Source organism: Miniopterus schreibersii (assembly GCF_964146895.1).
Source record: "Miniopterus schreibersii genome assembly, chromosome: 4".
In the NCBI taxonomy this organism is placed as follows: domain Eukaryota; kingdom Metazoa; phylum Chordata; class Mammalia; order Chiroptera; family Miniopteridae; genus Miniopterus; species Miniopterus schreibersii.
Window position 1 is genome coordinate 59,089,757 of NC_138105.1, and position 72,089 is coordinate 59,161,845.

The 72,089-nt window shown below is 34.4% G+C and overlaps 2 protein-coding genes and 1 pseudogene across 7 annotated transcripts in view; 1 reads left to right on the plus strand and 2 right to left on the minus strand.

Annotated features, from left to right (window-relative positions):
* Positions 1–3,021: 3,021 nt before the first annotated feature.
* Positions 3,022–42,202, minus strand: FBXO8 (F-box protein 8). Of its 2 annotated transcripts, none has more exons than XM_081133896.1 (6): positions 41,933–42,202; positions 26,158–26,494; positions 22,877–23,003; positions 9,228–9,346; positions 6,762–6,958; positions 3,022–5,448 (listed from the first exon to the last, which is right to left on the minus strand). In XM_081133896.1, exons 2-6 carry the CDS (start codon positions 26,484–26,486, stop codon positions 5,261–5,263), a joined length of 960 nt encoding a protein of 319 aa, XP_080990022.1. In that variant the 5' UTR covers positions 26,487–26,494; positions 41,933–42,202; the 3' UTR covers positions 3,022–5,260. The 2 variants fall into 2 exon arrangements, with proteins under 2 accessions (XP_080990022.1, XP_080990023.1); XM_081133897.1 differs by lacking the exon at positions 41,933–42,202 and adding an exon at positions 26,708–26,797.
* A 213-nt stretch (positions 42,203–42,415) lies between these two features.
* Positions 42,416–60,179, plus strand: CEP44 (centrosomal protein 44). Of its 4 annotated transcripts, none has more exons than XM_081133893.1 (13): positions 42,416–42,655; positions 43,898–44,007; positions 44,913–44,944; positions 48,409–48,547; positions 51,380–51,527; positions 53,037–53,183; positions 53,559–53,681; positions 55,071–55,241; positions 56,424–56,630; positions 57,369–57,444; positions 58,824–58,945; positions 59,204–59,241; positions 59,971–60,179. In XM_081133893.1, exons 4-13 carry the CDS (start codon positions 48,459–48,461, stop codon positions 60,017–60,019), a joined length of 1,170 nt encoding a protein of 389 aa, XP_080990019.1. In that variant the 5' UTR covers positions 42,416–42,655; positions 43,898–44,007; positions 44,913–44,944; positions 48,409–48,458; the 3' UTR covers positions 60,020–60,179. The 4 variants fall into 4 exon arrangements, with proteins under 4 accessions (XP_080990019.1, XP_080990020.1, XP_080990021.1 ...); XM_081133892.1 differs by lacking the exon at positions 42,416–42,655 and adding an exon at positions 48,257–48,318 and having other exon boundaries at positions 43,951–44,007; XM_081133894.1 differs by lacking the exon at positions 44,913–44,944 and having other exon boundaries at positions 42,432–42,655.
* Positions 60,180–71,167: 10,988 nt separating this feature from the next.
* Positions 71,168–72,089, minus strand: part of LOC308556261 (translationally-controlled tumor protein pseudogene) — a 3,644-nt pseudogene continuing 2,722 nt past the window's right edge. Inside the window, exon 3 of the transcript in view lies at positions 71,168–71,629. The product of the transcript in view is annotated as a translationally-controlled tumor protein pseudogene (transcript). The remainder of the gene's footprint in view (positions 71,630–72,089) is intronic.

A 72,089-nucleotide genomic window follows, 5' to 3' on the forward strand; every position in this document is an offset into this window, starting at 1 on the left:
TCGGATAAAGGGTTAATATCCAAAATATATAAGGAACTCATACAACTTAACAAAAGGAAGACAAACAATCCAATTAAAAAATGGGCAATGGACCTAAATAGACACTTCTCCAAAGAGGACATACAAATGGCTAAGAGACATGAAAAAATGCTCAACGTGGCTAATCACCAGAGAGATGCAAATTAAAACCACAATGAGGTATCACTTCACATCTGTGAGAATGGCTCCATCAACAAGTCAACAAACTACAAGTGCTGGCGAGGGTGTAGAGAAAAGGGCACCCTAGTCCACTTCTGGTGGGAATGCAGACTGGTGCAGCCACTATGGAAAGCAGTATGGAGTTTCCTCAAAAGATTAAAAATTGACCTGCCATTTGACCCAGTGATCCCACTTCTAGGAACATATCCTAAGGAACCCCAAACACCAGTCGCCAAGAACTTATGCACCCCTATGTTCATAGCAGCACAATTCACTGTAGCTAAGATTTGGAAACAACCCCAGTGCTCATCAGTAGAAGAGTGGATAAAAAAGCTGCGGCATATTTACACCATGGAATACTATGTGGCTGTGAAGAGGAAGGACCTTTTGGCCTTTGGCACAGCATGGAGGGAACAAGAGAGTATTATGCTAAGTGAAATGAGCCAGTCAGAGAAGGACAAGTACCAAATGATCTCACTTATATGTGGAATATAATAAACAAATAAACTGATGAACAAAGTGGATTCAGTAACATAGAAGCTTGGAACAAACTGAGGGATCTCAGAGGGAAGGCAGGGAGGGGATTTTGGGTGGGGAGAGATTAATCAGGGAACTTGTATGTTTATGGGCATGGCCCATGGACGTGGACATTGGTGTGGGGAGGGCCTGGGGGTGGGATGGATGTGGGGTGGAGGGGATCAGTGGGGTTAAAAAGGGGACATCTGTAATCGTCTCAACAATAAAGAAAAAATAAATAAAATAAAAACATAAGTTTGTTGTACCTGAAAGTTCCAATAGTCCCCAACTTTAGGGGATATAGTTCCCCAGCAGACACCTGGAAACACTGGGACATTATGTGTATATCATAATGACTGAGGAATACTACTGGCATCTAGTAGGGAAAATCCAGGCATATTTATGTCCTATAGTGCATGGAACAGTCTCCCATAATGAAGAACATCCTTCCCCAAGTCAGTGGGACCCCCACTGGAAAACAATAAATTGCTAATTTAGTAAATGTTTAGTAAACATTTATTATTAAGGTTTTTCATAGATGGAACATTTAAAAAATTCTACTCACCTAGTTTTAAAAATAACCAAGAAAAACCCTTATTCATTAAGCATAGGAAGTAGTAAAAAGAATAGTGTCCAATTGGAGAGGGTTCCATTTCAAGTAATGGCCAGGTAGCTCTTATATACCAACCCTCCAACAGATAAAAATCACAAACTCTGGACAAAATGTATCACCTACCTGAAAGTAATGGAAAGCAACCTAAAATAGGCTGATATAATAGAGAACACTTAGAAGAAGAAAATAGCATTGAGTGACTTTCCTAATTTTTATAGCTCCTAGCCTGAGGGGAGTCCCCATTCTGTATCATGGGAGTCCATAGCTTTACTGACTTGAAGAACCATAGGACAGAATTTGGGCCAATGGAAGCTGCTGAAAAATGAAGGAAGAAACAATGGCAAGAACCAGAGAAAAAGCCCTAAATTCCATGTATAAACTCTGCCCCAAACTCTTGGCTGGTCTCTAAAGCATGCATGCACAGGAAAGATTCCAAGTAGGGCAGCTAGGTTAAAGAACCAAACTGGGATTTGAGCTGCCACCAATTGCAGTGGAGCAAGAGCTTGAAACAGAAAATCATCCAAATTAACTATTAACATATTTAAAAAGTCTTTGGAGAAACATATCAGAATCCAAGGTTTTTACATTTTATTCACCATGTCCAGGAGAAAATCTAAATTAGTAACAAATGAAGAAACAGGAAAATATAATCTATTCACAAAAGAAAAGACAATCAAGGAATTCTGTCACTGAGATGATGTCAATATTAAAATAAGCAGAAAAAGATTTTAAAGCAGCTGCTATAACTATGTTAAAAATTGTAAGGGAAAATGTGCTTGTAATGAATGAAAAGATAAGAAAAAGCACCAAAATACAAATTATAAAAACTAAATGAAATTTCTAGAACCAAATAACATAGTAATTGAAAGAAAAATGTTCATTGAATGGGCTTAAAAGAAGAATGATTACCAGAGAGTAAGTGAACTGGAATATAGATCAAGAGAAACAATCCAATTGGGGGGGGAGGGGGGAGGGAGAATGAAAAAAACCAACAGAACCTCACAAATCTGTGAGACATCAAAAGGTCTAGTATATGTATAAAGAAGGAAAGGAAAGAAAAAATTAGGCTGAAAAACTATTTGATTAACTAAATGAAGCAGTCAGAGGAAAATGACATTATTATGCACAGGGGTAAAACAATTTGAGTGCTACTGACTCCTTATTAGAAACAACGGGGGTCAGAAACAATGGAACAATGTCTTTAAAGTGTGTGTGTGGGGGGGGACTGTCGACACAGAAATATATTCAGCAAAAATATTATTCAAGAAGGAAAACAAAATAGACATTTTTATATAAAAGAAAACTATAACACTTAACTAATTGCCAAAAGACCTGAACTGTAATAAATATTAAAGTTTTCAGGCTGAAATGACTGATACTACTGAAGAGAAAGGAATAAGAGCATTAGAAGTGACAGTGTGGGTAAATATAAGAGTATTTTTTCTTTTCTTTTTTTTTAAATATATCTTTATTGATTTCAGAGAGAGGAAGGGAGAGGGAGAGATAGAAACATCAATGATGAGAGAGTCATTAATCTGCTCCCAACTGGGGATTGGGCCTGCAACCCAGGCATGCGCCCTGACTGGGAATCGAACACCTGATCGTCTGGATCCTAGGTCGACGCTCAACCGCTGAGCCACACCCGGAGGGTGAATATTTTTTCTTAATTTATTTAAAAAATATGTATGACTGTAAAAAGCAAACTATACCATTTTATTGTGGAGTTTATAACATATGCTATTTGTAAGACATGACAACTATAAGATAACAGATAGGGTAATGAGGTAAACATGCCTATGTGGTTACAAAGATTTTACATTTTATGTGTAGTGGTACAATATGAACTATAAATAGGCTTTGTAGAGTTGCACCTCTTGATATGGGTTTGGTTTACACAGGTGTATGCATTTGTGAAGACTCATTAAATTAAGATTTATGTATTTTATTAAATGTAAATTTTACCTAAAAGTAAAAAAATAAAAGCTAAAAAATTGATGCCTAGCTAATGCTATGCAAGCTGAAGTCTTTAGGAATGAAGTGTGTCTGAAACTTATTGTGATCTGTATCAAAACAAGAAGACAGATTGCTTGATAGATAGAAAGATGGATAAATACATGGTAAAGTGAATGCGGTAAAATCTGAAGTTAAGAATCTAGGTAGGAGTACATAGGCATTCTCTGTAAATTACTTAACTTTTATGTTTGAAATTTTTTAGAAGAAAATGTTGAAAAGAGTATTGCCAATATCAGGTCAGGATGGAAAAATAAAACAGGAAAAAGGAAAAGAAACTGAAAAAAGAGAGATACAAAAAGAAAAAAGATAGTCAAGCTAAAACAGGCTGAGAAAACCAAATGGTAAGGGAGAGACAGAAAAGAAAAAACAGACAAGACAGCAGGAGATAGAGTACAAGGTGCCATTCACTGGAAAATAGAAATGATAATAAATGTAATCACTACTCTTTGTTGTTTGGAAATTTCATATGATAGTTTTAAAGTTAATTATCAGTTTTGAAGTTAAAGATTAGACTTATTTTGTCACAGAATTCAAAATTATGTACCTGTGAAAATTATTAAAGTATTTGCTTCAGAATCTCAGGAAGTGTTTACTACCAGTCTAAAAGCCCCTTTGATTTTCAAAAGTTGTTTGATTATCTTGTGGTTTGTCCTCAAAAATTCTGCATTACATCATTCAGTTGTAATGTTTACTTAGGGCCAGATCTGGAAGAAACCTCGGATTCCACACCTGTAGTTATGAATTTCTGCTCTTCCAATCCTCTCCCGGTAAGCTAGCAGCTCTATCCACCACACAGTGTATCATTCCAAAGCCGATGCTTTTCACTTAGAGCTATTTCCCGGGAACTTCTGACGATATAAATATACTGTCCTTTATCGTGCCAATGTTAAGTGTTTTAGTTATTAAGTAATTGTTAATGAAGACATACTTTATACATTTGATCTCCATTAAGCAGTATTTTTCTTCTCATTAACCAACCACTAACATCTGTGAAGGCAGAGCCCATGTCTAGGTTTCACGAGTATCTACCACAGTGCTTAGAATGTGGAAGACCCTGGCTAAATACCTACTGAATGAATGAATGAAGAATGTTTACTGTAATTCACAATATCCCTTTCTCAACTGATACTGAACAGAAATCATAAACATTAGGACAACAGTAAAATTTGACTAATTACTTCAAATATTAGTTCTAATAATACTGTGTTCTTATATATATTTTAACATTTTTTGCTATCCTAAATGGTTTAAAGGATATTGTGACTTGACTAACCTAGAAGTTTTAAAAATTAAAAGTCAAATGATATATTTATATTATAAAAATAAGTGCCTATTTTTTGCATTCTAACAAATCAATACTCTTTTCAAAGTTCAAAGGAAAGAGAAGCTGGTATTGATTTCTATCAAAGTAAGATTCAATTCTTATAAAGACTAATAATCTCAGATCAGAACCAAATAAATTTCAGAACTCAGTTTGAGAGAAAAAAGGAAAGGTTTTAGTTAAAATCTTTACAATAAAATAATTATGATTATAAATCTCTAGTTAAATATGTACACATTACATTGTATTTTAAAAAAGAATGGAAGTGAATAAAGTTTTTCAAGCAAATCTAATACACAAATATACCATTTTTTAGGGTATAATGTCAGTTTAACATTCTTAAACAGCTGTGTCAGACAATGGCTCTGCTTTGTGCAAAACATGATAAGCAAAATTAAGAAAAATTCTGCAAAATTCTTTAGTTCCTCAAGAAAATTACTAAAAAAGAAAATAGTAAAAGAAAACAAGATTGTACACTCAAGCTTGATTGTATACAGAGGCTAGAATGACGGGCACTAATGTAACCCCCATATGTGCTAAATAAGTCCTTGGGTAGCTTCAGTTTGAAGTTAAAAGTTAAAGTCCTAGCAACTGTGCTTTTATGCAGCCACATGGCCAATAAGGTAGATGTTGTCATAAAGGTGCCCTACGAAATCTTCACTAATATTCTGAGCAGCACGACGAGTATTTCGAATGAATTCTCGTTTTGACATTTTATTCTTCACGTGAGGGCTAGTGAGGTCAATGGAAAGGAGAATCAAAGAGTAGCACAGTACATAGACAGCATCTGCAAGGGAAAGGAGACATTTCAAAAGGTGGTTCCAAAGGCATTATTTCATGAGAAAATGCTCAGAATTTCAAGAGGTCAAGATTAGATTCTATCTATAGAATTACCAAGTCAGCCCAGTTTGCCAGGGCCCTTCCCAGTTTTAGCACTGAAAGTGCTGTGTCTTGGAAACTCCCAGTCCTGGGCAAACAGGGATGGTAGCTTACGCTGACTGAGCACCAATTCAGCACTTTATTCAAAAGAACTTTAGAATAGTTCAAGAGTTTTTGGTGAAAACTCACTCTAAATATTAAAATTTCATAATTGGCTTTATTTTCATCTTGCTTTCAAATGTGATATTCCCATTCAACTTGCCATAAAATACATTTGTACTGTCAGTATATTTATCTTCCCATTGAAAAGAAGTTACGTATTTATTTTTAAATGCTTTTACAAAACCCTAATTTAATTTGAAAGCATCTTTAATGACAAGAAAATGTATTAACCTGGTACTGGAAAATAAAATGTAAACAGTGCACAAGATTATTAAAATACTATTATTTGAGATAGGTATTTTAAAGGTGTACAAAATTTACATATTAATCTCAAAAGTAAATCTTTAGGGAAAAGATTACTAAAGATGAGCACCATGAAACCAAAAAAATGTTCTTTATATTTACTTAGGGCAATAGTTCATGTTTACTATTAAAATAGTAACAAAGTTCATGATGCTTGCTACTACTACTTGCTACTATTATGGTGTTTGTATTTCAGAATCCTGCAGTCTTAACAAAGTTAATTAAACATTATGTCTTATAAAAGCATATTCAACAAATTTCATATGATAGGTAAATATTTTGTAATCTCTTCTTAGTAAGGTAAGCACAATAAAACTTGACATGAAGAGATAAGTAAAGCTATAACACATGAAAAAACATGTAAGTGACTCAGGCTATATTATACACACAAACAATGAACACTAGTTGTAGTAACACATATTAAAAAAATCCTAGGTGTTACCTATGTAATATGTAGATTATTAAAAGTTTTACAAGTAATTTCTCAAGGTTTTAATCAGACTAGTAAAACTACCAATGCTAAAAGAAGAATAATTTTTAAAAATTTATATAGCTTAGTGTAACTTTCCTCTTAAAACAGCAATATTTACTATATGTAAATGATAGCTAGGCAAACTAAAGTAGTCACTGTTACAAGCAGTGAAACAAGTATTTGTAATTTTCCCTACCATGAGAAAAATATCTCATAAACTACTGTTTTTACCTGGAGGAGGGAGTGGGAGAAGGAAGGAATTAATTCACTATATATATTCTTACCAGGACTAAGGCCAAGTTCTCTCATTAAATCAGGGTTACAAGCACAGAACCTATGTGAGAACTTTGTTATAAGAGTTTCAAGATATTCCCCACGCTCTTCAGGGGCATGGATGTGACGAAAAAATTCTCTCAGTGCATTGGGCAAGAATTGATTTCTAAAATTATGCAGTGTTACAAGGTCATCCAAGACATCTCTCCTAATAGAAAAAGAAAAAGATACAGCTTTAGTTAACTTTTCTCTGTTAATCAATTTTTAATAAAAAATACTTTATTATTGAGTACCAGATCAGGAAATCCTATAAAGTATATATAATTCTTAAAATAAAAAAAAATCTGTGTGATTATTTAAGGAATTAAATAACTTAAAAATATTTCATAAATAGAATAACAGAACAAGGTAAAACTAGTAATTCTAATTATAAAATGTAAAAATAAATTTTTCAATATTAAAAAGGGCAACTACTTTTCAAGTGTCTTCATGGCTAAGTCCAAATAAGCAACATAATTCTTTATTTTTTTAAATTATGAAAATAAGGAGTCTTCACCTTCCATACCCATCCACATCACCAGCAGTAACACACATACTATATATTGTTTTAGAATTTTCTTTTGCTTATTTTACATAGTATATTGTGAACATATTTCTGTCTTAAAAATTTTTTTTAATTTACTGATTTTAGAGAGAGAGGGAGGGAGAGAGGGAGAGAGAGAGAGAGAGAAACATTGGGTTGTTCTTCCACTTATTTATTCATTCATTCGTTGCTTCTTGTATGTGCCCTGACCAGGATCAAACCCACAACCTTGGTGTATCGGGACGATGTTCTAACCAACTGACTTGCCCAGTCAGGGCTCTGTCACCACACACAGATCTGACGCATTCTTTTTAATGGCTCCACAGTATACCATCTTATGAATGTAACAATTCCAATGATATACATTTAGGTTTTTTACAGTTATATAAATATTTGTGCACATATATATGTGTATATATAATTATTATTTTTTATCAATAGCATTCTAATAAATAGTCAATCTTTGTTATAAATGCTTCAATCCTTACTGAACTAAACCATGATTATATGATCATAATCTTCAATATCTACCAGTTGCTTATGGCAAGGATAGGCAAACAACAGTTAGTGGACCAAATATGGCCACTGCCTATTTTAGAAATAACGTTTTATTAGAACATAGCTACACTCATTTGTTTGTGTACTGTGTGTGTCACTTTCATGACGCAATGGCAGAGTTATAAACCTAAAATATTTACAAAAAGATCAGGTTCTTTAGAGAAAAACTGCTGATCAGTAGGTACCTCACATTTAAAGATTAAAAGAGTTAATGACACCTTTTTTATGTAAGAGATTTCTTTCAATGACCAGTATGCTGGACTGTAACTCTTCAAAGACAGGGGTTATGTTGTAATCAAATGCATAATCCTACTCTCTAGCAAAGTTCCTGGAATAGAATGAATGCAGATTGCTGTTGAAAAATCCTGAGAAATAAAAAAGACTGAAAATTACAATAAGGCAAACACAGTTTGGAGCCATTCATTAGATTAGAATTAGACCTAGAATTTAAAAAATGGTAGTTCAGCCCTAGCCAGTTTTGCTCAGTGGTTAGAGCATCAGCCTGCGGACTGAAGGGTCCCGGGTTCGATACCAGCCAAGGGCACGTACCACAGTTGCAGGCTCGATCCCCGGCCCCGGTCAGGGCACTTGCCGAAGGCAACCAACCAATATGTCTCTCTCACATCGGTGTCTCTCTCTCTGTCTCTCCCATTTCCACTCTTTCTGAAAAAGCAGTGGGAAAAATGTCCTCGGGTGAGGATTAAAAAAAAAAAGGTAGTTCAGTGATGTCACATCAAAATGTTATCCCAGTATTTTTTATGTCCATTGGTAGCCATAATTAAAAAGTACAAATGAATGGCTATCAAGTCAGAGCAGGTACTAGGAATCATTTCTCTCTGTGCAAAACATGCTATTGAATGACACATTTTCAGGATTTTCAAAGTCCATTACTCTTCTATGTAGTATCGATATGAAAATATACACAGATTTCATATCACTAAGATTTGTGAGTTTATTACAATTTGTCTATGATTTTTACACAGGCAATTTTAGAATTTAGAACTTTTAGTCTTGTAAACACTTAGGTTTTATAGCTAGTTATTAAAAAAAAGGACTGCAACTTCTCAAAAGTACTTGGTTTTGGTTTGCTATTACAAAGATGTTGGGTTTCCATTTTGACTGCATGTGTGGGATTTTTTTTTTTTTTTTTTTTTTTTTACTTTTACTTTTCTTATCAGCAAGATAAAGCTGGCAAAGAAATGACTTGTAAAATACAGAATCTTTTCCCTGTCTTTACTCAATTTTGCAAATGGATAACTGCTATAGTTTTTAAAGTAAAACAACTCATAAAAAGCATTACTGAACTCATTTCTAATGAAAACTTTATTATTTTTACCTTTCATCAAGATAGATTCTCAGTTTTTTCCAATTTAGTGTTCTTGTACAGAAGATAAACTTTGCTATTTCCTTTGGTGAATCATCTAGGATACCCTTGGACATAAAGTAGTTCACTCCCTAAGGCAGAAAACAAGTCTCATAAATAAAATCAGTCTTTATTTATAAATTTAACAATTAGGCAATAGCAGAACAATAGCTATTAGTTCTTTCTAGCATTAATAGACTTTTTATAGCTTTAACATGCAAAATACGAGCTAGAACTTGAACTGAAACTATTATTTGTAGCTGACAGTTTGTTTACATGCACTGAAAAGTAGGAAATTCAAAGTTAAGACTCCTAAAGAAATTCTAATTCAATTTTCTGGCTCAAGTCAGTTAAAACTAACTATACAGAAATACAGCTTAAATTAGGGGGTGTTGAAGAGGGAAGAAGAGAAACTACTATACAGACTTCAAAATAAGCCTTATCACAAACACTTCCACTGTCTAACAAAAAAATACAATATCTTAAAGCTCAGATAAACATTCCAATACACTTTTCAAGGAAATAGGTTTTTTAGAAGAAAAGATTCTCCAAATGAAAGACTAACAACTTTATTCTGAAAAGAAAAATAATTAAATTATTTAACTTAAAGCAAAGTGAAGACAATTCCAGGCCAGTTTATGGTTGTACACACTTTGGCTTTAAGCATGGCTACATTCTACAAGGATTTAGCTCCAATACACACTGAGGCAAAACATAAAACAATTTATGTTTTCATAGGATTTATCTTTGAATTTCCTTTTCTCTGCATGCAAAGTTTTCCAGAGAAGCATTACCCATAAGTTTGTACCTACTTTAGATTTAAAACAACAACAACGAAACATCAACAAAAAAAATCAAACGCTAAAATCAATCAATGTGTTCTCATGTATATGGAGGTCACATTCAAATACTTGCCTTAAGCAGATTTGAATGTGCAGTTATTGAAATAAAAGGCAGGTGTATTTATTTCAACTCACAGTTATCCAGATACTTGCATTACCATGAATGCTTATGTCTGGATAATAGCACATTGTGTGCTGTTAATTGGTAGAGAAAATGATGTATTATATACGCCCAACTTATTGTTTTCACACATAAATTCCTTCAGCATTTCTTCCCTTTACAAACACTTACACAGAACTCAGAAATATTAGACACATTAAGAATTCAAAAAGTTGTTAGCTTTTTACAAAACACTCTTAAAATTCTCTCATAAAATTTTTATATTAAGAAATTTTAAAGTAATTTGGTACCACGAGGTAATGCTTTTGAAAGGTTATAATACCTGTCAATTGTAACTCAAACACAAGGTTTTTATATAAAACTAACTGTATGAGCCATCAGATAACACCCTAATGAGAATTTTAATAGTACAAAAGCATCCTAAAGCACTCATTTAAAAAGTGTATACAAAGAACAGAATGTGATATCATGAAGCTTTCTTGTCAACCTGATTGTAAACCGAATTTCAGACTGCATCCTGGATACAAGGCTAGAGAATGTCACGTGATCAAGATGGAAAGCCAGAGAATTTGTTTGGAATGAGGCTTTCAGCAACTGTCTGAGGGGGCAGGACTAGAGAAACAGCAATGCTTGTTCCATCCTTTCCTCCATTAGTTTCAATAATCGAGAGTTGACTGTATATTTAATCAATCCACTCAGCAAAAATTGTCAGGTTTTTAATAGAATTCCTGCATTTGAAAGAATAACGATATATCAGAAGTGCTCAATTTTAACCCAAGTTATTCAAAGATAAAGAAGTGTCAATTAAATCTTATTTAATAAGTTCTTTATTCATACCTACTTATAAATCAATATTTAAGACATGTAAAACTAATTCTAATCTACTTTTTAAAAATTACATAAAATATAAAAAAACCATTAATTTGATTCATTAAATAGTATATAAATCTCTAATTACATGATATACACCATTTTTATATCATTTGATGCTCCTTAGTTATAAATTAACATTGGTAGCTGTCTCACGCAAGGATCATAAAAGTATACTGTTGGCCATTTCCTGTTTTATGGCTTACATGTTTTGAGACTTCAGTATCTAACCTAACTTGTCCAGGCTTGAACATGTGGAAAAATAATAGAAATGCAAAGGAAATCTATTATAGAAACATGAGAAAAACAAAAAACTCATATGCTACTAAGCCAGGGGATAAGCAAAAGTGAAAGATGAAGATAACTGACACTTCTGGCTTAGATGCAGAGAGAAATAAATGACTGACAGGAAAACATAACTGATAGTAAAGACCCCACAGGTTATAGAGGGCTCTGATTTGAAGGAAACAGTGATGTGTTTAGTCTTAGAAATGTTGATAGACACATCTAGAAAGGCAATTGGCAATGTAATAAGATATAAAGAAAAAAATGAAGGTTGAAGGTACAGATTTAAGATCTTGAGTAAGAAGACTCACTATAAGAGCAGGTAATGAAGAGGGCAGGGGTAGAATAATGCCCACGAGGACATGAGGGGATAAATGGTGATGAAAAATAAAATAAAATTCAAATTAAAAAAAATAAAACCAATATTAAGTAATTTAGAATGAAGAAAAGATGTGTTGGAGCTTAGTCACCTATATAATGCATCCATTTACTTACTGTGAGATTGGCTCTTTCCATATAATAATTCATGTTTTAAGATGAAGCTACTTTGTTTTCTTCTGTTACATAAATACCCTTACTTGCTCTTGTCTTTTAATAAATAGGCATAAATACCCATACTTGCTCTCGTCTTTTAATAAAGCCTTTTAATAAATCACTATTATCCACAGTATGCTTCAAAAATAAAATCTACCATATATATGTTCAGAACCAGAAAATATATATCTGGGAACACAGTGAATTGTAGAAAACTAGGCATGCAGAGCCACATAAAAAAGTATTGACATTTGCTGTGAACTTAAAACTACTCTAAAAAAACCCAAGTCCTAATTTTTAAAAAAAAGTACTGATGGTACTCAAAATAATGTCTATTGGCACAAGCACTTGGCAGAAACACTGTGTAACAGTTAGTCAATAAAGGAAATCACTAATGAAACAAAACTGAGGCATACCAGGGAGTACCCTTAATTTGTTTTCCTAAAGAACAGTTTAGGATATACAATTAGATTTAGCCAGTTTTGTTCAAATCTGCCATTGTATACAATGTAAAAGTCCAGCACCTTGGCTACTACTTTTTAGGCAATAAACCTATCCTTAGAGCATTATATAATAGAAAGCAGGGGAAGAAAGCAAACTGGAAAGTGTATTTAATTTTCTTTTTTTAAAAATAATTTTGAATACTTTTAAAATAACAATCCTAAAATATTAACAATAAGTATTTATAAAATAATATAATTCAATCTAGATTTCTAATTTTTCAATATGACACTAAAACACTAATATTCAAGTATACATTTTAACCATGGCGAAATGGAAAATTGAAATATAACATTTTCACATCAAAAGTAATGACATAGCCCAGTAGGCTTGGCTCAGTGGTTGAGCGTTGACCTCTGAACCAAGAGGTCACGGTTCGATTCCCAGTCAGGGCACATGCACGGGGTTTTAGGCTCGATCCCCAGTAGGAGGCATGCAGGGGGAAGCCCATCATGACTCTCATCACTGATTTTTCTAGCTCTCTCCCTTCCTCTCTCTGAAATCAATAAAAACATATTTTAAAAGGTAATGATGTAAAAATTAGGCAATATGTTATGAAAACTTTTATGTTCTTAATTATTTCTAAAAAATAATTAGCACATCAGAGGACAGCCCTCTACAGGTCAAATAGGAGTATTCCCATTGTATTGTGTGAAAATAACAACATCAGTGATTAAGATGACTGCTGATACTACTTCTTTTTTATAGTGTTTTCAGAATTGCTAAAAAAATGCTAAATCTACTAATTTTTATTCAGTCCAGCAGTTGTCATCCTCACTATTTAATCATATGACATGTGCTCTGTCATTAATAAAAAACAAACAAAACTAAACCTACATAGAACTTGAATAGGTAAAATTCACCTGGGATATGTATTCTGCAAATAAATAGCAATACCTTGCTTTTTAACTGAAGTAAAATAAGTGCATAAGATTACAAAATGGGCAAGTTTCTTGGGAGCTTAAATCCTCTTGACTTCAAACAAGGTACATAAATAAACTGATTTCATTCCATATTCCATACTCAAAACTAACAGTATGACTCTTATGTTCCAGAAAAAATGTGATGTTCTGACCAATTTCAATAACTGCATAAGGAAATTGGCTACAGGATATTGGCACTGTTCATACTTATGTGAGAGAAGTGACAGTTGTGGAGAGAACAGAGTGCCAATATCCTGTGTTTGAATTCACAAGGATTTAAGCTCCTAAGAACAATTTATGAATAACTTTTTGGTATATTAAAGTGCACAATGCTCAGGAATCACTGAGGACAGTCACATATAAACCCTAGATTATTTGCAGCCAGAAGAAGTCAATAGGAAATCTCACATAAAGGAGCTCAAAGAAAATTAAAAGAAAAATGTGAAATCCGCTCTGATGGAGTCCAGGGAAAATGGAAGAGAGGTGGACAGATCTTCTTAATTCTTTTCATAGGAGAGAAAGCAATGACATTAGACAAAATAACATGAACTTCAGTATCTAAGGTTTTAGATAATAATAAAAAGCCCATGTTAATTAGTTCTAATAGCTTCAAATAGAAAAAGGGCCACATCTGTGAGTTTTAATAGTCCTCAAAAGAGTCACACCATGATTGGGACAGAGCAATAAGGTGATAAATATGAAGGTACTTCCTAACTGATAAATTACTACTAATAATTAAATATAGCAATCATTATTACAATTATTTTTGACAAAGTTGCTGGTAGCTGAGGTAAGCTTCGTGAAAAAGTCCCATCTATCTCTAATATGTCTAAAAATTAGAAAAATAAAGCATTTTATTCAAAACATGGATATAAAACTATTAGGTTAAGGAATGATTAATAACATTTCAAACTAATGAGTGAGACATCTGAACACCAATGTTAGCTAATTTAAAAAATCACACACAAAAATTTCATTTGCAATGTGCGTGTGTATGTGTGCATGTATTTAAATGACTAACTCTACTTAGATAAAGTTTTATCATATTACCCACATTCTAAGATGTACATTCATAGATATATTTTAACAGCTCTTAAACAATTTTAAAACAGCATAAAAAAACCCCTAAATCTTAAGAGTAGAAAAGCAGAGAAGCTGGGATTTAAACGGTAGTTTCACAGCCAGCAAGTGTGTACACTTATTCATGTAATTAAAGTATCTGTCCATCCTACCACCATTTCAGTCAGGACACATGTTTAATTTAATTATTGCTCAAAATGTCCTCAAAAAGACTAAACTAAGTAGCACCACTGAAACATAAATTACTGTATATGCAAAAGATTGCTCAACACATGCCAGGAAATGAAATAAAAGGCAAAGAGTATCACCATAGAAAGCTAAGAGATGTTGATGTGCTCAATACATACTTCATAAAGGATCATTATCAAGTGTCAAATATTTATCTACTAGAACCCAAAAGTTCCAAAAGAGGAAAATCCCCCAAAGCCTAGAGCAGTGGCTGCCTCTGGTAGTATAGCTGTAGTTGTACCTGTAGTATAAACTTAAAGCTACATTGTGATGAGCACTTAGAAGTACTAAGCTCTTAGAAGCACTAAACATACACTCTTTCATTTAATCTTCACAACACCACGATGATATAGGAACAGAAGCACAGAGAATTTAAATAATTTGCCCCAGGTGAAAGCCATATGACTAATAAGTAGAGAGAGACTTAATATTTGTTGAATGAACATTTGAGTTTATCTGTACAAATCTGTCAGATTTCAGCTGACTTTCAAGAGAAGCAGTAAACTTTTAAGGATTATATAATTTGGCTAAGGGGGGAAAAAGAAAAATAACAACAACAAAGACCTGTAAGTTGGACCAAAACTCCAGTATACTATGAACTGCCTCAAATTATAAACTCTCAAAGTTTGGAGCCACCAGTTCAAATAATAAAAGCCAACATGTCATTGATGATACAGGTAACTGCTAATGACCAAAACTGGTTCACAAAGATCTTAAGACTTTGATTATACAAAAGCATCTCTAAACTTTACAATATCATAGAGGAAAATTATATAATCTTATGTATAGGTGTATACTACAATTAGTTGGTTAAAAAACTGCATTTAATGTACTGATTCCTTCATACTCCCACATTTCAAAAGCTATCATTAAATTGATGGATGCTGTATAATTGCTGACATCCAAGAATTGAGAAAATAATTTTCTTTAGATTTCTGATAAAACACTTATATTTTGGAGTGACATCTACTGTGACATTGGTAGTGACAATTGCTAAATTGAGGAAAGACAAAGGAGAGGCAAATAGCTTAGACACTGAAGCTGAGAAGTTAAATCTAGAAAGTGATGTCAAGTTTCACTGATACTGTGGTCACATGAGCTAATAAAGAACATTTCAGAGGTGTCAAGGTGGTCAGATATGGTATGAAAGGAAATAAAGGCAAACAAAATTTTCTTTGAAATGCACTTAAAATATTAATACAATGCAAAGTAGGTACATTTACTAAATTGATAATTCAAACAAAGTAAAAAATCTTTCTCATTTTAGCATTTTACACCTTAAAATTTGCAGTATGTATGTTGTGGTGCTAAAATATTCTGGTTAGATTCTTTCCTCTAGTTCATACTCCTAGATCAACACATTGTCCGCTAACGCCAGTTTACCTTTACCCCAGACAGTTCACATTAAATGAGACAAAAGTCAGTATTTCCCATAGCATACTCCATAGCATACTGAGTAAAACAAAAGCAAAATCCATCAGGTGGTGTGATTGAAGAATAAACTATGGAATACTCTAGGCCTGAATCTTTTTTTCAATTAGACTAAGGCTAGAAAATAGCCTGGGAGATTTATCTTTGAAGCTTCTAAAAAGTTGAGTCTACAAACATCCTTCAGTGGACGGATTCTAAACCACATGCTAGAATGACTCTTGGAGACAAGAGAGGGGGAGAGAGAGTGGTCATGACATAAGATGGTCAGGACAGAGTGTAGAATAAAATTAAACAAAAAATTAAATAAATATTTATCCTAATGGACACAGGATAAAGTTGCCTTCTTAGCCATAAAATCAACGCATATAAATCAGATTTAAAAGAGGTAGATAGACATCCACATACATACCCATATATACATCATGTTGTCCTTGAAAAAGTAAATGGGCTCCAGTTTAGTATGACTTAACTAGTTATAACAAAATTGACAGTATTAACTTAGCTAGACAGAGGATAATATTTAGTGCCTGAGAGGCACAGTTTTGCACTTTGACTATAATGCTGATCCAGGGAAAGGGACTTTGCCAATGAACTTGAGCATTTTAGCTCTTTTGGGTAAACAATTCTTATAGAGAAGAAGATACATTTGGTGAGGGACTCCTTTCATTGTCAACTAGCTCCTTTTGCTCTGATTAAATTCTCATCAGCAAATGTGGGGATAAAATAAATTTGCTAATGAGAAATAGCAATGTTTATTTTTATAAGACTGTTTGGGATTACATATCAGACTCCTGTAAGTTTGGGTAATAGCAGTAATAGTGATGAAGATGATGGTTATGCAGCACTAGGATGTTTTTGATTGCAAACAACAGAAACTTTAATTCAAAAAAAGTAAAGGAATTTATTACCTTGCATAACAAGAAGTTCCAAACGAATATGGTTCCAGGGTTGTTAGGCTCAAACATGGCATCACAGACCTAATTCTTTCTTTCCAATGTGCTATTCTCTGCATGTTGTTAACACCTCATGGCTGTCAGTGTTCCTGTCATTACATCCTCAGAGAGCAATGTCCAGAAGTGTGTATGTACATGCATGCATACACACACACACACACACACACACACACACACACACACACGGGACTGCTCTCTTTTTTAAACCTAAAAATTCTTTCTCCACTCAATCTCCTCCACTCTCACAGGTCAGAACTGGATCAAATGGATGTAATAGAAGCTAAGGACAGCTGAATTAACATGATTAGCTTGGAATAATCTACATTCAACTCTTGAGGCTGGGAATAGACTCAGCCTCAGCTGGTTTATAGTGAGGAGTCTAAGTTATGGAATTTAACTGCTGCCTATATAGGGCTACTGTGATTTTTTTAGAAATTACTTTTACCATAGTGTATAGTAGTAACAGAAGGAACTCTAAGACATCCCTCGTGAGTTCCACCTTTTATTTTCCCCCACTGTATGCCAGTAACTATTTCCTCCTGGTAATTAGGCTTAATTACCTTAACCACAGCATAATTACCTACCCTCAGAGCCTTTTTGTTTGGTTTTGTTTTGGCCTGTTAGTTCAGTGGCAGAAGGAGCTAATATCGCCAGAAGGTAGTCTCAGCAACCAATTTGAATTTCTGTGTCTCTGGTGCCAATATTTCCCCCCTTGGGTATAAGGCCTCTAAACCAGCAGAGCCCAGAAATAAGGGAAGTAGAATTACAAATTTTCCAAGTGGCTCACTAGTAAAAAATAATGCTGCAGATGCCTGGATGCCTGCCCAAAGGCCATTTCGCTCTTTTCATTGCTTCTAGCATCTCAGTCACAGTTACTAAATCATGTTAAGGTTAGTCAATCATGTAATCCTTTCTATTCTGTTCTCTGTTGGTGTAGGGGTGTTCATTTGATTCAGCTCTGTTCATAATAAATGAGCACAAGTATACTGGTGGCTCCTGAAAAAGACTTTTTTCTCCTTAATAAGTAGAAGGAATTTGAGGAGAGTTTATTTGACTGCCTTCTTTGTGCTGAGGGTACTTTCACATGAGAATGAGCTATTTTGAGCAGTGATAGCTATCCTGTTATCAAGAAAGGGCAAAAGTCAACACATTGAGGGTCCATGAGATCACTGTATCACTGAAATAACTGGGATACCCACCTCTGGGTGTCATTTGAAGTAAATAAATGTACATGGCTTAAGCCATTATTAGTTAGGTTCTCTGGTCCTTCAAACCCCAAACGCTCTAGTTGATACATACAGGGAAATGTGGGTACTGCAGCTAGCAGAACAGAAAACATGGTACTGGCTGAGTGGAGCTGCAAAGTGAGGGCGCTGAGGACAAATTATACCTAGGTATATTTTAATTTATAACATAAGCTAAGAATTTAGGAATTTTCGTTTACTTTTCTTTCTTTATGCTATCAGGCATTGTTCAAAGTACACCTTCATCTTACTGCCAAAGAATACACTTGGGAATTGCTTACCTGTAAATTCTGATGATACGATCAGGGTTTTCTATCTCTAGCAATAAAAATAAAAGCTATTTTTCATCACTGTTGCTATGCTATGAAATAATGGCAATGAAGATTTTGCTGCTGTATGTTGGAGCAAAAAAATAAGTAACATTTAATTTCTGAGATATTATTCATAAGAATTGAGTATAAACGCCTGTGTTCCTTTCTATAATGGAGAACTACAAATTTCCTGTTTATATTTTAGCTGGTCCAACAACAAAAAGAATATGCTATCTTGAAAATAATTTGTTTATGCATTTCTATCTAAAACACATGCACAGGTCAAATTTAAAATATTTCTCATAAGAGGTTCTCTCCCAGATCAGTCTAACAAAATGCATAAAACTGTATGCATGTGGGTCTTTTTGTATGAACACAGGAAATGTGCTTATATAGTTAAAAATAGAGACTTCTTTTACCTGACCACAATGAGGATATTACGCTTAAAAACTTTTAAAAAACATATTTACACAAAAATAAACCTATAATAGTTAAAAACCATGTTACTATTAATTTTTCAGTCTCTAAATTTAAAAATAACTAGGTCAAGAAAATGTTCAATACTAAATGAAGCACAAGGAATAAGTAAAATTACCTTATTATAATACTGGATAAGAAAATTGCTTTATTATAATACTGCTAGTGGAATAAAATCAACACACATAACTTGTACATGCAGGGGAAATACAGCCTAATGTAAACAGATGGTTTTCAGCACATTCCTTTACTAGAATGTGGTCACCTGCCACACAGTACACAAGCTCATGCACAAGATCAAGACTTTACATACAGCTGAGATCACAATGGCATGCATACAACAACAGCGTGCTAGATAAATCATACCACAAACTGTGCAGATCTTCTCCCCCACCCCATGAGCCACTGCCAGCAGTTGCTGTGGAGTTTGGTTACCCATATCCGTGACATGAACGATGTCCTTTGGAGAATCTTGTTCCCTGTGGCTGTAAGTATTCTTATTTTGATAATATTTTAATGATGCTTGCTATCAAATGTTAAGTAGAGAACTAAAAATTATGGAAAAGTCAACTTTTTTTTTTTTTACAATACTCAACAATTATATACATCTTATCTCAGGTACTTAAAATAAACACCACTTACATTTAAACATATCAAAACTAATTTACTTCTTAGGCTTAAATTAAGCCAAAATAACACATCTGATGACAGTGCTCCAGTGAGGAGGAAAAAAACACCTCCAAAAGGTACTTACTAATATCTAGCACTCAAAGAATGTGGCAAGAGTCATCCTAAGACTTGTCTAAAGTATGACTCATACAGAGAAGTTCTACATAAAACATCTATTATGATCTCTCTCAGTTACATGATTTCAATGTTGAAGGCCTGACTTGGATAAACAACCAAATTGATACTGATTATATTAGTCAATGAAAGAAAGTATAAAATACAGTCATTAAAATACTTCCCCTCATTTCTCTGCGCCTATAGTGTATTTCAATATCTTATTTGCCCATTTATATCTTAAGTTCATTCTAGTAAAGGCAGAATTCTATTTTGCTAAGTCACCAATATTCATAAAAGCACAGAATCAGAATTCTGGAACCACAGGTCACTTTGAATGGTTCAGCTCTATGCCTTTTGGCAGCTCTATGTGCCCCTTTCAGAACAGGAAATTCAATACATCTGGAATAGTCCAGGGTATCCTTAAATCAGGGCAGGGAGTGAAGATAAGGAAAATACAGCCAACTCTCAATAACAATGGGAGGTAGGATGGATAAATAATTCTGAAGATCTAAACCTCTTATTTTAATTAATAACTTCAATCCCTCTCTTAGCAAACATTTGACTTAAAAATTTAAAATTTTTTGTCAGGTATAAAGAGTAATTTTACCTCTTTCCTCTGCCCCCCCTCCAAACACTCTAGAGGAGGTATAATGAGAACTCTACAGTCTGACATATGTAGCTACAAAGATGGAAACATATTTTGACATCTAGCTTTTCCAATTTAGATATTTAAAAATATTCATCACATTCTAGTACATGAGGGCCTATCTACATTTGCATCTTTGCATAAAAAGAATGGCTTTATAATTTGATTTAAAAATTGGTACTCCTTTAGCAAGGAATGACTACTTACCATAATCAATGTCAACAGTTACATCCAACTTTTCTGACTTTTGTAAATCTACAACTCAGTACTTACCAAGTTACATTTTCCTTAGAATGTAACATTTGCAAGTGATATGAATTGAAGATGACAGTTTTACTCAACATCAGCATGAGTCATGAGCCAGTAAGCCTTGATAAACTGGGCATAATAAGACGGGGTGTGTAATAGCTGCCTTTCCCGATTCTTATGTATCTAGAGTAAAACACTGCTTTATTCTGCTTCAGTTCTTCTCCAGGAATCATCATTCAATTAACTTGAGACTGATGTGAAATATATCTTATTATAAAGTTCATCATATGAATGTTTTAGTTACCATCAAGTAATGCCTAATTCTAATAAAAATAACAATGCCCTGAAACCATGCCATTTTTCAAAAAGGTGTAGTTAGTTAAATCTCTTGTACAGAGCGGGTATGTCGTAGTGCAAGATCAAAAAGGTGACATGCTTATTGTTACTATATATTTTGATAGATAAGAATGTGAGTTTGATAAAAAACAAAGTAAAAACAAGTGTATTTTATGATAAAGGCATCAGAAAAAATGTGCAATAAAGTGACAAGTTACAAAACCTAAGTTTATGACAGTTTACTCATTTACCTTCTAAAAAATGATTAATTTCTAAAAATCAATACCATACTGGTTTCAGTTGTATAATTTGAACTTTAACTTATTATAAATCATCCTATTCTCATACAAAGTATCAGTTTTCTATTCATTGAAAGTAAAAATCTCTATAAACAGTGGTGAAAGGACAGAACAAATATCTTAATTTAAATATTTATAGCAGGCTTAAGTGTGTGTGTGTATATATATATTTGTGGGGTTAAGATTTAACTGATAATGTGTATGTTTCAGCAAACCTTTGTAGGGGTGTTATATTTTATTTTTCATTCATGTACAAAAAATATTAACAGCCCGGTCAGGCGTGGCTCAGCAGTTGAGCATCAACCTAGGATCCAGACGATCGGGGTTCGATTCCCGGTCAGGGCACATGCCCGGGTTGTGGGCTAGGCAGCCGATTAATGACTCATCATTGATGTTTCTATCTCTCTCTCTCCCTCTTCTTTCCTCTCTCTGAAATCAATAAAGATATATTTTTAAAAAAAAATTAACAAAGAAAGTAATCATATATAACAAACAAAAATCAATTTAACTTTAAAAATATGGTGTCATTTATATCATATGCATATTTATAAAATCAGTATTCATTTAATATTTTGCACGGGAAAAATATTTCTCTAATTAAAACACAGCAAAAGTTAAGATATTTTAAAAATATTTGACTGCATGATTTAAATAGCCTTTAATAATTCCACAACAAATAAAACAAAAACTTGAGTTTTGAAAATTAAGTAAATTAAAATAGCTGCCAGTTAAGTTTTACCACAGAAAATAATACAGTCAGAAGTAGTAGTTCTGAGTGTTGTATAATTGCTATTATATTTCTAAGATAAATCTAGTAGATATTTAAACATCTATCTAAAAATGTGAACCTTTACAGAATATATTAAAATGAGAATGGGGGGGAGGGCAATGTCCGTGAAAGAATTGTCTTTTGATCATTCTTATGTTAAGAAAAAATTAATTAATTACTAAGCAGTTATTCTTGCTTCTCCCACTTTTTTCTCTGTTTGTGCTTGTTTATTGTCTTTTCAAAAATTAAATAATGAATACAAATTATTCAATTTTATAACAGAATCTAAAAGCGGTTTCTATGTCAAATGAAATTAAGATTATTAAAGGCATTATTTAACGACATTTTGAGGTGTAGCAAACTAGAACAATGCCTTTTGTGATTATCTTTGATAAAAGTAGTAGCATTGTTATTAAATATGAACAAAGAAAGAAGAAAATGCTGCAGATAAAATTTGATGAACATATTTTATGATCTCCACTAATAATGTAGTATTATTTCAATCATCCAGCAGAGGACTGCATGTGTCATGGAGGTTGCCATACAAAGTGAGCAGGTGGAGAGGTTGGAATGTGACCTGGTAAGGTAAAAACAGCAATAGCTCAAATACTGGGCTTCGCAGTGATTGAAAAGGCATGTGCAGTGACCTATTTTACTTGCAAGTTTATTATATTGAAAAGTGGCAGCAAGAAAGTAATCAAGTTCAACTGTTACAAATATTCAAGTTCTTTACTTACCTCAACTGGATTGGCATTAAAGGTGAGGCTGCCTTCATCCAGCTGCATATATAATTTTCTAAAAGAAAATCCTATAGGTGGGTTCTTATTGTATATGGAACAGTGACCCCAAGTGGATTTACACAACCTATAAAAGATAAAAAAAAATTACCATATTTAATTTCCCAAGTTAAATATATATAAACATGATAAAACAGTAACATGAAATGATATAAAATTAGATTTTATAGCTCTTAAGTTTAAAATGTTTAATTTTATACTTTTAAAATTTGCTTACTATAGTATGATAGACAAATGCCTTCAATTTAGAAATTTGATGGCACTTGATAAATGTGAGTTACAAAGAAAAATATTCATAAGTATTAACTGAAGCTAAATATAAACATAATAATAATGATAGCTAACATTTACCAAGTGCTTACTAAATGTCAGACACTAATTGAAGCATTGCAACAGTATTAACTTGTTTAATCTTTACAGCAATCCTACAATGTTGGTGTTACAGGTAAAGAAACATAGATATGATAAAAAAGTTGCCCAAGGTTGCACAGCAAATTTGCGTAGAGGCAGGACTTGAACCCAAGGAGTCTTATTCCAGAGCTTGCAATCTTATCCAAGAAGCTAAACAGAGTTAAGTGAAATATGTGCTCTATTGTGACACAAAACTGAATTGGGCTGGGGGGAAGATTGCTGAGCAGGGGGACAACTTTGTTTTTCTGAACTATATATATTAACATGCAAACTACACATTGAAATTGTTTGTACTGCTATAACTTCAATATGTACATCAAAAGCTGTGACATTAAGCATAGCTGTTTTTAAGATAATGCTTCAGAACACTGGCTCTTTACTATCACAGTGATAAATGATTGTTTAAAAATTCAATAAAACCCAAAATGCTAACAGCTCATATTTCAAAACACACTGTTTCTGCAGATTGGGATGGTTGTTTCCAACTCTGTACAGAGAGCCATTAGCTACTGGTTATTATTTGAAAGCTAAAGTTTTATCTTATTACAATGTCAGAAATCCTGGCTATATACCACAGATCATAAAATATAAACACATTACTCCAGAGACATGGAGAATGATGAAATTATATTTTGATGTACTTTTTAACAACTGTCTCAAAATGATCTGATTTTTGTGTGTTCCAAAACGCCACTTGTTTACAATATACAGATGATGTATTATAGAACTGTCGACCTGAAACCTATATAATTTTATTAACCAATGTCGCCCCAATAAATTCAATAAAAAAATCATCATCATCAACAATGAAATCTACTTGTAGAGATAAACATTAAGGAAGTTTCACTTTCTAATATTCATTATTGATTTTTGGCTCAAACTTCCTTCTTTTCACACACACACAATATACAGAAAAACAAGAAAAATTTACTGTCTCGGTCTATAACACCAAAAATTGTGAGGATAGTGGGTAAAATATCTAATTTAATATGAGAACATCTTTTTAATAGTTAATTTATATCCTTGCATTATTATTATAAAATAACTGATTTTATTTATTTTTTAATATATCTTTATTGATTTCAGAGAGAGGAAAGGAGAGGGAAAGAGAGAGCTAGAAACATCAATGATGAGAGAGTCATTGATCGGCTGTAGCCCGCAACCCAGGCATGTGCCCTGACCGGGAATCGAACCCTGATCGCCTGGATCCTAGGTCTACGCTTAACTGCTGAGCCATGCCTGCCCGGGCATAAAATAACTGATTTTAAAACAGTAAGTTTAGTAACTTGTTTAGAAAATTATCAATATTTTAGTAGCCTCTTTACTCTAGTCCCATAGCTTTTGAGTTTTATTATTAAGCAACACAACTTCCCAAATTAGTAAGTATTCAACACATCCAAAGTTAAAATAAAAACTAAGCCAGCTTTTAATTTAAAATAGAAGTTATTTATCACTAAGAAATAAAAATCCAAGTGTCATAAAAATAGGCATAATTATGTGGTAAACAAAAAGGAAGCATTTCTTTTAGAAATGAACACTCCAGATTTAAATCCTAAATGAAAACTACATTCTGGCTGAGTTCATTCAGATGAGCTGAGATATAAACTTTTTTTCAAAGATAAGAACATAAGTTTTCTGGAAATACTAAAATGTAGAAAAGAGATTATAAATAGAATGAGTCAGTTTTAAAGTATTTTCATTTCCTCTTATACTACTAAATCATTAAAAAAATTAATAACCATAATTTATTTTAAACATTACTAATTAATAGAATTTCCATAGTACCTTCACTATGATAAGACAATGAAAATGACAAGATGATATTGATGATTTATATCTATTTACAGGTTGAGAAATGAACTATATAATTAATACTGTAATTCTGTTGCCTCAGGAAGCATGAGTGAGGAATGACACTGTTGTAATACATTTTGACTAAAGATTGTCTACTTAGATAATTTATTAATTCTCTCAATTAGATTTTCATTTAGAAATTAAAGTCTCAAAAAGACTTTTTAAAGATATGTTTTCTATCATTATGAAGTCTCTTTTAAAAATAATGAGACTTAAATAAGATTTGGTAAAGAATGCTAGAAAACCAATGATTCTCCTATGTTTGGTTACATTTTCACAGCTCAAGTATATTTAATGATTAATGTAGTTTCCATACAGTAGATTTTATTCCACCAAACATTCTTAGATTTATATCTTAAATTTAAACTGGCATAATAACTGCTAAAATTTCTATAATCTACATTCAGTTCAGTAAGTAGATGATTTTTTTGCTTTCTAATATTTGCCTACTTCATAGATTACATAGTAGTTAGGAAGAAATTAAAAACAGATGAAATATTCACCAGTTAAAGTTTATGCTAACAAGCACCGCTGATAAAAAGAAACATATAAATGAGTAAACAAACATACACATACTCCATCTGTAACCAATAAAAACAATAAGATTTGAAGAATATTTATTGATTTTTAAGTATGCCTATTCTACACCAGGGGTATGAACACTAAGTTTTGGATTATAAATTCTCATTTAACAACTTGTATTCTTAGAATAAACTGATGCATCTTGATTGGTAGCCTCTTGTCTAACTGTAACTCATTATTTTCTTTCATGCTGTCCTTCTTTTCCTAATGTCAAATTTGACTGTGATGATAACTTTATCTTTGTATTTCCAGGTTTTAATAAAGAGCAATTCAAATACAAGCCCCGGTTGAAAGAAATACTGCATAATACATATATAACTAGTATAAAAAGAACAGTTAAGATGATTGTTTAGAGATATCTGAGTTGAGCTTACCCTTGCCACAGAAGTTCATCATTAGCGAGGTCCTGCCAAACACATGAAGCTAAGCAGAGGTCAGTTGCATTCAGGTAGGACAAGATGGTAAAGCTTAGCTCAGGAGGCAACATTTCCAAATTAATGAATCCTTCCTGTTCCTTAGATTTCCTTGCCTTCAAGAGATGATATATATCAATGCCTCCTTGGACTTGTTTACGATGACTGGCGTTAGAAAGGCTGCTGGCAGCCATCCTCCTGGTCTGGTCTCTGCTGAGGTAGCCTTGTTCGCTGTAGCCTTCCTGCTGTAGCTGCTGGTTTCTGGCCACTCTCCACAGCCCCTGACCCATCTGCAAGCCTGGGAGAAAGCCAAAATGTAAAAAGCTTACACTAAAAAGGAACCTGCCTTTCCCAGTGGTACGACAACTCTCACATGAAGCCTTAATTTATCAGAATTAACATTCCTCATTAAAGCATTTTAAGGAGTAATATATTACAAAGAAGAGCTGGTACATCATACGTAGAAAACTTGGACAGAGAAAGTTCCAGAAATATTTGGTTTGATTATCACCTTTATCCCAGTTTGCTAACTACTCTTAAAGTCCACAGGTGACATAATAATTTTTCACATGGTGAGATTTAAAAGTTACTGGTATCCTAAAGACTCTTACAAATTACAATTATGTGGACTTATGGGCCAGTATTAAACAGAGCTCTGATCAGAGCACAGGACTTGAGTTAAAAGGCCTCTAGACCCTGCTTTTTATCACAACTCAGGCTAAGCTAAGCTAGCCCCTTTTAACCAAACTCCCAGATGCATAACAGCTGTGAAACAGGCTTTTAGTTTAATTCTTGCCAGTCTACATTTATGTTGTAGACTGTAATAAAATGTAACATAGGCCCTGAAGTCTAATTCAGAAACCTTATAAATTAGACACCTAGAGCTCCATGATAAGTAGCTTAATAATGACTGTTTTAGTTTTGTTGTTGCTTTACATAAAAATCATAATTTAGACTAATTTTCCAGTTCTTCTCCGTATAGCCCTATGGATTCCTCAGAGATAACTGGGAAAAGACAGAAGAGAGTATGCCCAGTCTCCCCCACTGCCACCCAAATGACCTCCAACAAGAGCAGTTCCACACTTATCGGTTATAAATACTGGACTTCATTGTATACAAATGTATAGAAAACTAATGGCCTAGACTTTCTATTTGATCTTAGCTTTAAAATAAGTAAATTCCTAAGCAAATAAATTCATTGAGAAAAACGAAATCAGGAAGAGCCATTAACTAATATAAATGATTACTTTCATGATCTCTTTTCCAAAAAAAAATTCTTGTTTTATAAACCCAGGTTGACTGTGCGTGTATTTCAAAAGTTTGGGGAAAACTGATTTTTGTATAAAATCATTAAACTAAATTTCATAGCATAACCTGATCTTAAAATACGGTTTTGTTTTAATTAGCTATCTATAGTAACGACTAGCAAAACAAAACCAAGAAACAAAATGTGAGGGTGACCAGAAATTTTGAAAATTGTTAGGAACAATTTGAAAACTGAGTAGAAATTCAAAGGATATCAAAGATTTTTTTCCCCAAAGGCATGATCCACGTGTATATTTACTGAGTTACCAGCTATTGTATGGATTACAGCTACTATAATAGGTCACTTGTTGATGAAAACAAAGAGTCCGAGATAATTTTTCACTCTTCCTCCTTATGGTGAATTGCTCAGACTTACAGGACCTTAAGCTATAAAGGGATGGGGGATACAAAGAAAAGGAATACAATGATTTTTAAGTGTGGGAAAATTTGTTTTTTGCAGAGAAAAAAAGATAACCTTTCCTCCCGACAACACAAAGCACAATAATGTAGTAGTTTCTCTATTAGTGGTTAAGCTATAATAATTGAATTCTTATTTTTATTATAGAATTTTAAGATAATAAAAAGACAAGCCACAGACAGGGAGAAAATCTTTGCAAAACACTTATTTGATAAACGACTGGTATTCAAAATATACAATGAACTCTTAAAACTCAACACTAAAAAAACAAATTACCCACTTAAAAACGAGCAAAAAATCTCAAGGGATGGCACCAAAAAAGATATACAGATAGCAAGTATGCATATGAAAAGATGCTCAAGATCACATGTTATTAGGCAATCACAAATCAGAACAACAATAAGATAGCTCCTACTATACATCTACTAGAATGATTAAAATCCAAAACACTGACAAGACCAAATGATGGCAAGGATGTGAGAATGCAAAATGGCACAGTCACTTTGGAAGACAGTGGGTTATTTCTTTGAAAACTAAACCTGCTTTTACTATATAATTCAGCATTCATGCTCCTCGGTATTTGTTTACCCAAATAAGCTGAAAACTCATGTCCACACAAAAACCTGCACATGAATATTTATAGCAGCTTTAGTCATAATTACCAAAACTTGTAAGCAACCAAGATGTCCTGCAGTAGGTGAATGGATATAAACTGTGGTACATCCAAGCAATGCAAAATTTTTTACAAAAAAGAAATGGGCTATCAAGCCATAAAAAGACACGCATGAAACTTAAATGCATATTACTCAATGAAAGAAACTCATCTGAAAAGGTTATCTAATGTGACTTTAATTATATGACATCCTGGAAAAGACAAAACAACAGAGAATGAAATAATTAACACAGAAAAAATACAGAATATCAACAAAAATTTGCAAGGAATTTTAAGTTTGCTTAATATTTAAATATGTCATATTATAACATATGTACAATTTAATTTTAATACATATTTAACATTTTGAGACTCACAATTATAAATAAGGGTATTTTATTTTCATCCTGGCTATTTCTGTGTTTATCTTAGCAAGAAAATATCTGAAAACATCATTGAATGCTAAGCATCTAGCCTGTCATGTTAGATACTTAAACTTATCTTTCTCTTTGCTTTAGCACAACTAAAGGTAAAAAAATCAAACACGGTGACTATGGTATTTGAAGTCTCAAGATTGAAGGCATTTAGTATCAATTTCTGTGTATTTCCCCCACAGCATCTTTCTGGTGGCATATGGTGAAGCAGCTGTTGCTACTCTCAGGGACGTTGCTAGGGAACACAGATTCAGGGTGATTTCCCTAGGCTCTGGACTTTAATGGGGATCACTAAATTTGAGCACTGAATGTGATTCAGAAAGCATCCGGCAGGTAGAAAGAGGTAAAGCCAGCAGCTGGTTCTTAAATAAAAAAACTTGATGGGGAGAGTAGAAGTTTTAGGCTCATGTACACATAATTCAGACAAAGAAAACTGTATTTTCTATTCTCCTACTGTTAAATAATACTGCAAATTGTCCTTTTGGGACTCCTTTTTTTTTTTTAAAGCAGTTGTTGAAACTGGGCAAGAACACAGTACAATAAACCACTTGACAAAGATTAATATAATAACTTTGTCCGTTGGAGAAAGGAAAGGGTGTTTATAGCATTCCATCCCCACTCCCAATCTTCCTTTGAGTAACAGTGATGTGGAATGTGGGTGGAACTGTCAGAAAAATGATAAAACTCTCAAAAGGACATGATATCCAATGCAGACGTTGTGAAGCAAGTCATGGAGGGAGCAGTGTTGCGGACTCTGGAGTTGAAAAGAGGAGTTTAAATAACCACTCCACCGGTTATTACTTACAGAACCATGGGGGATTCACTTGACTGTTCTAAGCTTTAGTTTCTTCATATGCAATGTGGAAAACAATAATACTTAGAGCCTAAAAGGCTGCTATATTAAATGAGATAATGCGTATAAAGTTTCATTCCACAGCTAATAACTACTAAGATGTTATCTATTAATTTGTTTTGACAAAATAATATTTTCACAAAGTAAAAATGATGAGCACTTTGGTAAAATATATTTAATAATACTTCAACTGTCCTGATGTTCTGCCCACCAAATAAACTCATTTGTTCATGTTGGTACTTGCACAGCATGGTAAGGCTTATATACATATTTCTTAGTCTCCTATCTGATATTTCAGCCATGGTTATTTTTCCCCTCATAAATGCAATTATTTTATATCAATGACCAAATTTTTAAAAAAAACACCTAGAAAACAAAAATCCTGCCTTATGTTTCACAAAAATTTTTTAAACTTCAGCATGCCTTACGATAGTCTCAATAGAAATAGCATAAAGCAGGTCCTTATGTTATCATTAGTAAGCTTCAACATTTGGTGCAAAAAGAGATATAAAATATAATACAGTTTCATGCTGAGTTCTTGCATGATTTCAAACTCTTAAAATTTGTCATTTGTGCCAATTATTTGGTCAAAAAAATTAAGTTGCATAGTGGAATCACTGACTAGGCAGAGTTTCAAACTGAATAAAAGTTAAACACAAAAGGAAGTTTTTGTATTTGTAATAAATACTTTTGTTATAAATATGGATTTTGTGATGAAATCACTGCTGATTATTTGTTCACTCAAAACAAATTGAGGAAAATATTTGGTATTTATTTCTTGGAAACAATACTTTTATAAGAACATTATTAGTCTGTTTCATGTACAAATAAAAAAAAGTCAATTTGTATAGTTCTATAAAACCACTGCTAACACTGAATTAGCAAACACTGAATCATTGCTCCTAGCAGAAATACAGGGTTCAGTTCCTGCGAGCCTCTGAACACAACATTTTTGCCAGCTGATCAATACATAGTCTTGTATTATGTGTTTCTGTTGATTCATTAACATAGAACTCACCAATCCTGAAAGAAGCTTATTTACCAGGTATTTTCTCTGTAAAGCACCATCACAGCCTTCTTAAACTTAGGAACACTAGAAAGCTCTTCAGCATTACACTTGGGGGCCATTTTAAATCACAAAATCATCAACAACAGCACAAGTGTGAAAAATGTGGCACTAAATCGACCACGGAAAAGACTTGTTTACAACATGAGAACTAAAACAAGAAGGCAGAGTGTTGCCTTATTCAAACTTAGCTGGGAATGTGCGCCTCCACAGCTTCGAATGTTTTACAGCTCTGCAAATGTCCAAGAATGACTGGAAAAGTGCCATGAGAATTGATTTGGGGATAAAAATATTTACTGAGTAGGTAACTTCACTAATACAAAATCTACAAATAATGAGAACTGCAAATTAATACTATTCAAGATGTCCTATGCATTTTCTTCCAAATTTGAATTTATTTTGTTTAAAGTTTATCATGTTCAGAGGATCAATAAAATTCTAAGGAGCTTCAAAATGAAACCAAAGGTATTTTCTCTTCGTCTCCAAATGTGGAAATAGTACTTCGTTATTTATTATCTGACAGAAATAAGCAAAAATTTCATAGTTACTTAGGATACAGAGGAGAAATTATGCTAACAAAAAATTCTCTAGAAGATATCAAAATTGAAATTCTTCTTTTCAGAGAATGAAAAAATTATGGGGGGGGAAAAATCAAGGCAATTAGGACACTTACATTTTCTTATTTTTCAGACTGGTAAAAAAATGGATACTTATAAACAAAGATATAGATACTCTTTAGTTAAGTTTAAATTCTTTACAAAGAATGACTAAGGCAAATATAATAAAACTTGGAACTCCTTTTGAAATTGCATGACATAGCAAATGAAGCAATGGCCAAAAGGAAAATGAGTATGATTTAGGAATTTATATTTTCCTGGAATTGTGCAAACATGGCTATCAATTTAACTAATTTTGAGTTTTTAAATACAGTAGTAAACAATGCTCCCTCTGTCTCAGAGCTATTTTATATTGCTTTGTTTAAGGGTCAAATATCCGTGTTCAATTCTGCACTGCTCACAAATGCACTCCTTGAATGTGGTAGTGGATAGGAGACTCAAAAGCCTGGCACTAATGGCTTCTGAACAGGGATTGGTAACCAAATTAAGTGACTTTGAATTCTCAGTGGTATTATGGATAAATGTGTCACATCAGCTAAAAGATAGAGGGCTATTTTATTTTCATCTTATGTATATAAATTTCACACTTTGGTGTTCGTTATCATATCTTACGCTTCATATCTAACTTTCTATTTCTAAATTCCTATGCTGCTGTGGTCTGGTAGCTAGGATGACATAATGGAAATTAACATGATTTTAGAAAGATTCCAGCATTTTTCAAAAATAAAGTCTTTGGAAAATATTTACCATGAAGCTTCTTGCTTAGCTAAAGATCATTTATGAAGCAAACAGCCACTATTACCCCTAAAGGATCTGTTGTACCACTACCTGTCAACATTTTAGGCATGTTACATGTAGGGTTATTATGCATCATTAGTGCTTTTCCTTCCAAAACAGCTCTTTTGGTATTACAAAGCTTAATTTTAATATCTGAGCTTTAAAATTACTTCAATTCATTCATAATATTAGGAATAGGCTTTAAACCAGAACTAAGATAAATATAAATGGTAGGGTACCATCTCATTAACATGATTTATGACATAAGACAGAGATTTTCAACCAGTGTGCCATGGCACACTGGTGTACTGCAAGAAGCATACCGGTGTGCCATAAGAATTTTTAAAACATTCAATACCTGACTATTCAGTCTGGGGCACTGATCTCTTTTCCCTTAGACTGTCAAATTAAAAATGACAACAGCCAACACAATGGCCATCCAGTGTTAATGAATCAAAATTATACCTATTTTTTTGTCAGATCAGCAAAAAATATAACATTTTTTGGTGTGCCGCAGAATTTTAGTAATTAGTTGTATGTGCCATGAGATGAAAAAGGTTGAAAATCACTGACATAATGTATCAACATAATGGACAGTAGATAGAAAAAAGAATGTTCTAACTCACTTTTGAAAAAAATCTTTTATGATCAACTTTTTCTTTTTGTTTAACATATAAGATTGAGCACATATATTTATCACCTTTCTCTTCTATTAAAATGAGAGAAAAGGAATAAAAAATGTAGAAGCTAAACTATAAGAAAAGGGAAAACACGATGATCAGTGGACATGAGAATTCAACAGATTTCTGTAACATAAAAGTGGAAGGCGGAGTGGTTACTAATGAACCCATGAAGAGGAAGGAGGAGAAAAGTCTGGAACAGTGCAGAGAGAAGCACACTACAGAACCCTCAAGAGGCTTTTAGGGCGCCAAAACAGTATAAAACATGGGAGCAATTCAGAGCAAAATGAGGAATAAAAGCAGGATTAACGTCTCTGGGTCACTGTTTCCTTACTTACACAGTAATGAAAAACCCCCCTTTACAATTTTTGTGAGAATTAAATGTGTGTGTATGGAACAAAAGGCCACAATCTATCCACCAACACACATACCTCATGTGTCTACAATGCTTAGGCATCTACTTCAACCTCTTTCCTTATCTAGGTAAAATGAAGATGTGTTCTCACGAAAGAAATTGAATGACCCTAGAGAAAGGACTTCCCTCCTCTCCTACTACGATTTACAAGTGGCCCAGCTTAATGGCTATTGGACCAGAGCAAGGGAACCCTATACAGATGCATACATCTATATATCAACTTTTTATTGCCTCAAAGATCAAATGTGCGATCATTGAAGTGTGCCTGAAATACACAACAATCATCTGGTTTATTTTTCCTGATTTCACCCAGTGACTCTTCAATAAAAGTTAAATAGACATAGTTATAAAATCATACATTCTACATATGACATTTTGAGGGCTTGCCTAAAGTAGGAACCTACTGAAGCTCTGCTATATATGAAAATGGTGGAAAGGTACATCTTTCTCCCAACTTTCCCCTTCCCAGTACACTTGGGACTCCTTTAAGGGCTACCAAGAAACTGTTTCTTAAATATGGATTATGAACGTCCAGTGAACTAAAAGAAAATCAAAACAAAACAAAAGCAATGGCACAATGTCAAAAGAGACATTAGGAGCTAACATAAAGAAACTCCTATTGGCCAAACCTGGGACAATTTGGGCATCAAAATAAAAATAAGGACAATATTGGATTATAATCCATCACATAAAAAAGAATCCATGATTCTACACTGATGATCAATAAATACAAATATAAATGAAAAAGAAAAGCTCTCCCTTACAGTAATATGCCAACAAATAAAGATAGAATAAATTCAGAAAAAAAATCATTTTACAACCATCTCAGAAAAAATAATTCAGGCAAGAATTATCAGTGGATGCTGAATCTGGAGTTTGATAAAGAATGAAATGTTTACAGAGTCTCAAAGTTATCTCCCCACATATTACTCATTAATTACAAAAAGAAATTAGGAAATCAGACTGTATTTAGCAAAATGATCAAAACTAACATTTACATTAAGAGACAAATGGAAATCATGTGCCCCTGGACATGATACCCTGAGAAGGACACAACATGAATTATATGGTATTCCAGGCAAAAAATGTATAAGCTGAATCTAATCATAAGAACATCAGAGAAACCCAAATGAAGTCTGTAAAATGACAAATTTTTTTCTTCAACAATGTCAATGCTGGAAAGCCAAAGAAAGGCTGAGGAACAGTTCCAGATTAAAGGAGACTAAAAAACATGACATCTAAGTGCAATATGTGGGCTGGATCTTGTATTGAAAAAAAAAAAATTGCTATAAAGGACATTATGGGGATAATCGAAAAACTAGATATATGGGCTAAAGACTGGATAAAAATACTGCATCAATGTTAAATATCCTGAATTTGACAACTGTACAGTGGCTATGGTTCAGAAAAACAGTAACACCTACCTCCATGTAGAGAAAATGATAAAGCAATGTTGCAAAGTCATTTTAATTGGCGAATCTTAGTAAAAGGTATACATTAGTTATTTTTATTAAACTTATAAACTTTCTATACACAGATATCTACTGGTTGTGGAATTCAGGCATATGATTTTGAAAAAACTCTTGAGTTTGATGTGCACTCAGTTTAGGAATTACTGCCCTAGGGCTTTGTGTCATACAGACTGAAAACCATTAACTAAGGAGATAAATGCTCAGCATGCTGGCCTAAGAGTGGTAGGAATCTTCCGTCAAGGAAAACATCAAAATAGTCAATAAGAATTATTTTTGCCATTTTTGATAGAAATTTTCATTACAGAAGATGGAGAAAAACTTTTAAAGAGAGGTGGAAAACACTCCTTTAACTTTTTTTGTGCGTGGTGATTTAAGACTTGGAATTCTGGGCTGTGTACCCTCCTTTTGTACATAATATTTATTTACATATCCAATAATATAAATATTAAACTATTGTTTTTGTACTTTAAACCACCATTTATTTTTTACTCTGTGCCAAGAACTCTGTGAAAGTTTATGTGTATATAATCCCATCTTAACCTCCTAGCAACCCTAAGAGGTAAATATTATAAGTCTAATTTGTAGCTGAGGAAATAGTGACCCAGAGGAGTTAAGTAACTTGGCCTGAGATCTGATAGATGGGAAACGGAAGACTTAGGATTCAAACTCAGGTCTGAGTCCACAGCTTTTATTCTTAACCACCAAACCACACGCCCAGAGTTGTTAGAGCCTACAGATGGCAAAGGCAATCTACCGTCTGATCTGTTTCTTCATCATTGTGTGGCATCTTTCACCTCTGTCACTGCTTATTACCTCCATTCTGTGCTGTTCCCAGCTGTGCTTCTTTCAGGCTACTGTTCTTGAGGAAAGCACATAGGCTTTGATGTGAAAAGAAAGTCTGGTTCAAACTCCAACACAGAATCTGATGAGCCTGTAGTCTGTGGTCCTCATCTGCCTCATTGGTAAAATAATGGATAACTTATCCAATGGAACTTAGAGAACCTAGCCCAGAGCAGGTAGTTTACAGGAAGAGGTAGTTTTGTAGTCACCCTTCAAGCTCTTTTAAATAACTCCTATTTTGGTTCTTCCATTTCAGAGTACACCTGATTATTTCAGGTTTAATTACCTGAGTAGTCACAATCTTGGTTCTAAATTTCATTAATTTAGGATCTGTGAAATTTGGAGAGATTCCATTTACCTTTGCTAGGAGAAGGAAATAACCCTAGTTAACATATAAAATAAGTAGAAGGTAACTTTGCTTAGATTTATACACTATATATAAAAACAGAGTTTAGTAAATAAGGTCAGTGATAACAGAGATACCTTTTTGGTGTTAAGTATTACCATAGTGTTTAATCACTATTGATATGCTAATGTCTGACAGAAATAGGTACAAGTTTTCTTGACACTGTTACTCTGAAGGGTGAACTTAAAATTGGAGCTCCAATTATGCCATATGGTATGTGACTGTAAATACTTCAAACAAGGTTCCTGAGCTTCTATTTCCTATAAAATAGGGGAATTCACTCCTATCTATTTTATAGGGTTGCTAATGAGCCTTAACTAACATAACATATATAAAAGCCTCTTTTAATTGGTAAAGCAGTATGTAGGTCCTGCCTCACTTTCTTTTTTTCTAATGCAAACATCTGAGAAACATACTTTTTTTGACATCATTTTCAATGTAGTTTTCTCTCTCTTTTTTTTTTTTTAAAGAAAAGTTTTAATCTAAAGGAATTTGTTGCAAACAGCATAAAGCAACTTCCACCTAAAAGGCAGTATAAATTAGATTAATTACAAACAACTATATCAGTTGGTTTTTAAGAACAATAATACTTTTCTATTTACTCCCTGTAGATGGCTGCATTTCTAAAAGGGATGGTGTTTTGGATTGACTGTATTTTGTAATGTTTCGTCTTTTTTCAAAAGGGTAGAGTATTTCTACAAAAGAATAAGGTAGAAATTACTTTATTAACAGCTGTTGGTGTATCCAATATAAAGCTTGTATTTAAAATATTAAGCAATTTTAGTCAAAACATGGCCTTGTAACAGTTAAACAGCAAATAAAGCACTATTCTATAAGAAAGGGTAACTGTACTAAGGCTTTTAGTAACTCCATGACACTAAGTATTCAAACAGCACATGCTATGGAGACAACTATAAGTAATAAAGAATGGTTTATACATTATGCAGGTAGAAAATGCACAGTGGAAAATGGGGAGACTCTAAAGGAGGCTGGAGGTATCAAAAAGGCATTCTGTTTTAAATATTTTTGTTTAAAGCTAACCGATTCCATAAGTCTCTTCTTGAGCAAACAAGGTTAAATCATTGGTTTGCAACGATTGACATAAAAATTTCATTTAAATCCTCATTATAAATGGTTAGTTTTCTTCAATATTTCTTAAGTGTCTACATAGTGGAATTTATAAATAAGAAATTTCCTATCTCAGAGACAGAGATCTAAAATGTATACCAAAAAGAGTTATCTCTCAAATGCAGTTTCTATTAAGATTTTAAAGTGAGGGATATCCACTTATTTGTATCTTTGAAAATACTCATTTTTTTCCCTAGTAAAAAGTAGTAACAACTATATTTTTATTTTAGGTTTTAAAAATATTTAAGTGATATCATGTGATGTTACTTAATGGCATAGGAACATAGGAGATTCTGTGAGAAAATATTTTCTATGAGACATTTAGAATGAATTTGTCAGCCCAACCTTTATTTCTCTACTTCCAAAAGAGCAGACCACCAAAGTAGTTTAGAAGAGTCTGAGTAGAGAATTAAAAAAAAAAAAAAGGAAAGGAAAGAAAAAAAACCTGATAACCAATCACACCTCTAAAATTGAAAAGCAACAACTGTAGAGAAATGAAGGAAGGGTACGTCGACAAGGAGGTCTTTCTAAGGAGAAAAGGGAAATAGCTAAGTACTAAGAGGTCACAGGGTACATTAAACACATAAAAAAACCCCACTCATTAAATTTAAAGATCTGGTCCTGCAAGAGCAGTTTTTGTTCCTAAAAGGCATACCAGTTGTACTTTTTTTAATTCACAAAGATTTACAATATTACTTTGTTTTCTGGAGGTTTTTTCCTGTTCTTTAATTTGACTCTATAATGAGTGTTACCAAATGGCATCTAAACAAATGTAAAAATTAAGATGTGTCAGTTAAATGTAACCAAAAAGCTGAGAATTGTGTGCTTATTTAATTTCTTCAGGTTCTTTTGCAAAAAATGTTCCACTGTCTGTTTTAACTTTTAAATAAAACAAATTTATCATACTTCTCGCCAGCATTATTTTTAATTACACTGGTTCTTACTTAATGTCACTATTTACCAAACCCAATTATAATCAGCAGCTGCATATCCCAACCCTCGTCCTCCGGACATACCACACTCCATGCCCACCAACCACAGTGGCCATTCGTATGAGAGTTGTGGAATTAAAGACAAAACAAATGCTGTTAATTCTCACTGAATTACCTTTATACAAACCAATGTATTAAAATAAAATGAATATTGAGGGAAGCCCAAAATAGGATGAAAATCAGAAATGAGATGAAAAAACATCTAATAATGAAGAGTCTTACACAAAACATGGATTTGATTCAGGCTCCTTCTTTAACTAGTTGTGAGTATTGGGCAAGTCACTTAAGTTTCAAAGTCTCAGTTTCCTCGCCTTTAATATGGGGTTTTGAACTTGATGATCCCTAAGGTCTCTTTTGGCTATAAAATTCTATGATTCTATAAAAATAAAATGAGAAAAAATTCTTTTAAAAGGTAAAATGAAGAGGTGATGGAGACAGATGTGTGCTCGTGTGTATTTAGCATTTGTCCTTTCCATCTCTCTTTTCCACATTCATGACTTCTACAACTCACTACTCAGTATGAGCAGATAGGGGTTCTCCAAGCATGACTCGCTTGCTAAAATCTTGCTCCTTCTTTCAACCAGCTTATGAAACCCTATACAATCTATTCTTGAAGAATATACAAACTGCTGATCACAGAGCTAAACTGCCTAAACCTGCTGCCTGAATTTGAAACCACAAATCTCTCTTCTCATCTCTATATCACAAAAGTACTTGCCCCCCAAATATGATGTAAACTTATTCAAGTCAGGACATTTTAGTCTTAGTGTAGAATCTATGTCAATAAATTTGTCAGAATAACAAAATAATGAGAAAAAATAAAGAAATGGAGAACATAAATTTTTAGAAGTAGATGCATGACATTAAAGTTGTTTTACAACTTTAAGCAAAGTAGTTCAATGAAAAAGCATCATGAGTCAGATGTATATTTCACAGACTTTCAATATTAATTATTTTGATGCATTATCACAGGCCAGTCAAGGGATTAGCCTGTTTCCAAATTTGAATCAAGATGTAGAAAATAAACAGATAGCTGTACATAGCAGTTGGTTAATTAGTGAACTATACAATCATAAATTTGAATGACTAATTTCAATGTACTATGATCAAAAAAGAGGTCATTCTCTTGGTAATTCAGTATTTTAGTCTACACAAAGCAAAACAAACACACAACACATTCCCTATTAAACTGATCATATATAATAAATTACAATTCATGTTTTAGCTTATATAGAAGTTATTACCATAAGATATTTTGTGGGTAAAAGTATTTCAACTGTGTTACTTTCATAAGCATCTGTTTAAAATTTTGCGGCTATCTAAGGGCCCCCAACTACTATAAATGAAGTATGTTAACCTGATAGGGAGCCCCAATTTAAAAGCTAAGTTTACAATCTGAGAATTGACACTATCAGGCTGGTATTAAGCCCCTGAGGGATAAAAGATAAACTTGAATAATACTTTACTAACAGATAAGGATTTACAACATCTTTCAAACTTGGAAGAAGCATAGACAATTTTACAGTGGGTCACAGCCAAAATAGTGTCACAAAAAATCCTGAAGCCTGCACCTTTAATTTCTGATGAACTTACATGGTTCACTGACAAAAGCTGTGCTGGTAATGTGTATCCAGGTAATGCTAGAAAAGGTGATACCTGCCACCTAATAATGCTTAAAAACAGACATACAAGACACATTTCCACTTGTAAGACACACATCTCCCATCCCTATTTGATTTCATATCACCATAAAGCCTGTCACTGACCCACATTCTTTCTACCAAAAGCCTCTCCTTTACCCTTTCCTAACTTCTTAACTCCTTAAAAGCTATCTTTGCTCATATTTGTTTTGATACAATTTCAACCATATAAAATGGCAATGGGTAAGGAATACACAGTCTCCAGCTGTGATATGCTCTGCTCATTTAGACCCTAAAAACAAGCATTCCTCTCATACACATCATCCCTCAGGCAGTTTCCCAAGCAAAATAATAAGCCTCTCTTCAGATAACTAGTGGGGGAAAAAGAGACCAAAAAAAAAAAAAACTTTCCCAAGAGGGATAAGGCTTATACAAGTTTGTTTATTTCTTTATGATCTGGCATTCCTCCTTGTCTGACTGCATTTCTCTTGATTGCATTTCTGCTCCGTTATTCCTACCTATTAACTCCTAAAAGTTATCAGCCAGGGTATCTGTGTAGGCAGCCTCTAACATGGCTCCAAAGATCCTTGCATTCTGGGATTTAAGCCCTTGTGTAATTCTCTCCATATAGATTTTGGGTTGGATTATTGACTCACTTCCAACAAACAATATGGTAATAGTGATGTGTTAGGTTGGTAGTTCTGAGATTAGGTTATAGAAGACTAGAGAGTCTTGGGTGCGCTCTCTTAGACTGAAGCCAGCCGCTATACTGTGTGGCAGCCCTGTGGGGAAACCCATGTGGTAGAAAACTAGGCCTGCCAATAACAAGGTGAGTGCACTTGGACGTGGATCCTTCTATCCCTCAGTGGAGTCTCCAGGTGACATCTCAGTCCCCCAGATACAGCTTGACTACAACTGCATGAAAGAATGCTCTGCTAAGCTGTACATGAATTTTTGACTCACAGAAACTTTGATAATATTTGTTATTTTAAGCAGCTAAATTTGGGGGCAATTTGTTTCTCAGCAATGGATAACTAATATCTCATCAGACAAATTGTCAAGTTAACTGGATAAAAATGGGACGTTTCCTACTCAACCTGAAAAGACAGAATAAAATTTATCCTTCATACTGCTCAATTTTGTAAACCACTTTCTTAGATGGGGGAAGGGGGACCCCTTCTATCTTAGAAATAAGGTTACCAAACGCCAAACATTAAAAGAAGAAGAAAAACTGAAATGGAACACATAAATTAGCTCCACCTTGCAATAGGTAAAGGTTATGATATATTGATTTGGATAGAAACACCTAGGATCCTTAAAAATATAAATTGCACTTGTTAAAACAAGTAGAGTCATTGTTAAATTACTAATACATACATTCAGAACCTAAAAATAAAACCAAAAACTTAAATGACTGAGTGGATTAGGAATCATTTGTTATTTCATCCAATTAATAACATTTAATTGGGCACCCACCATGTAAGAAACTAAAGCCCAGTCACAGAGAAACAACGAATTGAGGACAAACCAAGAATCCACCAAATTTAAAACCACAGTTTGACAACTGAAGCAGCTGGCAATTTATCATGACGTTACCTGTGTTTGCATTCATATTACTAAAAAGTGTGCAAAGAAACGAAAACTGTACCTATGCACACAAAACCAAAACCAAACCAAACAAAACCCACTTTGCTTGAAAAACCACCCCTGGGTTAGAAGAGAGTAATCATTGCCGTTTCTCCGCTTTATTTCAGAATGAAGCCGGGTCACTACCTGAGGTCCCAAGCTGACCTTATACCCCAATGGCCTAGAAACACAAGGAACACACCTACTCCCGCCTCCTGACACCGACTGCTCATTTTAATAAGCCGTCACCGCTGTCACTCAAGATGCTTTGCACTGTCATTGGTCCCAAAGTCTTGCGGGTTGGCAAGTTTCTGCCAACTAGCTAGCACCGGTTCTCTTTATTTCCGAAAAGAAATGTCGGAGTGTACAGGGAAAAGAGGCGAGAGCGCTGAAAGAACTAGGCTGACGCCTGTACCTGAGCAACCTGCGATCCCCACCGCCGCCGCGACGAATCGGCCTCTTGGTGGGGGCTCTTAGCCAGAAAGAAAATGGCTCAGCCGGGAACTGGTGCCCAGGCCATGGAGAAGCCGGTTCAAACGTTACTTGTCCACGCCGGCGGAGGTGGCGGCGGCCAGAACCCCAGAAACAGCACTGGATTCCTCCAAACTGGGCGCGCCTCAAGCTGCAGCAGCTAGGGCTGCCCACTGTCCGCGTTTTGACGTTTCCTATTGTTGCCGGAAGTGACGTTCGGGGTCTGAGCCTTAAAGAAAAAGCATTTTTATGTCCGCCGTTTACGATTCGTTACAGAGTCCCTGTTTCCCACTTGGCATCCCGAGCCACTCCGAGCATCAACAGTAGGCCAAGTTCCACCCTGCAGCTTGGGATCGGAGTGGCCGTGGAGAAGGCCCTCCGCAGTGTCGGCGTCCTCGGGGGTCTGGACGGAAGTGGTGTGGAATCTGCAGCAAGGAATCGAGGAGCTCTGGGGAGCCTGCTGCTTTGAAGGTTTGCCGCGCTGCGTGGCGCGCTCCGACCCGCTGCTGCAGATACAAACGGTCGGCGCGAGAAGCGTCCCCGGGCGCAGGCGTGCGGCCGCCGGGGACCCGTTTCTGGAGGCTGGGCCCGGGCGGCTCTCTCCGGTTGCCTAGGCGGCCTCCTGCTCTCGCTTTCGGAGCCCGCTCCTTTGCTCCGCCGCTGCTGGGTGAGCCCCGGGCAGCTAGCGAGGCTGCCCCTTAGGCTGGGCTGGGGCCTCCTCTCTCCGATGCCCTTACCGGGTGGGAGCGAATGACCAGGTCTGTCTTTTCCTCCTTTGAGGTCAAGCGGAGGGAGGAGCGCCCCATTTGTGAGTTGGCTCTATACCCAACTGGCACGTCTCTTTGTAATAACGAAGTAGGCAGGGTCATCGCCTGAGGTTAGGTTGTGGGGCACAGGCGGGAGGTTATAGACTGATCCCTCCTGTTGGATCCTCTGAGCCAAGGAGCGACCCCCTCCTCGGAGATAATGACGAGAAGGCAGAGATGAAAGTAGTGGGTGTTTTCCTCGCTTGCATTTCCCTGGCGTTTCAATATTTTTCTGCTTCCCTAGAAGACTATTGATTTTTCCCTCGGTATGAAAAAAAAAAAAATCAATCTTGACATTTTGATTTCGAAATTAGGGCTATACTTGACTGTCACTCTAAAATTATCCAGGCCTTTTAACAGTTTTACATGTGAACGCAGCAGTCTTCCTGGGCTCAGTCCTTGTCCCTTACTTCCTTTGTTTTCCCTCCAATTTTCTCAATGTTTTCGTTCCCAGACCTTTCTCCTTATCTCTCAGAGCAGTATTTCCCTAATGTCTTTTGCGAAAAGTTTTATAAACTTAAGTTTTCCTCATCTCTACTCTATTTTTGATACACAGTTTTTGGATACTATCTGGCGTTATGAGCAATGTCACAAACTTAAGTCATCGGCCGTAATCGTTACAGTCAGCGCGGTCGCTTCATTCTGAACAAAAAACATTCTGAGCTCAACGGCATCCGTTGGGAGGCATCACTGAGGCACCTCCACCAGCCATGAGATCTCGCTGGGCTAAAAGCGGAGTTCAGTTGGGCCCGCCTGACTTGCAGGGAGAGCTCTCTGGAGGAAGCTAGAAAGCAATATTGAGACCATCTTAATGGTTGAATCTATGCTAACAAGCTATGAGTAATAGCGAATTTCTTCTTTTAATTTCCTTTGATAAGGGTTATACATTGTAAATATTAATCTTTTTTTAAAGTTATGTTATTTTTCATCTCTGAAAGAACTATGAGAAAATGTTCTTAAGTCATAGATTGACTTTTAATATTTTAATTTTGTATAGACTCAGTAAAGCCTTTCATGAAACTGTAGACAGTAACTAATTTTTCTATAATTTTCTATAATATTTTATCCCTTTATTTTTTCTATCCTGTCTCCTTCACCTACAGATCCAAGCTGTACTTGTTACCTTACCCTTCTTCAAAATATTTATTCTGCTGGTACTGAAGATGATGTGTTCCAGAAACATACTTTGTTGTCGGAAATTCCATTACCAGAGGTAGACATAATGAGACATTAATATATGTTCCAGAACTTCAGAGAAAGGAAAGACGGAAAGATACCATAAAGCGTTCAATAAAATGAAATTACATGTACTGGAAAGATGGAATATACGTCTGGAAGGATTAAAGGAAGTCTGTGGGAAGAAATACAATTTATATTAAAGTTATAGAATGTCTTAGGGGAAAAGGTGCCCCTAGAAGAATTATGATAGATGGGTCTTAAAACAAGCTCAGACCTACTATATTTGCTAATGACAATATCTAAGAATATATATTTTTTGCAGTTACAGCCAGATTAGTTCCCACTTCATCTTTCCCTGGGAAGTAAAGGCTGGTCATGGGAAGTCACCTCTCTTACTGCTTCCATAGGTTCCATCTATCCATACCCAGTCATACAAAATGATGTTAAATAAGGTTTGCCTTTTTAGCCAGTATTTTTTATAATGTGATTTGAGGATTACTTCCTTTTTTTCTAGTTATCTTCCATTTGACAATATCTGAAATTCCTGCTGCCTAAAAATGTAAATGTTTGGTTGAAAAATAGTAACTAAAACACACGCATGAGTGTATAAAAAATATATCCAATAACCTGTTCTTTACCATGTTAATAAAGGAAAGGAGACTTGGATCAGGAAGATATTGTGCTTCTAAAATGGAGAAAGGGCTCAGAATTGGGTGGCTAGGGGTTTAAACTAGAAACCTTACTAAACTTAGGATTTTGCACATTGTTAGCCTTATTCCTCTAGTTATGTACAGATAGAGAGAAGGTGTGTGAGGAGGTGATTTGTATCCTGGGCAACTGCTGGAATGTTGACTCGGGGCTAAAGATCATCTAGCTCTACTTCTCCTGATGTATGAATTGTTCTGTTTTGTTTTTAATGTCAATGACTTCACTTTAAAGGAGCTTCATTCCCAGAGGATTCATTACTCAAGGTATTGTTTTATATTATTTCCCTTCTATAAAGTGTCCATGGACAGTCACAAATAGATATTTTTAAATGTGGTGTGTTATTGAACTTTGCCTTACTGGCTGACTAGACTTATAGTTTAGATAAACTGTATCTCTTTCATCTCTTCCTAGAAAAGGTTCTTAATCATTTTTTAAAAATCTATTTATTTTATGGGAATAACCTTTTTTTGAGAATCTAACAAAAGCACTACCACATGTAATAAAAAGAATCATTTAAAAATATAATTCCATGGTATTATCATCTTTGGGATTTTAATAAAATGAACCATTTTATTTAAAATGTCAAATATTTTTCATGTCTTTTGGTGCACACACATATATAAACACATGTTATTGTCATACATACTTTTTGGAGTAGTATTTCTGTCTCATAGGCCCTATATATATCCACTTTAGTAGATATCGCCAATAAATTTTCCAAAGTAACTACTAATTTACCCTTTCACAGCATTCTGTGGGTTTCAGATTTTCTACAGCCTCACATTTTTTTATTTACTTTGAAATTTCCTAAAAATTGATCAGATTGACTATCATTTCACATGTTTACTCTTCTGTTAAGTTCCTGTTCCGGTCTCTTTCCCCTCTTTCTATTGAGTTGTCTTTCTTTTTCTTATTGCTTTGTAGGAATTTCTTTACAAACTCGTAGATATGAATCTTTTTGTTGGTTTTATATATATGACAGCATCATCTCCCACTCAATGGCTTATCTTTCTGCTCTCTTAAAGGTGTCTTTCGATGAACAGAAGTTACTAATTTTAATGTGTTTCATTTTGTCAGTTATAAGCAATCCTTCTGTACCTGAAGCTCATAAAGATTATTTTCTTCTGTGATCTCCAGAAAATCTGGTCATCTTTTATTTTACATTTAGATCTTCAACAAACCTGAAATTAATTTTGTGACGGATGTGAGGTACCCTTTACATCAGGGGTTCAAGTTTTATTTATTCCATCTGAATATTCAGTTGACAAAGTATCATTTATGGAAAAAGACCATCCTTTCTCCAGGTCTACTCAGCATCAAGTTTACCATAAATCTAGTGTCAATATATGCATGGTCTGTTTCTGGACTCTATTCTGTTCTATTTGTACATCTCACTCTTGATATCCAGTCAGTAAGTCCTCCAATTTTGATCTTGATAGTTATCCTTTATCTTTTGCACTTCTATATAAATTTTAGGCTCAACTTATCAATTTCCATCTAAGGAAAACTGCAGAGATGGTGGGGGGAGGGATGAGGGAATGCATTGAATCTATGGCTCAGCATATTGAATCTTCCGATCCTTGATCAAGGAGCATACCTCTTCTATTTAGGGCTACTTTAATATATCTCAATAGAGTTTTATGGTTTATTTTGTTTGTTTTGAGGTCTTTGTTCGTGTATTTTCTAGAGTTATTCACATGTTTATGATTATTGAGGCTATACTGAATTATTTATACATACATAATTTTAAAACATTTTTTAATTATTTGGGGAATACAGGGAAATACAGTTGGCCTTCTATCCAGCAACCTTGCTAAATTTACTTATTTCTTTTGATTTTTCTCATATACAGTTATCTGTGAATAATGACATTTTTATTTCATCCTTTTTAGTCTTTATTCCTTTTGTTTCTTTTTATTGCCCTTTTGTACTATCTACCACCTCTAGTACAATGTTGAATAGAAATGAGGAGACTAGATAAGCCTGCCTCATTCCCAATCTCAGGAAGAAAGTTTTCAATATGTCACTATTGTGATGTATGATGTTAGCAAGAGAGTTCTGTAGATAACCTTTATCAAATGGCAGCCAGTTCCCTTCTATTTCTAATGCTGTAAGAATTACATAATGAGTGGGTGTTGAATTTTATCAAATGCTTATTCTGCATTTATTGAAATGGTTATAAGATTTTTCCTTTGTTAATGTATTGAATTATACTAATTGATTTTTTTTGTTTTGTTTTATTCCTTGGGTAATAATTTGATGCTATTTTATTAATTTTGTTCAAATTGTGTTAGCTTTGACTGTTAGAAGCTGTTCCATTTAATTCCTTGTCCTTTTGACATACTACCATCAGTGTCCGATTGGTTTGTTTGTTTTGTGCATACTTTCTTACTTTCTGGAACTACAAAATGCTTCAGGTTCATTTTGCGTATTTCCTGCCCCTGTTCTACAATTGGGTGTTTCTCTAGGGAGCCCTGGTTCCTTTTATTGGAGAATAGCATTACACACCAAGATCTGGGTGCCATCTGTGCTCTTTGCTACTGAGGTGTCGTTGCTTTTAGTCACTTTCAGCTGGCAGAGAAAGGAAATATATGTGTGTATACTAAGCTGTCTATATCCACATATTTATGAATATTTCAGTATGAAACTTTCTGTATCTATATTAAGCTAAAATGGATTCATACTGATGTCTCTGAGTAATCCATTAGGGATGGCTTATTCTAGTCGTCTCCTCTTGCTTATCTGTAAATTCTCACTCCAGCATTGAGAAATGTGGCTCCTACTATTCAGCCATCCACTAACTTAACTGTTCAGTTCCAGTGTATATGTATAAAAGTATTGGAACTAATTCATATATACATGGAAAACAACTTTATAAACTAGAGGACAGCTAAACCCAGGGAAGCAGAGAGGTAGTTGCCTAGCTGAGCAAGTTGTATGTCAGAAAGAGGGAAAGGAAGAATCTAGGATTTGGCAGATCCTTGTATGAACTTTCAAATAATCATTCTTATTTCAACACCCCTTGGCCTTACCCCTTGCGGAACTGTAAGAGGCCCCTCACTTCTGAACCTATCTTACTTTTGTTGGTTCTCTCCTAAATAGACAGATGGGATTGGCCTGTCTGCTCTGCTAGGTTAGTTATCACTCATCCATCTGCTTTCCATCTTTCAAAATTTTGTTGATACTTCTTCATGTGGAATCCCTCTAGTTCTCTTTGCCCTGACGAGTATATATGGTTTTTAATCATTTATTTTTTAACTAAAGCACCTTATTGGCAACTGTGTGAGGTTAGAGTCCTGGGAATGACTAAATCTATGCTAAATTTCTGTCTTCATTTTTTTACTGATTTTTTTTTTAACGTAGCCTTTATAAGTATCCACAATAGTCATTGATAGAGACTATTTCAGGTTGATGTGTCTTCACAATGGTACTTTGTTGTTCAAAATAAAGTATCTGGGAGAGTATCATATGAGACACATTGCAAGAACATGAACATAAGGCAAACTTCTTTTATAAGGAAAAAATATTTGGGAAAAAAGTGTACCTTATATTCACTAATATATGGTATATACTAGGTAGTACTGGACCAGTAGGCAAGATAAGTTAGGCAAAAAATAGCTGAGATAAGATAAATATGGTAAGTGCCTGTAAGATGTAAACAAAATAGAATAGAGAAGCTTCAAAAACACACAGATTTAACTAGTATTTTATGGATTTTTACTTTTAGATGAAATATTAGATTATTTCAAAAGCTGGAGCTAAATGTAATGTTAAATAATGGCAACAGGCGACTTAAAGAGAAGCTTACGGAACCTAGAACAAGTGCTTCGCTCACTAAATTATCCTCAAGAGGTGGATTGTGTAGGGTAAGCTGGAATATAAAACTTATTTGTAATCTTTTTGGTAATGATTTGATATAGTATTTGACATGGGAGTATCTAAAGAAAGACACTGATTTTATCTGGGCGCTTTTAACATTTTCCTTGAAGTGATTAAAATCTTTTAGAAAACAGAGTTTTTGTAGGAGTTTTTTCCTAAGTATGAATTTTAAGGAGTCCAACTAGAGATTTAAAACACCTTTTAGAAGTAGCAATAAAATAGACATCACTATAAGGTATGGTCATTGTACAACTATTAAACTCGTAGAAATATAATGAGTTCATTAATTATATGACTTACCATCCTCTCACATCCAGTTGGATAGTATCTCTTTATGATTTAGAAGATTCTACTTAATAGATTTCTTATGACAACTTATACCTTGCCTGAAGATTAAGCAGCTAACTCATATAACAGACCCCACTTTGAACGTTTTGCTTTAGTTTCCACTTTCCAAGTGTGACGTACTTGCTTTTGTAGAATGTAGCAGCATACATTTCTTCTATATTTATGCCAATCTAATATGGTATTCCTGTCATCTTCTATCCCTTAATACTTCTATTTCTTCTTACCTAGGGTATTCATTGATTAAATATTTCCTCCTCTAGGAAATAAGCTGACATCTAGTACTTAGTTTTGTTCACAGTAGCATCCCCCTATCTAGAATGATGCCCGGCACATATTAGAAGCTACTTAGACATTTATTCATTGACTATCAAAGGAGAGGTCCAGATTAGGTACGTGGTCAAGTAGTAGAGTGAGTCTTTGTTAAACCAGCTGTCAAGTAGAATCCTGGAATAATGGGCTTTACATATAAAAATGGATGTTCTGATTATATACTAGGGAGAGTTAACATCAAGAGACCACTATGAATGAAAGGATAGTGAGGAGAGCAAGATAAAAGTTGAGCTCTAGTGACTGTTATTACAGACATATGAGAAGCAGAAGGTATTCTATAGTATGCTTCCACAGTCAGGTTGGTTCCTCAAAAGAGGGAAATCTCTACTGTCTAGTCTTGCTGGGACTTAACCAGTTTGCATACCCAAGTTTTCTCTTTACCTTAACCATCGACATTGTAAAATATATATATATATATATTTTAATTGATTTCAGAGAGGAAGTGAGAGGGAGAGAGAGATAGAAACATCAGTGATGAGAGAGAATCATCCATTAGCTGCCTCCTGCACGCCCCCTACTGGGGATCAAGTGCACAATCCTGGGCATGTCCCCTGACTGGGAATTGAACCATGACCTCCTGGTTCAGGGTTCAATACTCAACCCCTGCGCCACATTGGCTGGGCTTAACCATCAACATTTAAAAATACATTTTGTATAGGGATAATTCTAAAAGATGCTGATTATTTTCCTTTCTTTTGAGTACACTGTTTAAACATTTGATTTTCTTATTGACCCAAGAGTGGCATTAAAAACACTTTTTAGATTGTTTCATAATATAGTAATATTTGCAGGGTCTGTTGAGACAAGTAATGCTACTTGCTGCTGCTCCTTCAGATTGCCACCCTCACATACACACACAGCCCCATACACACATATTTTTATTCTTTCTACTTTTTTCCATTTAAACATTTTTTCGTGCAACTTGCTGTTTTTTGTTTTCATGTGCCAGTTCATAATACCTGTTTTTCTCACTGTTTCTAATCAAAGTCCATAGAAATTAGATAACCAGGATTTTTGAGATTGTTTTATATAAGAGATGTTAAATGCAGACCTGGCTGTCTTCCGTTCATAATGTGCATAAAATAAGACAGTTTTTGTTGTTCAAAAGTATATTTTTTGTTTCCCTTTTTTAAACTGTCTTACAGGTAGACAAGGTTGTCAGGACAGTTTTCTCGCTGGGTAAAATATTATTGTACCCATGAACATGAAAAAGAAACCATTTATATTTGTTCTGAAAAACAAATTGTAATGCTATCATCACATACTTCTTCTCTGCCTTATTAAAAAAAAAATTGGGGTGAGAATAGGGAGATTTATATACATCTTGAATTTTGTGGAAAACAAACGTTTTATGTAAGGGCATTATTACTTCAATTGAACAAATATAACTAGATAATTGAAGCAATCTCTCCTGTGCTTTGTTGTGGGAGAATCTGTGAAGCTACTTCACATAGAGAAAATGAGATTCATATGTACAGACAATTAGCAAACAGTACAAGACAGAGCATGAGGCATCAGATACTGAATAGCCAGGGAGTCATCTTGGGAGAGAAATATGGCACAGAACGTTGAGAATGGCCTCATGGAAAGCTTAATATCTGACACATGAGCTATGAGGAATGAATAGCAGGCAGAGAACAGTGGGATGCCTTTCTAGACTGGAGGAATTAGCATATCTAATAAGGTACAGATTTCAAAGGGGCCTGATACAGGCAAAAGATAATGGTCAGCCTAGTTACAATACCTCAGCCCTGTTTTCCTCATCTATAACTTAGAATTCATAAGGTTTCACCTTTGCAGCTTGTGGTAAAAAGCATAGGTAAGGTAAAAAGTGTTTGCAAGAGCATAAAATGTACTTGAGCACTGTAAGATGGTACATTTGTTTATTAGGAGAAAATGTACTAGATTTTTTATTGGTATTAAAGAGCTATTGTGTTTGAGCAAATGAATAATAGAATTTTATAGTACTTGGGCTAGATTGATTTAGTGTAGGGGATAGAATCTAAAGGGTCTTGTGCATCACTTAATTATTATGGCTATAGTGTTGTTATAAATTATTGACAATGATTCTTCTATTTCCCTGATTACCCAACTTTGTGGAATTATGCTCATTAAAAATCTTTTTCTTTTTCCCCCAACAGTTTGGTTAAGGGAGAAACAGCAGCCTCTTTGCCCATCATCAGCTATTCCCTTACTTCATATTCACCTTATGTAGCAGAACTTCTGATGGAATCCAATGTAGAGCTCATAGCAAAGAATGACTTGCGCTTTATAGATACTGTGTATAAGGTATGTTTGAGTTTATGAAATAATTGTTTTAGAAGTCATTGATGGTTTTTTAAAATTAATGTTTTTTTAATAATGTCTTAAATATATGCAGCATGTATAGCTGCCAGTATTTTCATATGCATTACCTCAATTAAATGCAGTCCCTATTGCAATCAAGATGTAATTGAAGTTTGCGTTATGTTTTGTACTCTATTAAATATGACAACTGGTAAACATTTGTCATTGGTTATCATTTGTCCTCTTTTATGGCAGAAGTTAGAGAGAAATGTGGTTTTATTGAGTAAAGTTTGTACTTCATGGAATTTTGAGTTAATTTAGTTGTTTGTAAGATGGAACTACAGCTTTGACTGAGGTTTTATGTTCCTTTGTGGCCTGGGACCATGTCTTATATCTGCCCTAGTATTTAAAATACACTTGTATTATGTACACTGCACTTAATCTCATATTGGATTTTTTAAAAACCCTACTTATCATTAATTTTTGCTCAAGTACTCTAGTTTTCTTAAACTTTTAAAAAAATGGTAAAACCCATTTATCAAATCAAGTATTTTTCTTTTCTTTTTTAAGTAGTAAGTTGCATTTGATGAAATATGTAGAGTTTCTGTGTATAGATTCTCTGTTTAATCTTTCCTTTCTTTATCTTTCACCTGGAAGACTTCTGTGGAAGCCTAAGAGGCACTTCTGAGAAATGCTAGGGTTCAAGAGTAGATTTTGAAAATTACTGGTCTAGTCTATTACTCTCATTTTACAAATGAGAAATTGAAACTCAGAGACTTACTGACTTGTCTAAAAAATTATGTAGGGGAAAAATTATAAGCATATAGAACTATGTTTTTCTGACATCTGGTGTGGTATTTTTTATTCTATAGTGAGCTGAGGTGTATTTCTAGTACCTGTTAGGATATTTGAACTTTCTGATCATTGGCTATATTTTTCCATCTCTTTGGACAGCCATCTATTTTTGGTATATCCTTAGCTACCTATTTTCTACCTAGATACCTCTCCTACCTGGTCATGACTCGAACCACCCCTCTAAATCTCTTTAGTACCTTTTAGTGAAAGGTGCTAAATTTGTTATTTTGGATTTTTGAAAGAGAGTGTTCCCACCCTCGCCAGTTTTGCTCAGTGGTTAGAGCATTGGCCTGTGGACTGAAGGGCCCCAGGTTCAATTCTAGCCAAGGGGGCACGTACCTCGGTTGCAGGCTCAATCCCTTGCCCTGGCCACATGCAGGAAGCAGCCAATTGATGTGTCTCTCTCACATCAATGTTTCTCTCTCTCTTTCTCTTCCACTTTCTCTGGAAGAGCAATGGAAAAAATATCCTCGGGTAAGGATGAAAGGAAGGAAGGGAGGGAGGGAGGGAGGGAGGGAGGGAGGGAGGGAGGGAAGGAAGGAAGGAAGGAAGGAAGGAAGGAAGGAAGGAAGGAAGGAAGGAAGGAAGGAAGGAAGGAAGGAAGGGAAAGAAAGAGATTGTTCCGATTTTTTTTGTTGACCTATTCCCTCTTTATAGCTTCTTCGTGATCAATTTAATTATAAACCAATCTTGACAAAAAAGCAGTTTCTCCAATGTGGATTTGCAGAATGGAAAATCCAAATTATCTGTGATATTTTGAATTGTGTGATGAGAAAGCACAAGGAGTTGAGTTGCCTTGAGAAGGTAATTTTCTTAATAGATTTTAACTTATGCTAAGTGGCCAGTATTTTAATGTATAAAATCAATACCCAAGACAACTAATTAATACATAGTATAATTACTGCATTATTCACAGATTTGTGTAACCTTATAATACCTGGTGTTTGCTTTACATACTAGTTACTTGTATTTACACATTTGTAACTTGGAGCTAGTAGTCCTAAACTAACTGTTTAAACAGTGCATTTTTGTCACTTCTTAGTTTTCAAAAGTCATGTAGTTTCATAGACTCATTATTTGATGGTTATAGTCCATGTATAAAAATTAAAAAGAGAATAGAATTTAAATATACATCATGCTTTCACAAAGTTTTTTATGTCTTCGTACTTTTTTTTTTAGCCTCTATCACAACAAAGAAAGAAAGTCAGTTCTGTTAAGTCAGAAGCTTCTTCAAGCAGTGAGAAGACATGTACAGAGCCTGGTGGCATTGACATCACTAGCAGGTTTATGACTTCAGGAAAGGTTGGAAAATGCAGAGCTCGTATCATAGTATTAAGAGTTACCTAATTAATCCAAAGTACAAGGTTCATTTTTTTAACCAGCAGCTGGTGAAACAGTCTAGTTAGAGATACCGTAAGGACTTGTTACCAGTGCATGCCGTATGTGATGTGGGGAGTCTTCCAGAAGTTATGAGGAGAGGATAACTACATCTCCTTACATTTCTACATCTCCTTACATTTCTAATTACCATTTCCGCTTGTTTCCCAGGTACAGTAGCAATGATTTAGGAAGGTTGTATCCTGTGCTCATGAGCAGTTACTCCTCATTGTGTATCTAGTCTTCCTGCAACACGGGAACATAGAAAGAGCGTACCGTTAGTTACAGGTCATGGTCACTCATTTACCTGGGTTCTTATTTCTCTATCAGAAAGGTGAAGTATCCAGTGATTGCTAGGTCCCAAGCCTATAATCTGGTTTGGAGTTAGTGTTTTAAATATCTTCTCTTCGCTGATGGGTTATCTTCCCTGCCCTTACCTGCTTTCAGCACCTGTGGCCGAATGAGTCCTGTATAAATGCATTGTTTGGCCTACTCTTTACTCTCAGGGCTTTTCCTTTGTCATTATTAAGTTTGAATTGTTAGAGGAAGGGCTGATATTTTCTGGTTTGTTTAATTTTTAAAAATTGTAATGAGTCCTATGCACAGAGCCAGTTCTTGATTATTTATGATGAAATTGTTTTTAAAATAACTTTTTATTATGAAAAACAAAACAAAAAAACACCTTTTTATTATGGAACATTTCAAATATTTACAAAAGTCCTCGCTCCCAGTTTCAGCAGCTCATCAACTCCTTGCTAATCTTGTTGCATCTTTGTTAACTTTCCCAACATCTTTCCCCCAAACCTGAAACAATTTGAAACAAATCTCAGGAATCATTGAAGAGATATCTCAATTTTTTTCTAATATGTAAGAATGATTTGCCTGGCCGGGTGTGGCTCAACAGTTGAGCGTTTACCTAGGATCCAGGCAATCAGGGTTTGATTCCCGGTCAGGGCACATGCCCGGGTTGCGGGCTTGATCCCCACTTGGGGGTGTGCAGGAGGCGGCTGATCAGTGACTCTCTCATCATTGATGTTTCTATCTCTCTATCTCCTTCTCCTTTCCTCTCTCTGAAATCAGTAAAGATATATTTTTTTTAAAAAAAGAATAATTTAAAAGATCATAACCACAATTTCGTCATTGCACATAAAATACTAATATTAATAGCTTAATATTTGATAAATATATGTGGTACTTTAAGCTTTTGTAAACCTTAAAGATAAGATGTTCCTTTGCAAAGTGACTGTGTGTATGTTTAAGATAATTGTGTGAGGAAAACACTGGAACAGCTCCGACATATTTTTCTCTGTGCAGAAGAAAGCTCTGGTGATCCGTCACCTCTACAGTGAAGATGATGTTAACATTCCTGACGATATGTTAAGTACAGTAACAGATGTGAATCAAGTATTTGCTGTGTGTGACTTAAAAGAGACTAAAATAAAGATTCCTGAAGAAAAGGTCCCTGAAATCAAGTGTGAGCAACAAGTAAGAATCTGAGACTTCTCTAACACATGCCAATATTTCTTACTTCGATGTACACGATTACTTCATCATCTAAACTTTGGAACATCTCTAGCCTGTTGAATTATTAATCACAACATGTTATCTTTGTTACTATTACTTAAGAATCAGTAAGTCTTACTAACTATAACTTGACAGATATTTACTGCTTATGTTTACGGTACCAGGCTAGTTGTTATGGGTAATGCAGAGATGATTAAGAGATGGTCCTTATCTTCAAGGAATTTAGTTTAATGAGATATAGAGATATACTGCTTTGTACAGTGAAAGTTCTCTATCACCTAGTCCCTATATTGATGAATGGAAAAAACTGGTACACTGTTTTTGTGCACATTCATTGATGAATGAAAAAACTGCCTTTTCATTTTCCTTTTTGGGCCCTTGGTGTCCTTTTCTTTTCTCTCTTAGAGTACCTTTTCTTTCTTCTTAAAAAAAAATAAAATCTTTAATGTTGAAAGTATTACAAATATCTCCCCTTTTTCCCCCATTGACCCCCTCCACCCCCCAGGCCTTCACCGCACTATTGTCTGTGTCCATGGGTTATGCATATATACATATAAGTTCTTTGGTTAACTAGAGTACATTTTCTATTACTGTATTGCCACAGACCCTGTTATAGTGTCTAATCTTTACTACTTTTCCTAAAACTCCCTTTTCTATCTTTCTTCCATGACTTGTGACGTCCATACATCTCAGTATAGTGGTGTTTATAAAAACTACCAGATGGCCATTAGGCTTATTTCTTATTTATAGCAAACTGCACAGTTTCGATGCACTGTCATCTCTTGGTCATTTCCTCTTTGCTTTGTGCTAGGTGTTGTTACAAGAAGCTTGTTAGTGACAGTTTTATTGTACTACCCAGTGTTGTTCTAAAGAACCTTATGAAAATTAACTTATTTAATCCTCACAAGAACCATATGAAGTAGGAACTGTTGTGTTTTTTAATAAGGAAATTGAAGCCGCAAGGGCATACATTTTAGAGGAGCTAATGTAAGTGTCCAAGCAGTCTGCCTCCAAAAGTAGCAGTCTCAACTGTCATGCTGTATTGCCTATTGTAACTATTGAAATAACACAATGGAAATTTGTTGACTTTTGAAGGAATTTCAGTTTGTGTAATATTATTTTTAATCTTTCCAATCATTTTAGGATATAAAAGTTAATCCTGAGATGACTGCACTATGGACTATGCTTACTGAATGCCAAGAGAAGCTTAAGAAACTGACTCAGATAGAAAGTAGATTAGACTCTTTGGAAGAAAAAATGAAAGGAAAAGTGATGGTAGATGAAAAAACCTGGACCAATCTTCTAAGTCGTGTCACTCTTCTTGAAACAGAATTGCTTTTGTCCAAAAAGGTATTTTCTTTCTGTAGCATTTATAAGATTTCTCAGATACAATGAGGTTTTTGTTACTGTGTGTACTCCTTTGGAAATGCTAAATAAGAGAATATTTAGGTAATAGGAAAATGCTTGGTGGGAATGAAGTCTCATTTAGACACGGCCTGTTTTATTGCTGTTGTGGTGGTGATTATTTTTCTCTTCACCAAATAAGATAATCTGACAAACCTATAAATTGAGCTTTTAGAGCTACTAGTACTTGAAGTATTTAAAATGAGGTAAAATAATGTTTGCTTTTGCTTAAGAAAAACTTGAAATTATTTTATATCCTGTAATAGTACAAGTGGCCTGTTTTGCAGGGTGAAGAAGAAGTTGGCAGGACAGGAACAAATAAAATTAGAACTTCCTTTCCTCACTCATTTACTTTAATCAAATTGTAAATTTTATAGACAGTTACCAAATCTGCCATTGCCTTATCAAATCTGAGACATTGTTTCTTGATATTTAGGATTCTAATTTGTGGTCCTACTCTATCTTTCCTTCCTAAAAAGTAAAGTTAGTAAATTCAAGAAGGTTAGTGAGTCCAACATTTAAAAGATTTCTTATAGATAGGAATATTTATCTATTGCTTTATAAATAAAATATTTAAATATATTTAAACATTTATCATGTCATCTTTATATTTTATGCTTAACAGTAATAATAAAATAAGAACATTTTTCATTTCATTTCAAATACTAAACTATATTATTCCAGAATGATGAATATACAGACTATTATGCAAAAAGTGAAGACTATACCTCTGGTATTGGCATGGATGGTCTGAAACTTGGTAAGTTCTTATGGTATTAGTATTGGTGGTATAGTTAGGAGTTTACAAAAATAATTTTCATAGGTATTTGGTAATTTTAATATTCCCAAGCTTTATATTTTATTTTACTTTTAAAAAATATATCTTTATTGATTTCAGAGAGAGGGAAGGAGAAGGAGAGAGAGATAGAAACATCAATGATGAGAGAGTCATTGATTGAGCCTGCAACCCGGGCATGTGCCCTGACCGGGAATCGAACCCCGATCGCCTGGATCGTAGGTCGATGCTCAACCGCTGAGCCACGCCCTGCCAGGCCAAGCTTTATATTTTAGAAACTACAAAGCTCCTAGGAACAAAGGAAATAGTAAACTTACAGACTACTGAAGCCAAGGATTGCTAAAACTAGCTTACATATCTTACATGACATAGTGGTTGAATAAATTCTAGTGTACAAAATTGCATACTTTTAGAGATGTTTTACCCTTTTAATTGCTAAGTGCTGTAGAATAATATAAATGGATCACCAAGTTTCTAACTTAAACTTCAGTAGCAGCTTTGCATATGTAAATAATATATGTAAAAGACAATTCATTTGTCAGTAAGTAACCTGTAAACAGCCTACAGCTGGAAGAGTGGGATGTAGCTCGTCTTCAAGCTGTGACACGTGATCTTCACCCCTGAGCTCAAATAATTGGATCAAGAGTAGACACCTAATCCAAGGAATACCAATGCAAAAGGTGTTGAGCCGAAACGTTTTGTGTCCCTTGGAAATTTGGAATTAGAACACCAGGGATAATACATCAGATGATGTCGAGGCTGGGCTGGGCATGCTGATGAGTGAGCAGGGGACTGGAGCAAATAGGCAAGAGAAGTAGACAAACACACTGGCTGTATGAGAGGTGAAAGTAAAAGTCTTTTTAGTTGTTTCAGTCCTCATGTGGTAATACTTTGTTCCCTAATTGATGCTGCCTGTGTAGGCTTACAATAAAACTGTTTAAAGGGGTGTCTATTTTTTTTTTCTGTCCTTGTTTTAGCAGCCAAATGGTCCTCAAGCCTGTTGATTGATTTGACAGGAGCATGTCTTATCTATGATGATCTGTAATTGATTCAATTGTAGGGAGGATATGCCATGATTTAGTAGCTTATATTTAAAAATAAATTAACTTGCCTATTTATTCAATTGATTGCTATCATGATAAAGATAATATTGCCTTTGTAATTATTATTGACCACTTTTAACATCTAGGTGTTTATATTAGAAGAATATTAAAAACTCATCTGTATATCAGTAACCACTTTATATTAAAATGTTAATTTTTCTTTCATATATACATAAAATTTTTAGATATTTGATTCCACTGTGAAAGGAAAAGATAACCTAAAAATAGATTTCTCCACAGACAGAAAAGGCAAAGAGAGGAAAGTAAGCATTCCTCTGTCTTCCGTTTATGATACAGTATCAATAGATTCAACTCCCAGAACCTCAACTGTTAATTACTGTGGCTTGAAAGATATTTCAGAGGTAAGAAAAACTGGCAACTGCTTAGACTATTTCCTTTCTAAAGTCAGGAGAACAAGCAAGCATTAGATTTAGTTGTAGATGTCATTGGCAAGAAAAATAGTGCAACTGTGTAAATCTTAATCTCTCATAAAAATTCTTTGTGATAAGTAAACAGCACTTAATGCAGTGTTTTAGACTGTGTTTTATATGTTCATGGTCCATTTTTGATGATGGTGTACTTTGAGAAATTGCCTAAATTTGTTGCTTTTTAAATTAAAGGAAACAACAATCCAGAAAATGGAAAGGATGAAAAAAATGTAAGTAACAGAAAGGGGCAACAGAAATTCATTCCTCTATAGGGAATTGTGTTGGATTACAGTACATGTCGAATGTGCATGTGTGTTTCAAACCTTAAAGGCCTCTCGATCAGGTGTGGAATTTCCTTCAGGACTCAAGTGGATAATAAATCCACCTACAGTTATGTGTTTGTGAGATGAGTCACTGTTTTGGTTTCCAACAAGTGATGTAAAACATTGTTAATGGAATTAATTGCAGATTAAAGAGTGCAAAGATATTTTTGGTTGATAGTTAATCAAGAGGATTATCTATTTTTGATAACTGATTTATCAAAATAATAAATAATATATATAGATGGGTAGTGTGGAGACATTTTAAGCATTGTTCAAGTATTGCTAGTGTTTTTCAGGAAGTTATTGGTAAGGTATTACTGCAAATGATACTTTATCTAAAGAACAGTTAAAAGGAAATATGAAATTGTATTTGTTAGGCAGCCTACTATTTAAAAAACTGTAATATTTCTTGAAATTTGAGAAGTACTGTGAAATAACTTATGCTCCCAGAAATAAAGACTACTAATTTACTCTACTTGTTATTCCTCCCTTCTGGCCATAGTGTACTTAATTTATTAACAGTAACTATATTTTAAATAAGAGAAATTTATTTTAGGCTCAAAAACATATTTTAGCAACTTAAAACCTATGCTTCACTATATGTATTTACTTGATGTATTATTTATTGCTTTTCAGGTTTGAAGAGACTGCAGAGTTACTAAAAGGTTCAAATCACTCACTATAGAATTTTCCTACCTGAACTTTCCCAGGACTTTGGCTACTGTACATGTTGTAAATTTTAAGAATTCTCTATAAATTTTAATATGCTGCAACATTTTTCAGAATTTTAATTCCATTTGGTATATGAGCTTTTTCATTCAATATTGAATAAATACTTAAATATTTTTGTGCTGTGATTATATGCTTTTAGTCTGTTTTACTTTTCCTAGGAAAACGTAGGTGCCAGTGCATTTCTTTTACAGAGTGAAGTCATTACAGCACTGTATTTTTGTGTTGACATTTGTTGGCAGTGTGCTAAGTAATATGTTTTTGAAAGTACAGGCTTCAGGACCATAGTTTACATCCTGTTGGAAACACTCCAACTGGGACTTGCACATTGGACCCAGGAGGCTGTCGTATGTAGCATTTTGCCATCTGTACTGATGACTATGTCGTAACGAAAAGTTGAAAATGCTCATTGAAAATTAAATAAAACAAAAATACAATGATTTCATGCTTAGTGAAAAAGCAGCAACACATTTTCAGTTAACACTTGGGGAAGTAAGGGCATGATTCTCTCGTATTTAGAAGCAGGCCGGAAAGTTCACTGTGAAGTGAAACACTATTGAGGTTTTAGTGCCCTGTTCTGTAACACGTTTTAAGACCAGCAGCACAGACGCAGATGGTGGCCGTCCAGTGTTACAAGATATACAGTGAGGTGTTTTTGTTTTGTTTTTAAGTGATGGGAAGTAATGTATTTTTCTGGAGAGAGAAAAAGTCTTAGATAAAGTTAAGTCAGAAGAAAAAAGAAATTTACTTTAAATTACTAAATAAATAATTATTATCTTTTAACTTTATAAATAAAAATGTAATAATTGTCCTAGGGAATCTTCAAGATAATTGATTCCATTACTTGGGAGGAAAATGAGTATTTTTTTCTTTTTTATTATTTAGCCCATCTGATTGTATATTATTTATCTGTCTGCTTATATTACATGTGTGTGTAATTTGATACATCACATATGAAACATTAAGTTAAAATTCTAAGTAGAAATAACTTTTATGAAAGCATTTTTAGTATTCCAACATGTGCTTAGTCATTAGACTTTTAAAATTATGAGCTTTTGAAGTTAGCATAAAACCTTGCACTTAGTAGAGTTTAAGTGAATATTTCTAGGATAAATCCAATTAGCTTTATATTTTCGATTATTAAAAAAGTTAGAAAAACCAAGAGCTTAAAAGAAAAACTATCAATTAACTTCAAAAATACTATTACCAGCATGGAATTATAGCACCACCTTGTGGTTCATATGCCACATAAAGTATTTTATCTTTTATTAGAACAAGTGATTTCCCATAAAACATAAATGTATTATTTTATTTTAGAGACACAGAGAGAGAAACATCGATTTGTTGTTCCACTTGTTTATGCATTCATTGGTTGATTCTTGTATGTGCCCTGATCAGAGATTGAACCTGAAACCTTGGTGTATCAGGAGGACACTCTAACCAACTGTGCTGCTGGCCAGGCTGATTTCCCATAAAACATTGGATCATATTTTTCCGTTTGAAAATCTCAATGCAAAACTCAATTTCTTTTAAAAAGAAACATTTTTTAAGTTTTCTTGTGCAAAGACAGAAGAAAAAGGCTTTTCTTTGTCTCTTCCTTCCCTCTCCTTTTTTCTTTTTTACAATTAAAAAATTTTCAATTATAGTTGACATTCAATATTGTCTTTTTTCTTTATATAGTGTACATTTACACACATTAGATGATTTGAATTTTTTTAAATCCTCACCTGAGGATATGTTTTTATTGAATTTAGAGAAAGGAAGGGAGAAAGAGAAACATTGATGTGAGAGGGAAGCATTGATTGGTTGCCTCCCCTACATGTCCTACTGGGGATTGAACCCACAACCTTTTGGTGTATGGAATGACACTCCAACTGAGTCACCCGGCCAGGGCTTGAAACATTTTTAATGTTCCAATTTATATATAGTGTGCAAATGATAAATATCAATTGAAAAATATAGTAAAAGATGTCATATATGAAACAGAAATTTGGAATCCAAGTTTTGTTACACTTTTATCTAACAACTTAAACAAGAACTAATAAAATCAGCTCATAGTAACACCACACCATTTACACTTACAAAAAAATCTCACTACTGCTTTGACGGTATAATCTTCGTGGAAAAAGAAAGCAAATTCGACTTAACTGAAGTTACTGAAGAGATAGCCAAATTATTTATTATTCTAACTCTTTCAGAATTTGTAGAAAAAGACAAGTTTTCTATCAGGCAGTTTGGTAAGTAGCTTATAACTCTAAACTCAGCCCCTTTTGATCAACTTGAAGATATTGAGGAAGTGAGGGAGGGGAATTCTGGATACATTATTTGCAGGTACATAATTAAACCCTTAGTTAACTGGAATTTTCACTAATCCATCCCCTTAATTCTCTCCTAAGCTGGATGAAAGGTATTTATTATACTAACCACAGAGGCATCGGCAGCTTGCGCTACCCTAGCCTCTGTTCTGAGTGGATCTGGATAGAGATCATACAGGAACTCTCCAAAGAGTGCATAAGGTAAGAGACTGGTCAGAATGGATTAAGAAGAGGTAACATCAGCTATATGAAAATTTTAGGCAAAGCTAAAGACTTTTTTAAATTTTTATAAGGGTTTATTTGAGCCAAACTGACGACATGCTGGGGCGCAAGATCTCAAATGCTCCCGCTGAGGACTAGTAAGTGGGAAAAAGTGGTCCTATATTTTTTGTTTATTTTACTCTAGCATGTAATGTTTTAACATGTAATATAGTCCCTAAAAAATAAAAATTAAAGACTTTGGAACTGCGTTTTATGCCATTCATTACTCACAACTGTATATAATTGACAAGCACTTGGGGAAGCATTAAAAAGTAAAAGAACCTTGTCAATTTTAGAAACTACAACACTTTTTGAGTTCAAATAACATTATAGATTTAATTTTTACGTTTTAACAATCCCCATGTTTGTACTCTTTCTTTCAAGCTGAAGGATGTAGAGAAGGTGATGAGGTGGGGGTAGTGTGAAACTTTAAAGCTAAACTACAAAATCAAAACTTTAATTGTTGTGTTACTTGAGCTTTAATGTTTCTAGTGAAAATGGTATGTTTCTTATACTACTTGAAGAGTGAAGAGAGCTGGGAAACCAGTGCTGATAGCCGTAGCAACACTAAGAACGTGCAACTTTATTTGGGGGGGGGAGGGGAATTTTTTTTTAAGTCCTTGTACATTTTATGATTTTTATTTATATTAATATTTGTAGGAATGGAGAGACTATATTAGTGTATATGTGTAATTTTTCTCTGAAGTTCACTACATCATTAATAGAAAATTTTAACTTGATTAAAAAAAATTTTAATGCAAAATGTTCAACTCAACATTTTAAAATTAAGAACAGAGTACTTGCCCTGGCCAAGTAGCTCAGTTGATTGGAGTGTCATCCCCATGCACCAAGGTCGTGGGTTTGATCCCTGGTCGGGGCGCATACAAGTGTCAGCCAATGAATGCATGGATGAGTGGAGCAACAGATCAATGTCTCTCTCACCCTCTCTCTCCCTCTCTCAAATCAATAAGTAAAGCCTTTAAAAAAAAGAACAGTGCTTATTTATAAAGTATCCCAAATGTATAAATTATTTGAAATTTATATTATGGATGGGAGTTAAGAAAAAGGAGAAAATCACAATTACCCAGGAAGGTTGAGCAGTGGGAATTAGAGCCATGGGAAAGCTGAATATTTTGGAATAAGTCCTAATTAGTAGATCCAATTCTTTAGTTCACTTAAGTTGATATGTACTTGGAGTACAATCAACTTATTAAATCACTGGGTGTAGCTCTTCAATTTGATTGGTGTTGAAATCCTGAAAGACACTTGTGGATACCTACCAGAATTATTCTATACCTGTTTCTTAAATGCCTTTTGATTGTCCCTGTGAATCCGACCATAAGTTCCCTTATCTACTCCCACCATTTACTTTCCACTTGTAATTTACCAATAAAATTTACCCTGAGTAGATTTTTTTTCTTTTTGGGTCCTCAGTAGACAGCATTATTTTGCTGTCACTGAAACTTCTGAGATCCTCTGAATGTATCTCTGTTGGGATATTTATGAAAGAAAGTTTTAAAATAAGCTATGGACTAGTTACTGGTAGTTAAAAATGTAAAATTATTCTTTCAAATTAGACTGGGGCCAGGACTGATCATCTTTAGACCCATTACTTGACTGCATTTTTCTCAGCCAGTGTGGCTCAGCGGTTGAGTATCGGCCTAGGATCCAGGAGCTCCAGATTCGCTTCCCGGTCAAGGCACATGCTCAGGTGTCTGGCTCGATCCCCAGGGGGCGTGCAGGAGGCAGCAGATCAATGACTCATCACTGATGTTACTATCTCTCCCTTGCCCCCCCTCTTAAATCAATAAAAATATATATCTATTTTTAAATATATCTTTATTGATTTCAGAGAGAGGAAAGGAGAGGGAGAGAGGTAGGTAGAAACATCAATGATGAGAGAGTCATTGATCTGCTGCAGCCCACAACATGAGCATGTGCCCTGACCGGGAATCGAACCCCGATCGCCTGGATCCTAGGTTGACGCTCAACCGCTGAGCCATGCCTGGCCAGGCAATAAAAATATTTTTTAATAAAACCCAAAGTAATCTGTAGGTACCCAACATTTGAGAAGCACTAGTTTACATTTATGTAACTTTATTATCACGATCAACAATAGTCCAAACCTTCAGATTCTTTTGAATTGCTTCCATCTAAATAGAACTTTTTATAATCTACGTTTAATATTTTGGACTCTTTCCCCCTTTAAATGGATAGCTTTAAGGTTTTCAGTGCATTTAGTTAAGTGATTTTTATTTATTTATTTATTTATTTTACTCAGTTGAATTACATATAAGAGTTAAAATGTTCTCCAAAATAAGGTGTAAATTTTGTGCAAATTCATGTTTGGTGTCTCATCTGTAATGATCTTTCACTAAGCATGCACAGGTCATACCAATAACTTCTATCTTTGAAATGTCTTTGTGCATGCTGAGAAATTTCCTAGTTTTTTTTCCCCCTTACCTTAATTGTGCTGCCCAAAGTGTAATGGGCAATCTTCTACATACATCTGAGCTTTTCAGTATGATGTCACAGAGTCACCTTTTTAATACATGGAAAGTGATTATTAGGGATTCACATTTTACACTTAAGTCAGTGATATATGACCTGTTTTTAAAAAAATTGTTAAGTACAACCCGATTTGAGAAGTGTACAAATGTGGGAGGGAAAGTACGTTTTAAATTTTGAAGCAGTGCCAGTGGCTGGATTGGGCCTGAGGGTGAAAGGAGAGGAAGGCAGCAAGCACGGCGAGCGCGTCAGCTTTTCCCGGCGCGTCTGTACCTTCCCTCGGCCTTGGCATTTTCTGCTCAAGCCTGAACGGATCTAGAATCTGTTTTTTTTCAGATCTGGTCATTGTTAGTCTGTTGATATTCAAGCTAGAAAACTAAAAACACCACCAGAGCTGAAGACTTTTTAGTGACATTTTTTAAAAGTCAAAATGTTTACAGTTTAAAAGCATTTCAACATTACAGTTATCCTTTTGTCAGCTTTGCAAGTTTTCGAACCCCTGCCCTCTCCCGCTTTGCCCTCCTGCTGGCCTGGGCTTCGGTCAGCCCTGGAGCGCGCCGGGCTCTGCTGCCATGCTCCTGACCCCGCTCCTCACTCCCATCCTCTGTACCGTGTCTAGCTAACTTCTACTCAGAGTAACTAAAAATTCCTCCACGTAACACGCCTAGTTCTCTAGCATAGTTTAGGGTCCTTATAACTTTTCTTCATTTTTATTTGTACATTATTAAACCCGTTCTTTGCAATTGCGGCATAAAGCCTGACTTCCCTGCTATACTGTAAGCTTCCCATGAGAAGAAATCCCGAATTTTGTTTATGTATCTTCCAAGCTCAGCACAATGTCTGGTACACAGGATATTCTCAATTCATTTTCTGGTTTGATAGATAAACACTTTAAGAACCCCTCCAGCCCCTCTTATTACTATGTAATTCGAATTTTGTGGGCAACTTTTAATGATTTCTAAATTTAATGTCTTTATTAACTATTTAGATGTTCTATTACACTTCTGTATCTGGTAATATATTTAAATGTGGAATCTAGTATGTAACATTAATTTCCAAGTTAGTAACTTTTAAAATCATTCTCCATACTGTAAGCATTAATCTTTTTGAACCTTAATACAATGAGTTTCTCCCAATAAAAAAGTGAGGTAATTTTATGAACTAACATATTTTTAAAAGTTTACACAACTAGGTGTCATTTAAAGCACTAAAATCCAGTGGATTTTTAGAGAAAAAAGATTTCTGCTTACAGCAATATGTCAGACAAGATATATATGTATATATAGATAGATATAGATATAGATATAAATGATATAGATACACACACATATTTATATAAAACTATATATATATATATATATATATATATATATATATACACAAAATTCCTGCAACAAATCATCAAATATTCTAGAGAAAATACAGTATTTATCACAAGAAAGTAAAGGTGATTCCTCTTGAGGGACAACAGAAGAAGCAGAAATTTAGAGTATTGTTTGCTTGAAACAGCAGCTTCCCTGAAGTCATTTGCTGAAAGAATCTAAGGCTTTGAGGGTTTTTCCCCTCACATTTTTCATCATCCTTGTTATGAAATAATTCACATATAATAAAATTTCATCAACTTTAAGTACATAATTCAATGAGTTTGGCAGTTTCTCATAAAGTTAAACATAACCTTGTCATGTGACCCAGCCATCCTATTCCTAGATTTACCTAGGACACTTGAAAATGTGTATTCAGAAAGACTTGTATTCTAATGTTCATAGCAGCAATGAGAAGGGCTATATATTAAAAAAACAAAATAAACTACAAATACTTAGAATTTGGTGGATTTGGGGATATTACATCAATATATAAAAATCAATTTTATTTCTATAAAGGAGCCATGAATAATCTCCAACCTACAATTCCAAATAATTAAATAAATACATTGATTTGTTGGGTAGGCTATTTATATGTGATTGATATGAATTTAGTACAATGTCTACCCCAAACAACTATTTAGTTTCTGTATAGTTTAAATTATAATTTTCTAGCAGTATTTTCACAACATTCTCCTAAGGGGCTCAAATACACTTTGGTTTTTCAAATATATTTTTATTGATTTCAGAACGAGGAAGGGAGAAGGAGAGATAGAAACATCAATGACGAGGGAGAGTCAGTCATTGATCGGCTGCCTCCTGCAGGCCCCCCTGCTGGGGATCCAGACCGCAACCTGGGTATGTGCCCTGACCGGGAATTCAATTGTGATCTCCTGGATCCTAGGTCTATGCTCAATTGCTGAGCCACACGGGCTAGGCGCACCCTTGTTCTTAATATTACCTAAGATGGCCTCTGATATGTCATGGGACCTTCCCTGCCTTCTCTGTTCTCCCAGTGATATTAAAAGGCAAGCTGTGTGGACTCATCGCCCTGAGACCTGGGACCTATATTATTCAAGGGAAAAGCATGTTACATTGTTCATTTTGCTCATTGAATTAAAGACTACATAACTGTCTTTTCATCTTGGTTGTTTTCTCTGAAAAGTGAGGAAGCATGATAATTATTAATATGAAATAACTTGTATAATTGTAAATGATGTAGCAGACACTTATTTGCCATCCACTCTATACTTCCCTTCGTTTGTGGAAGTTACCCAAGTTTCCTAATGGGTAACAGTGCCTTCTTGTTCTGAGCGAGGTAGTTTTAAATGAAGCGAACTCGGTGTGGACTCACTCATTCTACCTGTTCCCCAGACACTGATTGAGAGATGAGTAGGCAACTAACTGTAGGCCAGGAGCTTGGTCTTCTGGGAAAGAAACTTCTTTCCTTTTTCACACTGGCTTACCACAAGAGACTCTCTCGCACTCTGCAGTATAGTGTGAGGCTGTGAATCTGGAGTTGATACAGTTATTTCTGCCTGAATAAAAAGCTGCCACATGGAACCCAAAAAAGAAACCAGTATTTTAAAAGGTAAGACAGTGTTTGAAATGCCTGTGGCAGCTTCTTCCAAAGCCAGGATTACCTATGGGCTGCTCATTTGCATGAGTCAATATACTGCTGTTATTATTAGAGGCCTTATGGATATAATGACGTATTCATAAAATTGCATGTAGTTTTTAGGAAAAAAATCAAACATTTCTTTAATTCTTTTGTCATGGCAAATAATTATTTAATATGATTTTTAACCATAATACCTTGATACATGTAAAAGATATTGTTGTTATACAATTCAAACGAACTAAATTCTACATAGTAGGTATCAATAGCTCTTAACTTTCCAGGCCCAAGCTATCATTTAACAATATAAATTAAAGAGGCTTTTAAAATCTGTTACATAAAGTTGCATAGAAAAATTTACTACAAACAATTAGCATTTAAGACCAGGATATAAGAGGAGGTCACCAGTTCCATTAAAAAAAAAAAAAAAAGACTAAGATATAGAGGTAATGACGATTATACTTTCCCATTTTATTAGGAAGGGGAATCAGGATGAGTAGGAAAATACACAGACAAGCATTTTGCTCAACCACACAAAAATTTACATGTTTTTAACAAGTTAGTGATAAGAATTTTTGAAAAGCTGTTAGCTTTCCCCCTCTTAGTGCTGTTTCAGTTGATTTTAAGTTGTAAAAGCTAAAGTTAAAGGAGACATGCATTTTTAAATTGTTTTGATATATCTTCAAAGTTATTAATGCTATTAAGTAGTCACTGTTAAAATATATTTGATAGTTTAACAATATCATTTTGCTTCCAGGATAATGTTCTCACCCTTGATAGCTTTAAGAATGTACTTTACTCATGGGAACTAAACACTATGCAATGCGAAACTGAAGGGATTAAGTTCAAAAGGTTGTCCAGGACTTTTCTATGGGGCAGGGTTTAGAAAACGGATAAGATTGTTTGGATTATGTTGTTCTCTGATTTAGTTAAAAAAAAAAAAAGTTAATGAATATAAGTTAACCTTGGGTTATCAACATTCTTGCTCAAGATAGATTTATGGTAAAAATAGACTACTGAACTGTCTTGTTAAAATTCTAAACATGAGTTTGGATGAGTTGCAAATAACATCCTCTTCCCTTAGGCCAAAAGGAATATGTAAACTCAAATTTTTTAGATAAGAATACTTATTTTAGTTTCAGCCTTTATACTTCCTACTAAAATAGCTGTGTAAGTATATGCAATCTTGTTTTTATTCTGAATATATAGCACATTCTTTTTTCAACATATGCGAAGTAACACAGGCTCGTTTTATTTTCATTTTGAAATTTTTTACAAGTACAAAACAAATTGCACCAGAAATAACTTTTGTTAATATTTTGGTGTATCTAATTTTTTCTTTTTCTATGTATTTATGTGGATTGTGCAGGTTATTTAAAAGTGGAGACCCTATTTTAGGTATAATGTATATATATTTTTATGGAACTCGTGAGCATTTTCCATGTTATTAAATATGTTTTGAGATGCAAACTCTGGATTTCAATAGCTACAAAATATTCTCTTTTAGAATTTTAACAAACATTGGACGTTCTTCAGAGTGCCAGGCATACATAACACCGTCATCTTTTAAAGTAATTTCTATGTTGTGTATTTTTCTGGTTTATAAAGTTCCTAAATATAAAAACTACCATAATAAATATTTCTACATGTAAATATTTGATGATGTTATTATAATTTCCTTAGGGTCTGTGTTTAGGGTATACAGTGATTAAGGTAATTTATATTTGTGACTATGCCCATAAAAGTTATACTCTTCTACAGGGGTTTTTGTTTGAATATTTTTATTTTTAAAATATCTGCTAATTAGTACATAAATTATATTATTTCATCATTATATTTACTCCTAATTTTTTTTTTAATTAAAGGAAGACAATTGCAGAGGTTTCTGATCCCCATAACTCTTTACCTGAGCCACACTCCCAGAGGAAAAATTGAATTATTTTAACTGTTCCTTCTGGTGTCTATTTCTAAATAATGTGGTTATAGTTTTTGTGGGGGTTTTTTGTTGTCTACTTTAGGCATTATCTTTGAACTATCTATTATGGAAGAAAAAGAAATAGCATGCTAATTTCTATCTACCCGTTCTATTAATATGTTTATACCATATCCAAGTCTATCATTTTGTCTTTTCTTCTTAGAATCTTCCCACATGGAGGACTCCATCTTTTTGTTCCAACCTGGGCTGGCTGCTCTCTTGGTCTACTCCATACCATTCATCGTGGAATTTTCCTCTCCTGTGTTTAATCTCTATTTCTTGGATCTCATGTCTTTCTTTTCTTGTTGTACTCTGATGTTTTAGTGGCACTCATTCATTTAATTCAGAGACTCTTCAGATTCTGCCTGGAAAGCTGGCTCCCTCTTTCCATCTCTTTCAATGCATATATCCCAACATATGGCTTTTTCCTTCCTGCTGCACAAGCAACACTTGTCCATCTGATTTCCATATTTGAGAAATTTGTTGAAACCTCTGCTGAGAGCCCCTGATCTGTACTCTTTATGTGGGTTTACAGCTTTCATATTTCTTTATTGTCATGATAAATGGGAGCTATGAAGGTGGAAAAATACACGCTTTCTTGAAACATAAAGCCTGCTTCATTACTTGAATATTTTTATTGGCTTCCCCCCCCCCCAACTCTATTAGTCTCTCTTTATTCTTTTGGTAATCTTTTCCAGTTAACTACTTCATTTTGTAGGTGATGAAATGTCTAAGGAATCTACTTCAAATGTTGGCTCTGCTGTGAGCATGGTCTTTCCCTTTACTTCAACTCAGAATTAAGACTTTTGATCTTTGTTTTTTTTAATAGTCCAGTCCCAGAAGTAGTTTTCACTGTAGAAGTTATCTGAAGACAGCCTTATCTTTATCATAGTGGTCTACAACCAGGCTCTAGCTTCTCCAGGGACACTATACAGAATGAATTTAAGTATGTATTAAAGTAAGAGGCATTTTCTCAAACGAGTTTAAATGCATTTTATTTTTAGACAACCTACATGTCATGTGTTTCTTAAAAACAATGCCTCTGCTCCAAATAAATTAAGTCAAAATAAATGAAGAGCTCGAGATACCATCAGTCCCACTTGTCCTCATCCTGGTGTGTGAATGAAAAGCAGCAGGCAGTTATGAAGTCAGTGGATAGATCCAAACTGCCAAACTTGTTAACATTTTTCCATTTCCATATGATCCTTAAAGGGAATCATATATGGGGTCACACCATCCTCACGGTGGTCCCGCAGAGCAACCATGCCATCTGGATTCATGTTTTCACCAAAAAAGAACTGGTAGTTTTTGAAATTAGCAAAGATGTGCTTGATTTGTTCTGCAGCCCCTGTCTTAAAAGGTTTTACTTTCTGGTCTCTGTTCTTCAAGTTTTCCTTTCATCGATTCCATGTAATCTTTGATACACTTCCTGTAGGCTTCTTTTGTGAAGCTGGTTTCCAGTCATGATGGTTCATGACATTATCAACGGCAGTGCTTACTGTGCTTTCAGTACCTTCACCCTCGGGGCCTTTGATACCGTTGTAATTAACGAGTAATTAGTAATAGAAAAGGAGCAAAGGGAAGGCCAGACATCATATACATGTCATTTGGGCAGCTTCACCAGGAAGCTGCAATTTCACATTCCCCAGGAAACCAGGGACCCATTTCTTGCAGATCACTGGGGGAAAGGGTCCAACAAAGGGGAGGTGTGCACATGCTCAGTGAAGTCAGGATGACACAGGGAGGGTGCCTGTCAGTCATACCTTGGAGCAGAGATCATTGGCTAGAATGGGCCAGGCTACCGCAAGCCTGTGAAAATTTGGGAATACATAAATCCCTAAACAAAGGAAATTTCTCTTTTGGCTATTGGCTTGCTCTTGGCTCACTCGTTCCTTTGGCTTTGCACCCTCCTGTGTTCCTTCCATAGCCGCATGTCCCATGGCCATGTGGACCCCACATGCAATGGACTGATGAACTGCAGCTGGGAA

What these genes read in the sequence shown, in the direction of transcription:
- FBXO8 (XM_081133896.1), bottom strand. Translation starts at nt 26,486, where the DNA reads ATGGGTCAGGGGCTGTGGAGAGTGGCCAGAAACCAGCAGCTACAGCAG. An exon ending in AGAATCTATCTTGATGAAAG is followed by an intron (nt 6,959 to 9,227) that starts GTAAAAATAATA and finishes TTTTTCTATTAG; the next exon opens with GAGAGATGTCTTGGATGACC. An exon ending in AGAACTTGGCCTTAGTCCTG is followed by an intron (nt 5,449 to 6,761) that starts GTAAGAATATAT and finishes TTTCCCTTGCAG; the next exon opens with ATGCTGTCTATGTACTGTGC.
- CEP44 (XM_081133893.1), top strand. Translation starts at nt 48,459, where the DNA reads ATGGCAACAGGCGACTTAAAGAGAAGCTTACGGAACCTAGAACAAGTG. An exon ending in GGTTTATGACTTCAGGAAAG is followed by an intron (nt 53,682 to 55,070) that starts GTTGGAAAATGC and finishes TTCTCTGTGCAG; the next exon opens with AAGAAAGCTCTGGTGATCCG. An exon ending in ATGGAAAGGATGAAAAAAAT is followed by an intron (nt 59,242 to 59,970) that starts GTAAGTAACAGA and finishes ATTGCTTTTCAG; the next exon opens with GTTTGAAGAGACTGCAGAGT.